At 50.7% G+C, this 55,303-nt stretch overlaps 5 protein-coding genes and 1 long non-coding RNA gene across 6 annotated transcripts; 2 read left to right on the top strand and 4 right to left on the bottom strand.

Annotated features, from left to right (window-relative positions):
- Positions 1 to 2,739: 2,739 nt before the first annotated feature.
- Positions 2,740 to 6,531, bottom strand: LOC140908693 (uncharacterized). The gene is made up of 5 exons (XM_078852190.1): positions 6,503 to 6,531; positions 5,952 to 6,084; positions 3,475 to 4,512; positions 2,967 to 3,062; positions 2,740 to 2,805 (listed from the first exon to the last, which is right to left on the bottom strand). Exons 1-5 carry the CDS (start codon positions 6,529 to 6,531, stop codon positions 2,740 to 2,742), a joined length of 1,362 nt encoding a protein of 453 aa, XP_078708316.1.
- A 2,821-nt stretch (positions 6,532 to 9,352) lies between these two features.
- Positions 9,353 to 11,892, bottom strand: LOC144930202 (uncharacterized). The gene is made up of 3 exons (XR_013635306.1): positions 11,862 to 11,892; positions 11,388 to 11,557; positions 9,353 to 9,430 (listed from the first exon to the last, which is right to left on the bottom strand). It is a non-coding gene; the product is annotated as an uncharacterized LOC144930202 (long non-coding RNA).
- A 5,883-nt stretch (positions 11,893 to 17,775) lies between these two features.
- On the bottom strand, positions 17,776 to 22,982 carry NOL12 (nucleolar protein 12). Its single transcript, XM_073325805.2, has 6 exons — positions 22,801 to 22,982; positions 22,116 to 22,221; positions 21,586 to 21,634; positions 20,850 to 20,992; positions 19,467 to 19,558; positions 17,776 to 18,513 (listed from the first exon to the last, which is right to left on the bottom strand). Exons 1-6 carry the CDS (start codon positions 22,872 to 22,874, stop codon positions 18,342 to 18,344), a joined length of 636 nt encoding a protein of 211 aa, XP_073181906.1. The 5' UTR covers positions 22,875 to 22,982; the 3' UTR covers positions 17,776 to 18,341.
- A 6,713-nt stretch (positions 22,983 to 29,695) lies between these two features.
- On the top strand, positions 29,696 to 39,525 carry LOC140903872 (arf-GAP with dual PH domain-containing protein 1). The gene is made up of 11 exons (XM_073325792.2): positions 29,696 to 30,007; positions 31,200 to 31,330; positions 33,462 to 33,553; positions 33,640 to 33,722; positions 34,584 to 34,696; positions 35,131 to 35,277; positions 35,872 to 35,955; positions 36,615 to 36,677; positions 37,245 to 37,316; positions 37,949 to 38,180; positions 38,303 to 39,525. Exons 1-11 carry the CDS (start codon positions 29,917 to 29,919, stop codon positions 38,329 to 38,331), a joined length of 1,137 nt encoding a protein of 378 aa, XP_073181893.1. The 5' UTR covers positions 29,696 to 29,916; the 3' UTR covers positions 38,332 to 39,525.
- A 2,471-nt stretch (positions 39,526 to 41,996) lies between these two features.
- LOC140908649 (urotensin-2 receptor) lies at positions 41,997 to 43,675 on the top strand. Its single transcript, XM_073336275.2, has 2 exons — positions 41,997 to 42,947; positions 43,625 to 43,675. The coding sequence occupies exons 1-2, from the start codon at positions 41,997 to 41,999 to the stop codon at positions 43,673 to 43,675; spliced, it is 1,002 nt and encodes a 333-aa protein (XP_073192376.2).
- Positions 43,676 to 46,018: 2,343 nt separating this feature from the next.
- Positions 46,019 to 50,336, bottom strand: LGALS1 (galectin 1). The gene is made up of 4 exons (XM_073330347.2): positions 50,245 to 50,336; positions 48,212 to 48,291; positions 46,535 to 46,706; positions 46,019 to 46,225 (listed from the first exon to the last, which is right to left on the bottom strand). The coding sequence occupies exons 1-4, from the start codon at positions 50,251 to 50,253 to the stop codon at positions 46,079 to 46,081; spliced, it is 408 nt and encodes a 135-aa protein (XP_073186448.1). The 5' UTR covers positions 50,254 to 50,336; the 3' UTR covers positions 46,019 to 46,078.
- Positions 50,337 to 55,303: the final 4,967 nt, after the last annotated feature.

The following is a 55,303-nucleotide window of genomic DNA, read 5'->3' as shown; positions in this document are numbered from 1 at the left end:
GATCTTCTGACTGCTGCTTCCTGTCCTTCAGCAGGACGCTCAGACAGGAAAGGGCAGGAGAATGAAAATGCCCTCTTGCCCTCAGCCTCACAGAAAAGTGAGCAGAAGAGTGGCCTTACAACTCTCTACAGAGATCTCATGAGAAAAAAGAAAAGGAGTACTAGTGGCACCTTAGAGACTAACCAATGTATTATCATGAGATCTCTGTGCCCCCAGAAGTAGCTCAGGACTGAATGAACTGTAATTGCCAGAAGACCAGATTTGCCTCTTTCCTTGTTTGCTTCTGAACTACGCACCTTAACCCATTTAATATAATTCCTTTAGAAACATCTTCCCTGTAACTGACTGGCAGTACAAGGGGAATAAGGTCAGAGAATGTGCTCCTCTCTAACCACAGCATGGCTGAAGCTGGCAAGCTGAATACAAACCCTGGCTGAGCCCTCCCCCCTCTGCCCACCTTCAGTGTCCCCCATCTTCTCCCAGGGCAGAGCCCCTCTCCCTCTGCACCATCCCCAGCATCTCCCATTACACTGGCTGATCTTTTCCCCCTGCACCTGGCTCCATGAACCTCAGTGATACCAGGAAATTGGCACATGGTTACTCATATGCACATATGCACATGTGCTCATATGCCCAGCAGAGCCTCTGACTGGGCCAAAGCTCTGGATATTGCCTATAGCCAGACAAGGTGGGTGAGGTACTATCTTTTATTGGACCAACTTCTGTTGGTGAGAGACCAGGGCTGGCTCTAGGTTTTTTGCCGCCCCAAGCTCAGAGCACAACTGCCCAAGCAAAAAAAAAAAAAAGGGATGGCCGGAATGCTGACCCTGGAATTATGCTGCCTCAAGCATGTGCTTGCTTTGCTGGTGCCTAGAGCCAGTCCTGTGAGAGAGACAAGCTTTCAAGCCACATCTGAAGAAAAGCTCTCTCAAAAGCTTGTCTCTCTCACCAGCAGAAGTTGGTCCAATAAAAGCCATTACCTCACCCACCTTATCTCTCTCTTATTCTGGAATTGACACAGTTACAACTACATGATATTGCCTATGACCATTTGCAACCAGACTGTGCGTCTTTAAAGGACCAGGCAATTGGAGAGGTATATGTTGGGGTCAGGGTGAAGTGTAAGAAGGAAGGGTAGTCCTGTGGTTAAAGCAAGCATTGGACTGAGCCTCAGGAGGTCTGAGTCAAATTCTCATCTCTACCACATGCTTCCTACTGGACTTTCTGTAGGTCATTCAATCTCTCTGTACCACAGCTGCCATATCTGTAGAATGGAGCTAATAACCTTTCCCCAGCTCACAGAGGTGTTGTGAGGCTAAATGCATTAATGGGGGTGTAGCACACAGATACTATGGTGACAGGTACTATAGAAAACACTTAGAGATGTGTAACCCTTGTGGCCCTCCACTTCCCTCTTTCTGTGTTCACCAGCCTGGCCAAGAGAGGAGGGCACTAAGAAAGAACAAATGCCAAGGAGAAAAGGGCACCTTCCCTCAGGGCCCAGTTTGCTTTCAGCTGCACAGAAGTGAGGAAAGTAAGCAATAGGAGCTCCAGGAAGGGGAGGAGAGAGTGCTGGGCCTCCCACCAAGTGACAGCCTGATACTCAAGAGTATTTGCATTTTAATAGCCCCTGTGGGGGAGGTGAAGGGCAGGATGGGGGAAGGAAGGAGGAAAGATTTGAACCCTTGCTGCTGTTTAGCTGGAGCCAGTTCTCTCATATGGCCAGGGCTCCAAGACACCTCAGCACTGAGAAGATGCCCCCTACAAAGGAGGGGAAAACAAGCCAGAAGCAACTTCAGTGTTGTTAGCACAAACAATACAAACTTCAGAAGAGGGACACACACAACCTCCCTGTACAGGGTGGCTGGTTCAGAGATGGGGGGTGGGATACAGAGTCTTTCAATTCTAGATCAAGAGTTTCATGGCTCAGGGGATTGTGAATGGCATGCGGGTCACCCATTCAAATCCAACCTTGGGGGACACTGAGTGCAAGGCATTCGCATCTGACAGCTGTCTGATGCTTCACGGGAAATGAGTTGATAAGTCACAGTTCAGAGCGATGCCCACATCCCCCAACAAATGTACCCTCATGATGCTCCTGCATTGGCCCCCTCCTTGGCATTCTCAGCAGAAGTGTGAATGGGGCATGGAGACAACTCCCCTCTCTATGAGGAGATCTTTCCAGGGGAGGGCTAAGGCACACTGCGGGAGGGGGCGCCGGGAAGACAGCACATGACCTGGGTTCAACAGAAGATTGAGGCTCCAGAATTATCAGATAGGCTGGTACCTTTCATCAGCATCAAATTCACTTGGGAGATCATTTCTAAATCACAAGAGCACCGGCACAATCACTCACTTTTGATTCTATTTGTAAAATAAGCCCCTCCTCTTATCCATATGCAATAGTCACTACATCTTATCATAGGATATGACAAAGAGAGAGAGAGGTTGGGCTGAGCTCAACACTGGGAGCCAGAAACTCTCGCATTTTAAACCCAGTTATGCCACCAACTCTCACTGTGGCCTTGGGCACATCGCTTTGCCTCTCTGGGCCTCAGTTTCCCCACCTGTGAAATAGGGGGAGTAATGTTTTCCTGCCTAATGGAGAGGTATTGGAAGAATTAGTGTGTATAATGTGCTAACAAGCATGGGAAATGGATTGGGAGGGGGAGGTGCAATTGCAAATACATTTACCCACCTCTCACAAAAAACAGCAATTCAGTGCCTCACAGCTGCCTTTCAAGCAGAGACTCGCTCAGCCATGGTGTCAGAGAGAGAGAGAGGTGCTGCATGCTGAGACAGCACCTGCATGAGAGGCCAACAGCCTTTGTCACAGAGAATGACCCAGCCAATTCCCTGTCATCCTACTCCCTCTGGGAGCTTCTGACAGGTTCCCTCATGCACACGCACATATACCACGCTCTCCCCCGCCCCAGTGCCCCCTTCCTCCCCAGTTTCTGGAGTACCTTTTTGCGTTGCCCGTTAGTGTTCAAATAAAGATCTTGGCTTCCCATGGAGCTGGCATTGTTGAGGGGTTGGGGTGTGCCTCGATCTAGCTGGGACTACAGGGAGAGAAATCAGGATCTAAGCCCTAGGATTCTGCCCTCTCCCACGCTCTCCATAAGCATGTGCCCATCTCCCAGCATACTCCTGCAGAAATTCATCCCCAGAGTGCTGGGGACAAAGCACTCTTCATTCAGGCCAATAGGGGACACCAGGGGAAAGGGTAAAATGCAGGGGCAGAGCTCTATTTCTGTCCTGGCCAGCAGGAGGCATCACAAGGAATGGGACAGAGCTGAACACCAGAGGAGAAGCCAACCTCTGTGCTATTCATTGGGTGGGGCTGCAAAGAATGGGATTCTCCAGCTCTGTGGAAACTGAGGATTGATTGCCAGGGTTTGGATCTGCTGGGGGAGGGATTCCCATCAGCCACAGGTTCCCTCAGGACTCTCACTCCTCCATAGATCTACTCACTTGATGCAAGAGGGTCTCCTCTTTGCCCCTGTCATTCTCCAATTGCTTCTCTGAGCTTAAGTCTAGGGACCGCTCATGGCTCTTCCAGTCACTCTCTGACCTTTGACTTGGACTCACAGAGCTTTTCCTCATGGTCTCTGGTTGGTGCCCTGAGCTCACTGAGTACAGACATTCTCCTTGGCTTCTCCAGTCCCTTTCTAGCTGTTGCATTGGATTCATGTGGCACAAACACTCCTCTTGGGTCTTCCAGTTGTTTTCTGATCTTTGAGTTTGACTCCTGGGGGGCAGGGTCTCTGCCCGGCTCCTCCAGTCCCTCTCCGGCTGCCTAGTTGGACTCCTGGGACGCAGGGTCTCTGCCCGGCTCCTCCAGTCCCTCTCCAGCTTCCTGGCTGGACTCATGGTCTCTGCCTGGCTCCTCCAGTCCCTCTCCGGCTGCCTAGTTGGACTCCTGGGGCGCAGGGTCTCTGCCTGGCTCCTCCAGTCCCTCTCTGGCTTCCCGGCTGGACTCACGGGGCGCAGTGATTTGCCGTGGCCCTTCTGATCACGCTCTGTGCATTTCCCCAGACTCACAGGGTGGCGTTTCTTCTCTAGGCTCTGTCGTTCACTCATGTGTTTTCCAGCACTCATAGGGTGCAGGGGCTCTTTTGCACCTTTCCCCTTTCTCTCAGTCCTCGTCACTGGACTCAGAGGGTGGGTCTCCCTTGGGCTCTTCCAGTTGCTCTCTGTGTGCTTCCCAAGACTCACGAAGCACAGGTGCCCCCCTCGGCCAGTCCAACTGTTATCTGAACTCTTCCCGGAGTTTGTGGGGTGCAGGGAATCCCTCTGGCTTTTCCAGTTACTATCTGTGTATTTTTCAGGATTTGAGGGCTGAAGAGGCACCCTTTCTCTATCCAGGCACTTATCTGTACTCATGTGGCACATGGATTCCACTCGGCTCCTCCAGTCTCTCTCTGATCGCCAAGCCAGGCTCACTGAGCGCAGGGCTTCTCCTCTGCCTCTGTCACGCTGCTCCAGCTGCTGTGGGAGCCTCTTGTTCCCCTAGGGATGAGATCAGAGGAAGGATAAAGGAATGAGTTCTCTAACGAGCTTGTCCACATCGCTCATGCACATTCGGAGAAAGAGGCAATTAGCACATGGAGACCATTCGGTTCATAGATTCCAAGGCTAGAAGGAACCACTATATAATAACCTAGTCTGACCTCCTGCATAACATGGGCCATAGATCTTCCCCAAAGGATTCGTTTATGAACTAGAGCAGATCTTGTAGAAAAACATCCAATCTTGATTTTAAAATTGCCAGTGATGGAGAATCCACCACAGCCCATGGCAAATTGTCCCAGTGGTTAATTACCTTCACTGTTAAAAATTTACATGCTATTTCCAGTCTGAATTTGTCTACATTCAACTTCCAGCCCTTGGATCTTGTTACTGATGGCCTACAAAGGAAGGGGCACTACTGTATGTCAGCAGGGCCATTGTATTACAGTATTGTATTATACTTTTTGCTACGTAAAAGGATACAGGGACACAAATCAGACATCAGGAATGGTAACATACAAAAGCCAGTAGGAGAAAACTTCAATCTCCCTGGACATTCAATACCAGATTTAAAAAGTAGCCATTCTTCAAGAAAAAAAAAAAAATTCAAAAAACAGACTTCAAAGAGAAACTGCAGAGCTACAATTCATTTGCAAACTTAACACCATCAGTTTGGGCTTGAATAGGGACTGGGAGTGGCTGGCTCACTACAAAAGCAATTTTCCCTCTATTGGTATTGACACCTCCTCCTCAATTACTGGGAGTGGACTACATCCACCCTGACTGAATTGGGCTTCATTATTGGTTCTCCACTTGTAAGGTAACTCTCTTCTCTTCATGTGCCAATATATATTTATGCCTTGTATCTGTAATTGTCACTCCATGCATCTGAAGAAGTCGGTTTTTTACACATGAAAGCTTATGCCCAAATAAATCTGTTAGTCTTTAAGGTGCCACCGGACTCCTCGTTGTTTTTGTATTACAGTAGGGGGCAGTAATGCACAGACATACCTGCAGCACTTAGCTCCGCCCCCAGAGAGAATTTTCAAACATCAACATGTCTTAAGCTCCAATAGGGGGCAGTGGAGTGCACATGCAACTGCACACAAGCAGAGCAGCCTCTCCCACGCGTAAAGAAGTGGCCCCTCTCACCCAACCAGTGAAGGAGCAGTGGTCTAATTTTGCAATAGGGGCAGAAGTGGGGCACACACAGAGAAAGGGGATGGGGAGAGAGAAGGATCTGGGAATCAAGTAGAAAGGGAAGAGTGGAGGTGATAATAAGAGAAGAAGACAGAGTTGTGTGGCACACAGAGAGAACAGAAAAGATGATGGGGACAAGACACAGCTTGAGAAGATGTTTGCTGAAAGGAAGCCAGGGCTGGGCTGTGTCTACTGCTATCTGGCTAAGGAAGGGGCTGGTGATGAGTCCAGCAACTCACCTCTCTGTACAGGCTGGGGCTGGACTGCCTCCTGCCTAATCGGCCTTCTTTGGCCAGCAGTGGGGTCTTGCCATCTAGCCGGTCCAGGAGGCCCTCCTCCAGGGCCTGGAACGCCTCCAGCGTCTCAGACTTCCTAACAACCACACACAAAGACAATCACAGGTGCTCTTCTGTCTGGGCTTCAAGAGTCCTCACCAGCCCTAGCCTTCACAAGCCACAGTAGGACAGAGAGTGTGATACCATATTTCTGAGTTTGGGTTCCCAGCTTCATCAGAGTCTAACATGAACTGCTCTGTCTGTGCCCATATCTGCCTCCCATTCTGAGCTCTCTTCTACATCAACCATCCCTCACATGCTCTGCACTCCTCAATTACCTGCATCTCCTCAGACCCAATACACTCCCTATCTTCCCAATGATCCCTAGGCATGCTCTCCACTCCCCCTCATGGCTCCTTTCCCCCTCATGTTCTGCACCCCAATAATGCTTTCCACACCCCATCTACCCCTCCTATTTCCCACCCCAACCACGAGACTGCCCACTCTGTTTTTACTTCCACTCGTGCTCTTTATCCACCGTCATCTCTCCTCCCCATCTAAACTCTAACACCTTAGACTTGCTCTTCCCTCCATTTCCTCTCCCCACATCCTCACCCTGCCAGCTATGGACACTATAACTTTAACACTCAGATTTGGAAGTTCCCAGGAGGCCCCGCACAGAGGGATGGAGGCCCTGCCTCCAGCCCCATCTACACTAGTCTTTAAACTGAGTTAGAGAGCCATGTTTAAACTCAATGTGAGCACCAATGGGAGAGGCTGACTTGCAGGCACTCAGCAGAGCAGTGGGCGCTCACGTACCTCCAAAAATCAGGCTTTCGGTGATACCAACCCTGGGACAGCTCACCTGTTAAAAAGACACACAACACACACACACACACCCCCGCTCCTTGTTTCACCTGCGCTCGTATCCAAAGATCCGCTCCACCTCTGCCCGGCCTGGGCTCCGAGTGCGGGAGCTGCTGCGTTCCTGGTCAAATGCCTCCCTGTGACTGATCCGCTTGGGCTTGGGCAGATCAGCCAACACCATGTATTCCTGCCGCACCAGGCCATGTCGCTCCTCGCCACCGCCCCTCGTGTACCCAGGTAGGTCAGAGTCCAATGAGCTGACGGAGGAAGTGAGACGCCTGCCAGTCCTTATCGGGTCACTGAGCACGGGCAAAGCACCATGGCTGGCTCGTGGCGGGGAGGAGACCCAGGTGGGGTCAGATTTCCGGCGTTCCAGAGAGAAATAACCGCTCTCCATCTGATGCTTTCCCCAGCCATCTCCAGCGCTCTGCCTCCCAGGACTGGATTCTGGGAGGGAAACAGAAGATTGAGGTTAGGGAATCTCCAAGAGGCAGATACATCCCCTCCCTCACACAGGAGCAGCGTGGCCAAAACCAGCAGTGGGTTAGATCTGATACAAAGTGGATATTGGGATAAGAGCCAGAGACAATCCAGAACAACATGGACAAGACCTAGTACCCTGCAGACACTGCGTTCAGAACTGCAGGTGCCAGGCTAGGAGCACTTGGACACCAAGAACCACAAAGACTTCAAAACCAGAACTGCACAGACATTGGGTTGAGAACTGCAGGCGAGGCTGAGAAGCACAGGGACACTGGAGCAAAACTGCACAGACCCTGGGCTCTATTGTTACTATTTATCATGTTTAATACAGTAGTGCCTAAGGACCAGCTGAGACTGGACCCCATTCTGCCAGGCATTGTACAGAGTAAGAGACAATCCCTGCCCCAAAGAGGTTACAATCTAAATAGAGCCTTGATCCAGAGACTCCAAGACTAACCCCACATGGAGAACGAGCCACCTATATCCTGAACTATGGTCTACGGCAGGAGAAAACCAAACCTGCTTTCCGAGGGGAGATTTCTTTCATGAAGCTCTGGGACTCTGTTCTCCCCCAGGATCCACAGGATATGGTCTGACCCCACCTGGGTCTGTCTGACTGCAGGGCTCCAATCTGCACCTCTTTCCTCTGGCCAGTGTAGTTCATCATGTCTTGTTTGCCCAATCCCAAAATGCTGTCCAGCAGCCTGGTCATTTCACAGTCCTGAGGAATGAAACAGACCACGTCGGTACAAAGGATGCAGAAAGCTACTGTCCCAGACTCTTCTGGCTGGAGGTGCTATGGGGAATGATGCAGCTACACGTGCTGTGTGGAGCTCACAGCCACTTCAATCCCAGGCTCTTCCAGTAGGAGGCACTGCAGGGAGTAGTACAGACATGCTAGCTATTGCGAGTGCATCGTTACTCCACGGCCAACCTCTATCTTCAGCAAGCATGATAGGGAATGGTGTAGGAATACTGGCTTGGGGGAACAATCAGTTATTCCTGTCTCAGCCTTAGCCAATAGGGGGTGCTGTGGGGAATGGTCTGAGCACTGAGAATAAATGTGGACTCCCAGCATTAGCTGATGTGCTCTTTAGGGGAGTTTACTTTGTGGGTATTAAAGGTCCCTTGGGATTGTGCCTATGACATCAACATCTATCCTCCCCACACCCAATTACCCAGCACTCTGCAGTTCCCCAGAATATCTCAATACAGGCCTATTTACCCTTTATCTTTTGGGTTCTGCTCATCTCAGGAGCCCAGGGAAAGTGGTCTGAGGGGTTAAGGCATAGGGGGAATCAAACAGCCCAATCCAAAAGACAAGACGACCCCATCTCACCCCAGAGAGCGTGGCGCTGGTTCCGGGGTCGGTGCAGATATCAGAACTGGGGCTGGTTTCTCCGTGCTTGTCCTGGGCTCGGCTGCACACCAAGCTCTCCTGCCAGCTGTGAGGCAGGGAAACACAAACAGCTGGTGGTGATTGTTCAGCTGAACGTGTTACCGCGGGCAGGCATGGAAAGCTGCGTGAGCGCGGCTCTGCTGGAACGGCCCAGATTAAACAGCCCTAGAGACCCAACTCCTCAATCCCCAGAGCGGGCCAGGCTGGACAGTGTCAGCGAGGGCTCCCCACATGTCGCACTCTGCCAGTGGGCCACAGACCGGCTCTGGAGAGGCTGAGGAAGAGGGGAGTCCAGTCTCCATGGCCCATTCAGCCCTTGGCCTCTACTGAGTCTGCCAGTGAGGAGCCTGGCTAGTGCCACTGGTGATGGTGGGTTTTCAGAGTTTGCCCCATCTGCCCCTTGCACGACAAGCAGGGATCAACGGTAAGACACCTACCTACCTTCTCCTATCATGGGATAACATCTACCCTACCCCTCCCCTCCCCATATTATTTACCTAGCAGGGATCCCTGTCAGCGAAGTGCTTCCCCTCCCACAGTTCAATACTCACCCCTCAGTCCCCTCGTCGAAGCCCGCACACACATACAACTCACACTGGGGAGCTAAGATGCACACGGGGTCCCAAAGTCCACCTGGGTCTGGCCCACTGGTGGCACCACTGTGTGGGGCCTCCACAGTATGTTCCTCTGGCACCTGCAGGGAGGAAGGGGAGGTACTGGTGACTCCACCGTTCCAAGGGCTAGTGGGGAGGTTGCCTTTCTTATCAGTCTCATCCTCCTTCCTTTCATTCCTACCCTGTCTCTCAGGGCATCTCCCTAACACCAGCCTGCTTCCAGGAGTGCTGGATCCCCTCACTGTTCCGTGATCTCTCACATTCAAGCTATTCTTCTCATTCCTCAGCAGTCCAGAGAGAGGCCTAGCAAGGCCCTGTTGGATGCTGGAGCAGTTACCTTCCATCTCCTAGGGATCCAGTCACCCCAAGACAGAGATCGAGTGAGGGAAAAGAGGGATGGGGCACTGAATCCAAGCGAACACTTGAAGGACATGGTGGAGGAGAGGGATATCTGGGGTGTCAGGCCAGGAGGAGGAAGGGGAAACCTTCCCAGGAGAGCCCCAGGACTTAACTTGATCAGATAAGTGCCCTCTGTTACAGCTGTCACCTGCCAGGCTCACCAAACAAGTGGGAAATGCCAGAGTCTGGCTTTGCTCAGGAGGTCAGACACTGCCCATCACACGAGAACTGATGCCCCGACTGGTGGGAGCTGTTCATCACCTGCATTCCCCAGCCTCTGGAGGATTTTTGCCAAGGCTCCATGTGTCATAGTGCAGGGCAAAGGCTTTCCGGGGGGAGGAGGGTGTAGTCCGAAGGGAGGACTGGAGCCAACGCCCCTCCCTCTCCCGCTCTATAAGGGCTCTGGCACTTCCCCAGGGTGCTGGCCTCTCCCTTCTCCCAAGCCCAGTTACCTTCCCAGCATAGGAGCAGCGAGGGGGAAGGTTCCAAGCAGCCTGGCTGTCAGCGCAGCTTTCCCTCCATTGTGTCGCCCTCGCTGGGATTCGCTCAGAGGAGACAGCTCTGAGCAGATCGCAGGCAAGGGAGCGGTAACTCTAGAGGCCCAGAGCCAGAGAGAGTAGGAGCCTCATTACTATTTCATAATCCTGGGCTGATCACTCCCAGAGAACAATGAACAACACGAAGCCCTCTGTGAACATGAAACCAGCTGGCACCCCATGCTGGGATGGGGCATCACGCTCTCCCACTAGCAGCAGGGCAGGGAGCAGACAGGTGACACACCTGGCCCACAGTGCATTTCTAAAGTGAGTTTGGCACTGATGAAATGTGTCTGATCAACAGCCTGGGAGACCAAAGTCTTCTGTCCCTCAGACATGTACAGCAGGGACAGCTGCAGTGTGAGCCTCACTGGCACCAGTCCTCACTAATGCACCTCGCCCTGCCCTGGGGATGAAGGAGAGTTTGGTCTCCATGGTCTGTTCAGACCTTGGCTTCTCTGCTGAGACTATCAGCAAGGGGACCAATCAGGGTCAGTTGTGATGTGGGTGCCAGAGGCCATCAGACCTTCAGTCTCTACTAACTCGGGCTGCTTCAAGCAGTGACAAGGTGAAAGGCTCTGTATCCTTTCCCCATCCTGCACCAATGGCTTTCCTCAAAAGGAAAATTTTAAACATACGGTAGCACCCCCCACTATTACACACGCATAGCTTTAAGCCTACATCTCCATCCTGATCTGTATCGGCTCTGCTATTCCAGTCCCACCTTTCCCCCATACTCACTATTCACCGATGCCTCTCAGTCCTGACCTGCCACCCCCCACTTGCTATTCCAGCCCTGAGACTTCTCACGCAGAACAGCCAATGAATGCACCTCAATCCTAACTTCCAGACCTCCCTCCCTGGTAGTACAGCACTAGTCCCCTCTTTGATAAGGGCTCAGAATTCATCAGAGCACTAGGGAGTAATTAAATGATGGATTCTGTGCACAGAGGAAATTTCAGCCCCCCCAGTGAAATCCAAAAAGCCTCATTGGGCGGCAGTGTTGAGAATTTGCATCCACTGAACTCAGGCAGTCACAGCCCAAAACAATGGAGCCTCTCATGAAATATTCATAGCCCTCCAGGTCACATGAAAAGCTCACCTGGTTGCTGGGCTGGTGGTGAGCACCAACTGCCCGAAAACAATTCTGGCATCGGCTCTTGGCAAACACATTGGCCTCAAAGTTCTCACAAGGGGCATGCTCTACAAAGTCTGACATAGCCCATGCCAGGGGAAAGACGTTTCCTCAGGTGTGCTGCCTTAGGGAGGGAACTGCAAAGAAAAGAAGCAATAAAGGCTCAAGAGACAAGACACTTCAATACTTAAGTATTCAGGTCTGGGGCTCATTTAGAAGGAGGAACTTTATTAACAGCCTGGTGTTCACGGCCCCAGTAGGAAATGTTTTGATCTTGGGTTCCTTAGAAGGAGAAATACCATCAATATGCCAGTGTTGGCAGGCAGGGAATGTTCTTATCTGGAGCTTTTTTAGGAGGGGAAACTACATCACCACCTCAGTGATTCCTGGCAGACTGGCCTGATTTGAGTCTTCTTTAAAAGGGATGGAATATCTCAATACCTTCCAGCAGATGTCCTGATCTGGGGCTCCTGCAGAAGACAAAAGAGGGATCTTAGTGATCATGTGCTCGTAAGGACTATTTGCAAGTGCTTTAGGAGCTTTAGAAACCTGCTTAGCCTTTCCCTGAGCTAATCTATTCAGATCAGTGGGATATTTACTAGCTACAATGCACCAAAAGTGCAATTCCAAAGCTGATCCTCGGAGCCTTACTCCCAAAGGCCGCCTAGCTCAGCATGGGCTGGGATACTAGAGCTGCCATATATCCTCCCCTTCAGGGGTACTCTCTCTTCCTGTGGAGCAGCTTACCCAGTTGCTACTCTGCAAAAACTGCATCCGATGAAGTGAGCTGTAGCTCATGAAAGCTTATGCTCAAATAAATTGGTTAGTCTCTAAGGTGCCACAAGTACTCCTTTTCTTTTTGCGAATACAGACTAACACCGCTGTTACTCTGAAATCTGCAAAAACTGTCTGTCAAAGACAGCCAGCTGAGGAAGATCCCTGGGGCTATCATGCAGCGTCTCTGCTCATCATCAGAACTTAAGAGCAGTGCTGCTGACCAGAGGTTTAATTTTCTCTCCCAAGCACCCAAACTAAAATCAGATACGGTTTTCTTAGGGTAACTGTTGCACTAATTCACTGCAGGTGCCAGGTAAATCACACACAATAGCCACTTCTTGGCCCCACAGGCTGACTCCTCAAACTCGCGCGACATGTTTTTCAGCTTGTTTAATCACCCTGCCTTGTCTTTAGAATTGCCATGCAGAGAGGGTTTGTTTGGAAGGGCAGTAAGAGAAAAGCACTGGCATTCACTCCCAGTTCCAGGCCATGGGTAACACTTATTTTTTTTCCTGGGGTTTTGCTGATTGGGACGAATCATCTCTCTGGGCCCGAGGCTGCCCATCTGTAAATGGGGGGTGACACCCACGCTTTGTGAAGCACTTGCAGATCACTAGCAAAAATAGCTCAAGATAAGGGCTGTGACTATTCATGCAGAAAATAGAAACAATCACTTCATAACGGCGTAACACACTCACCCTATAGGAGTGGGATCTAGTCCAACCCAACCTTCCCCTGCCCACACCCCCTGGGCACTTCACTTACCTTGCACCAGCTCAGGCCCGGGTCCAGCTCATCGGCCGCTGCCTTTTTTTAAAAAACAAAGCATGTAAACTTTCCCTGGGAAGTAGAGGAAGGCCACGCCCAGAAGCCCCTTTTTGGTTGGCTGCCGGGAGGCAGCTCATTTGGATACGGCTCCCTTAGTGGCTCCCTGCAAAACGGTAGGGGAGGGAAGATTTGGGGGTGCAACCCCCCTCCAATTCGCTGCTGTTATAAGTTGGGGTGGGAAGGAGTTGACTTCTGTTCTGTGCCCGGGTTTTGTAACCCACGCTGCAGCGACACTGGGCATCGCGTGATTCTTGGTGGGTTGTTTTGGCTGCCTCCCCTCGCTTTGCAATATTAGTCCGGTTTCCAGCTCGGCTAACGGTCAGGGGAAGGATGGCCTGGATGGGAAGGTGACAAAGCAATGCAGAAGTCCATTTTCAATTCATCAAGTCTCCTCTCTCCAGATTCAGGGGGCCCTTGTCTCCTGTATTTCATTGGTTCAGCTGGCCCCCACCTCCCCTCTTTTTTCCCCCCTCAGCCTGGTTTTAATCTAAACCAAGAGTAGGACATAAAACAACGTGATGTGCTTGAGGTAAGTCACTCCAGAGCAGTGGCAATGCAAGTTTCTGCATATCCTCTCAACAGAATTCTCCCTCCACAACAGCATGCAAGTGTGAAAATCTTGCCGGCACATCTGCAAACCTGTGCATAAGTGTGGATGTAAATAAACCCAAGCGTAGCCGAAGAGGTGCAAAAGTCCATTGCATGTGTGTCCACATGTATAAGCCTGTGTGCACAAGAGTGCATAACCTGGGTGCATGCTTGCACCCATCGTGTATAGCTAACATGCATGCATATGCATATATAACCATGTATGCAAATGCACACATGAACATCAGTTTGCATGCATGTGAATAAGGGGGAGAATTATCACATTTCCTCTTTAGATGAGGAGCTAGACTGGCATGTTAATTTCTACAGGTGGTGTTAGATTTTGAAGGCATTTTCTCCTTAAGAGCTGAAATGTATTTATAAATGACTGAAAGAAAACCAATACTCCTACACTTGAGGGAGGCTCTGACTAACCTCTGGAAAAATTTAGTTACAGACAAATGATGCCTGCATGATACATATGGCCAGTACTTGGCACTTGGCCGTCCTTAACCACTCACACCCAAGACCTGACCTATTTACTCTTGGGCAGTCTGATTCCAAATCCTGCTCCAAGGTCCCTGGATTTTGTATGACTGATGCAACAGACTGGGGACCATGCAGTGACAATTTACATTACAAAATAGGGGTGGTGGTTAATGAATTAAATATGAAAATGAGTAACATTTCGTATAGTACACCTGTACTAGTGATTTTAATAGTCAGCTCTATAAATACATTGAATCCCCACATTTACATTGTTTCCACATTCCATGGATTTTTCTGTGGACAACACAAAACTGTAGCAAAGAAATTGTCAGTAGCGAGAGCTGGAGTTTTGGGCAACTTTTGGGAAGGCATTTTAGAGATATTAAATAAACACAGGAGTGGGGTGTTACTACTAAAATGATTGGCCATGAAATAGTCAACTTTGACACTTAAATGGCCATTGTTGGGTTCAGTGTAAACATCCTATTGAGACAAGTGGGGTAGTTCACAGCTCTCAGACCTATTGTTTCAGGCTGGCTGCAGACTCAGGAAGAAAACACTGAGCCAAGTTTGCACTTCATTCATGCTTTTAAGATTTTCTTCACAACTTTAGGGCCTACAAATTCAGTTGTGATAAAATGAAAGCTCATTTTATGAAACCTGAGTGGCTACCACTCCCACCTATATAGATCCCAAGGCCAAAAGGGGCCATTGAGATAATCTAATCTGACCTTTTGTATAATGCAGGCCAGAGAACTGCCCCAAAATAATTCCTACAGCAGATCTTGTAGAACAACATCCAATCTTGATTTTAAAATTGTCATTGATGGAGAATCCACACCCCCCCCTTGGTAATAATTTACCCCTAATTCCAGTGGGAATTTGTGTAGTTTCAACTTCCAACCACTGGCTTGTGCTATACCTTCTTCCACTAGATTAAACAGCCCATTATTAAATATTTGTTCCCCCTGTAGGTACTTACAGACTGTAATCAAATCACCCCTTAACTTTCTCTTTGTTAAGCAAAGTAGATTGAGCTGCTTGAGTATAATTATAAAGTATGTTTTCTAATCCTTTAATCATTCTCATGGCTCCTCTTTGAACCCTCTCCAATTTAGAAGTGTCTTTCTGGAATAGCAGACACCAGAACTCATTAACAATATTTCAAGCAGCAGTCCTGCCAGTGCCAAACAGAGGTAAAATAACCTCTCTAATCCTACCCAAGATTCCCCTGTTCATGCATCCAATGATCACATTAGCACTTTTAGCAACAGTGCCACAGTGGGAGCTCCTGTTCAGCTGATTATCCACCAGGAACCCCAAATCTTTTTGAGTCACTGCTTCCCAAAATAAAGTCCCTTCTTCAGTAGGTGTGGCCTACACTTTGTCCCTAGGATGTATACATTTAGCCACATTAAAACACATATTGTTTGCTTGGGCCCAGTTTACGACATGATCCAGATGGCTGTATCTCGGTGACCTGTCCTCATTATTTACCACTCCTCCAATTTTTGCATCATCTGCAAACTTTATCAGTGACAATTTTATGTTTCCTTCCAGGTCACTGATAAAAATATTAAAAGGTATAGGGCCAAAAACTGATTCTTAAAGACCACTAGAAACACACCTGCTTGATGAGGATTCCTCATTTACAATTCCATTTTGAGACCTATCAGTTAGGCAGCCTTTAATCCATTTAATGTGTGCCCTGTTTATCTTGTTCTAGTTTTTACAGAAGTGCCATTAGTTATTCTCCAACGTTATTACCTGCACTGCAATAGGTTTTATCACCTAGTGTTTTACAACTACACTTCTGTCTTTAGACTGCCTCTGGGACTGGCAGCTCCTCGTTATTTATTTGTACTAGAGTGGCATCTAGAAGCCCTTATTGAGATCAGGGCTCCAGTGTGCAGACACCGTACAAACCCAGTGCAAACAATCCCCACTCTAAAGCGTGTTTACAATCTAAACAGACAAGCCAGACAATGGGTGAGAGGAAAGGAAGGATTGTCACCCTCTTTTTACCCCTGGGGAAGTGAGACAGAGGTTAAGTGTCTCGTCAGTCACCCAGGGAGTCTGTGACTGAGCTAGAATTAAGCTCACTCTGCATGATTCCTAGACCAGACCTTTAACCATAAAGCCACACTTCTGCTCTCCCACTCCTGTGTGTTCCATATAGCACACGAATGGAACACACCTGCCCCTTTATTTAACTTACCTTATCTCCATCAGACTACAATTCTGTTGTGAAGAGGAGAAAACTGTAACAACTCAAGTGCTTCTTCCCCACACAGGCTTTTTATGCAGATCAGAACTCTTCCAGCACAGGATCACCTAGTGAGGTTTCATAGATCCTGCCACAGAGAGGTTAATTGTCTAGCATGGCAGCTAGAAAACAAATGGTGACACTACCCCCACATTTAGCCCTTTTCTCCTTCTCTCTGGCAGAATTTTTTCAGGGGTGGAATGGGGAAGAAATGATTTGGTACATTAAAGTCACCACACAGAACTTATCTTAAGGGTGATAGTCATTTCAATGCCCCTAGAGGGCTTGCAGAGCTAGAATCATGGTGCTACTTTCTTGGAGGGATGGATAAGAACTTTGGGTGAAGAGCAGACCAGGGGCAGAGAGAACATTTTGACCTGGCAAAATGATCTTTCTGGGCAGCTCCCTCCCCTTTTAATCTTCTTTTAGTGGGTGCTCTCCAAATTCCATAATCAGGGGTCACCAACTCCTATAGACATAGGCTGGGCCTATGCTACAAAGTTTGCCAGCTTAGCTATGTTGCTTAGGGGTGTGAAAAAATGGCACATCCCTGACCAACAGAGCTATGCCAGCACCCCCCGTAGACATATCTTAGAATCCTTCAGTCGTACAGTTTAGGTCATCTAGAGAGGTGGTTTAACTACATGGTAAGTTAGATGTTTGCAGCTATATGCGGAGTCTCCACTAGGGGACTTTGTTGATACAGATATACAGGGAAGCCCTTGCAGCATAAACTAGCCCAGTGGTTCTCAAACTTTTGTACTGGTGACCCCTTTCACATAGGAAGCCTCTGAGTGCGACCCCCCCTTACAAATTAAAAATATATTTATATTTAATATATTTAATATATATATATTTAGTATATTTAACACCATTATAAATGCTGGAGGCAAAGTGGGATTTGGAGTAGAGACTGACAGCTCATGACCCCCTCATGTAGGAACCTTGTGACTCCCTGAAGGGTCCCAACCCCCAGTTTGAGAACCCCTGGACTAGCCAAAAATCTTCTAGTCAAGCCACGGGAGAACAAACAGTTCCCTTCTGGCACAAACATTCAAGAGGTCAGAGGTCGACCACTGCAAAGGCCTGGGGAGATCTCTGCCATCACCATGGGCACAACAGCACAGCTGGGCCAGTGCACTGGATTTCCTACTCTTCTAAACTGTCACACTGTCAGATGTAATATAGCAACCTTCAGTGACCAGTGGAGCAATTCACTCCTGCCATGCCTATCTCAGTACTCCCACTAAAACATCTCCAAATGCGTTCCCCTCCCTGAGGAACTAGGTGCTGGAGAATTCAAGGCCTTCCTCATCCCTCAACAGGACCCATCCCTTTCCTCCCAGCTGGAACTGGGCTTAGTCTACTATCTATTCCACCTGCAATAAAGTGCACACACACATTCGCGCTCTTACAAAGTGATATTTATAAAGATTTACACCAGGGAAGTTACCAATCTCCCCAGTTACCTGTATACAGGCATGTGGCTTTGTATAAAGAACACGAGACACTCAAAGTGGTGCCAGCTTTCTTGAGCAAGGAGGGATGCACAGTCAATGCAGCAGAGCATGGGTGGAAGTGGAGCCCTCCCTCCTCTTATAAACCCTCTGGATGTCATTCACTCCAAACCCAACTCTTCCATTTCTGTCAGGGAAGACACTAGCTTTCCTCTGCTCCCACGGGAAGAGGAAATTCCAGGGAATGGGGGACCTATGCAGAAAAGGCAGGTCCAGGCTTGATTCTCAGCCCCCCAACAGAGACTGTAACAGACATGCAATTACAGTGAAAAATGATTGGCCCAGCATTTACTGGCCCCAACCAGGAGAAGAAATAGATGGGCTTGGCTGTACAGCTTGTCGAACAAGAATCCAAACAAGGTCCCATCCACAACAAACTGGGCATTCACATCAGGCAGAGATTGTTGCCAAATGCAGAGCCTGGCCCTGCAGATAATTTCCACTTCAGTTTGTCTATTAGTCTTGGTTGCACCCTCTTTTGCCAGTCAGTTTCCGGCGCTGGGACTTGCTGGTTCGTCCAGCACTAGGTTTCTGGGTTTTCTTGTGTTGGTCCTGACCACGTCTGAGCTGCTTTCCCTTGGGCTTCTTCCGGCTGCGTGCGTGCAGCGAGGCAGTGAGTGAAGAGATCCTGTAGAGGAAAGAGAGAGAGAAAGTCTGCGGCTTGGTCTACACTACAGACTTATGTTGATACAACTAACTCCCTGTGCAGACAGCACTATGTTGATGGGAGAGCTTCTCCCGTTGTTAACGCTACCACCTGTGAGGGAGGTGGATTAAGCTCTCCCATTGGCATAGGTAGCATCTTCTCTAAGCACTACAGTGTAGACAAGCCCTGAGACCTAGCTGGGATGGACGGGTGCCTAAACAGAGGGGGATTACAGCCTCTGCCACAAAGGCAGTTTGCCTGCTTGTGGTGATGCATGGCACCGTGCTATTAATATTTGTATTGCACTAGCACCTAGGAGCCCCAATCATGGATCAGGACCCCATTATGCTCGGCCTGTACAAACAGAACAAGAAGATGACCCTTGTGCCAAAGAACTTGCAGTCTAAGTATGCTGAGTAAAGTTTTAATCTCTTTGAAAATGGAGCATAGCCCAGACACTTTAGCATTAAATACCGCCCCGTAAGGCCATCAAAGCAGCTTTGAATCCTGGACACTAGAAAATGTTGAGAATGCCACAGTTTTAAGCTTTAAAGTCACCTGATTGGCAAACCATCTCCTTTTGCAAATCTGTTGAGGAGGGGGTGGGACTCCACCCAGACTGCACCAATACCCTTCTGCTGCTACCAACAGGGATTAACATTACTGAACACTCCTTACCCATCGGTGCAAAACACCCCTCAAACCCAGCTTTGGAGCACCATGGCCCATCTATGCTTGTGTTCTGCAGGTGCCCTCTGCTGGTAGCTGATGAGCATGGCATCAGCTTAACAAAACACCACAGCAAGCCCAGGATGGACATCAAAACCCTATGTTGTCTCCCCACATGAATACTCCAGATATCTAAGTTAGAGGGTGGTAGAATGCTCTACAATCGTTGGGGGTGGGAGGAGAAAGTCGAGTAGTTTTATACCCACCTCTGAGACAGGAAGGGATCTCCAGACTTCTTGGGCAACGTACTTGTGAATCCACTCGACGTCTCCTTTTCTTCTAATCCACTACCTCCTCCCTAACAAAACATGACATGTCAGTCTGAGCAGCATTAGGTGGTTCCACAGCTTTCTCATTCTGACAACAATTTTGTGAAAGAAAGATCCTCCCATAGACCACCTGTTTCTCCAACTCTTCAAATCCTCCACTGCCTGGTTCCCAATGTCTCAGTAAACCATAAGGAAGGGCTCCACAGACCAATAGGGGACCACTATTCTGTTCCATTCCAAGACCCAACCTGTAATTAAGGTCTAAAGGGACACAGAATTGAGTTTCATGATGAATCAGAGGGTTTCATTTTTGAAAGACATCAGGGTGGATTTCTAGATGGGCAGATGTCCCTGGGGATCTGTAGGATTCCCTCTACCACACAGGGAACCTTTTGTGTCTATGTTACTAGTTCAAATCCATAGGCTCACAGTGATCACAAGAAGAACGAGGAGTACTTGTGGCACCTTAGAGACTAACAAATTTATTTGAGCATAAGCTTTCGTGGGCTAAAACCCACTTCATTGGATGCATGCAGTGGAAAATACAGTAGGATGATATATATACACAGAGAATGTCAAAAAATGGGTGTTGCCATACCAACTGTAACGAGACTAATCAATTAAGGTGGGCTATTATCAGCAGAAGAAAAAAAAAACTTGTGTAGTGATAATCAGGATGGCCCATTTCCAACAGTTGACAAGAAGGTATGAGTAACAATAGGGAAAAAACAAGGCGTTTCCAACCAATTACTGCCTGAAGGCCCTTGGGAAATGAGTTTGAGGTCTCAGTTCAGTTCTGGGGTTTCCATACACCAAAAAGCCACCACACCTGGAACTAACTGGATTCCTCATTTGCAGTCTCAGCAGAGAGACCAAGGACTAAGTGGGTCACGGAGACAAATTCCCTCTCACCATAGAGATGATCTCTTCAAGAAAGGACTCAAGCCAAGTGGTCAGGCCATGTAGGAAAGTCTGTACACTTGCCAATCATGTCATATCTGCTCTGGGGATACAGCAGCCACCAGGGCTATCAATTCACCACCTTTCACCAACACTAAGTTTCTATGGAATATGAGAACTTAATTTTGGGTGTGAAGCTGCCTCTCAGGAAAGTTTACCGCCCACTCAAGAACCAACAATGCCAACTGACGAAGAGTGTAAAAGTTGCTAGTCTCCTTTCCCATCCTTCCTCTTACTGGGGGCCCCAGTAGATTCAAAGGACTGTCATATTTAGGGAATGTTGGTCCCATCCAACCAGCTTTGGAGATTTTTGAGGCTGAGACAATGGGGACTGGACAGAGACACAGCAGAGAGTCATACCCCAGAAGAGCTGAGTCCTAGCTGGCGTGCTCCTGAGAGGTCCAGGTCACTGACGGTAGTCACTGTTACAGTGTGGTTTGGGTGATCAATGCTCACAGATTCTGTTCGGGATGTCACCAAATGTTCCAACTCATCAGCCTCATCTGCAGAGTCAACAAAACACACCATGCAGGAAAGGTGTGAACAACACAAACACAAAGCAAATGGGCTTCCCAGGCCAAACTCACCCTGACCAGTTCCTGCTCTATATGGGACTGAGAAGCCGGCACTCTGAAGCCACAGAGGCAGAGAGTGGAGTCAATAAGAACAAACATTCTCTCCCTCTATACAGGGGATCTCACATTTTGGCAAAGCCTTACAGATCACCTCCCAATTGCTGCTTTCTATACCTCCCATCCCCACCATATACAGTCTCTGCCTGGAAAGATGGTGGCTGAGGGATTCCTCTCTATAGCCCATCAACACTGCTTCTCAGTCAGACACAGGGGGCAATAAAATCATCGCTGGGCTAAGTGGGCTGCCTCTGCTTTACTCCCAACTCATACCACACCAATGAAGGAGAGATTGGACACGTGTCTCCTAACAGCAGGGGATAAAACTTTAAGGCATCAGGTTGGCCCTCAGTTAAAAACCCCTCCTTGTAGCTTCAGCACCCAGACATTTTGGGGTTTTTTCCACATCAACTGAGTTGTTGGTCATTATAGGGTACAGATCCACCACAGCAGACAACACTCACCTAGGGCCTCTTCTCTCTCTGTCAGCATTTTCAGGTACTCCTTGTGCCGCTAAAAAGGAAACCAGTCAAGTCCAGTCTTACCAGCTGTCACCCATGGCACAATCTCCAAACCCTTGCCCAAAGCATGCCCCCCCCGCCCCTTCCTCCACAACTGGGATGCAAAATAAATTTCGAGTGTCAAGTTGTCCTGCATATACAGCACTGGCTAGAGCCAGTGTGAGAAGAGGTGGTGTAATCTTCCTCCATACGCAGCTGTGCCAGTGCACATCAATTCTACCCTACTAATGCATCCCATTATTATAGTCCTGGAGCTACCATGCAGCTCTGCTGCTCCATCCAAATGCTGCAGAACCTCCAGCTATTCCATTCCTTCTTCCCCTCTCAGCACCCTGTCTTACCAATCCACCTTACCCATGCCCTGAAACACTCCAGCTATTCCACAACTACTGTATGGCCCCTTGCCACAACATACTACCATGAACTAAACACCTCTAACCAGCGAACCACATAGATCACCTAGGGGAAAGTACCTCCTCTTTCATCTTCCTTTGCTCCTCTTTCAATTTTCGCTTGATCTCCTCCACAGCCACTTTCCGCCTCTCCACTTTCCGCTTGTGGAACCCAGTCAGGAACTCCCTGCAGAGCACACGGGGCAGGTTACAGCCATCCTGCACAGAAGAGAAGCCCTGACCCTTGCAGAAGCCCCTCCCGCCCCCAGAGAGAGGGGTGGGGAATGAGAGGAAGAAAACCAGCTATCTGGCGTGGCCTGCAGCTCTTCACAGAGTAGAGGAGGAGGAGGACCAGCATAGAGCGTTCCCAAAGCTGAGGCCCACAGCCCACCTTTTTCCTACCAGTTCAAGAGGCCCTCCTCACTCAGCATTCAAAGAAAGGGACAGGGAGAGAAGAAACATCCCTAGTGTGGGTGTGGGTGTGTGTCTGCTTCCCACGTGGTGGGAGGCACCTCTGCAAGGGGTGCAGTCCAGCTACTCCCCCCCACCCCACCCCACCCCACCCACACTTGGGGAGTGGGGAGGCACCTCTGGAGGAAGTGGGGGTCCAGCTGCCTTGTCCCCTGACACGCACACGTGAGGAGGCGACTCTGATGCTGCCCCTCTCACACACGTGGGCACGGCCGGCGGCGTCTCTGCCGTCGGACCCTCCTGACACCGGGCAGCTGCGGCCCATGGAGCCCGGCTCGGAGCCCCGCTCACTCACCGCCGACTGTCCTCATCGAAGATCACCGCCCGCCGGAGCCTCGCGCCGCTACCCCCCTTCTTCTTGCGGCCCATGCCGGCCCCGGCCCGGCAGCGCTGCTCCTTCCGGGGAACAGCCGCCCGCCGGGCTCCTCCCAGCGCAGCCGGGACAAGCTGCGCCCGGCCCCTTCCGCTCGGCGGCTCGCCCGCTGCGTCCCCGCAGCGCCCCCAGCAGATCGGCTCGGTTGCTCCGCTGGCCGGGGAGGGGAGCGTTACAGCCTGAGCTGGCAGGCCGGGGGTGAAGGGATGATCCTTCCCTACGCGCCATCCGGGAAGGATTCGGGCTGGGGCGTGGGAGAGGCCTTGGCCAGGTGGCTCTCAGCTTCAACAAGCGTGACCGACAGTGTGCGCAACGCAAGCCCTAGCTCACTCACCCTTTACACCCTGGCTCAGGTTTGGGCAGGGCTGAGCTCCTCCGGGAGTTTCATACCCGCCTACGCTGTGTCCCTGCTCTCGTGGGGCGCATCTCCCCTTTCTCCCACCCCGCAATGCCTGAGGCCATTCCCAGAACAGTCTCTGTACATTAGTAATAACAATAGCTGGAAGTTCCCAATCCTGGGAGCCTAGGTTGGGGCGGAGCTGGAGAGACAGACTTGTGATTTTTGAATGCTTAGGTTAGCTATTCTGTGGGGGTCCTTCTCTGAGGCACTGACACCTTATCTACTAACAACCAAGGGAATACAGTCAGAATGAATTCACAGCCTCGCTGCCTCTCCTCTAGTTTCCTGATCTGAACTTTATTCTTCTTCAGTTTGCAGCTTTTCTGTACCCACCTCCTGTCAATTACCTGTTCTCTTCTTAGTAGGTCAAATTCTGCCCTCAGTTACAACCATATAACCCCACTGAATAAAATGGCACTGGGTGTACACGAGGGATGAAAGTGGCCCTTTATCTCTGTTCTTTTAACTCACCGAAGGTGTTGCCACTGGGGACTGAGGGCATGTTCTTTACTAGCCTGGAGATGTTCCCCTCAATGTAGTTGTTGGACTAATGCACTGCAGGGCACTAAGAGTGTGAATGCATTTGTCTAGCAACTGCACATAAGGGAGTATATCTGGACTAGCTCCAATATCTTCCCCTCTCTATCGTATTTATTTAGGCCTAGTCTAAAAGACACGGTTACTAAGCTACCTTGCATTGACCTGCCTGTGGAATGTCTCCACTTATTTGGCGCCCACTTACATTAGTGCCTCTCTACGCCAATTTAGTAACACCACCTTCCCAAGCAGTGTAGAGTCAGTTGATGTAAGTAGGTCAACACAGTGTCAATGTAGACACTGTGTTGCTTACATTGACTGGCTTTTGGGAGCCATTCTACAATGCCCCACACTGACAATACAATCGATACAAGCACTCCTGGTGAGGACACACACCACCGACACAAGGAGCTAAGTGTGCACACACAAGTGATTTAATAACTGGGGGGGCTGTATACTGACGTAAGTTAGGTTGAGATAATTTTGTAGTGTAGACATGGCCTTATCTAGCTTATACAGTGCTCATCACCATACTATCAGAGCTCCTGGAAGTAGCGCATCCACTCTTCCCTCTCATAGCTCGGGAGTGGTGTGCCCACTCTTTACAGAAGGGCACAACTTACAAAATGGTTACTTACCATAACGGTTATTGTTTGAGATGATTTGCCTGCAGGGGTCCCACTTGTAGGTGAAATGCAGGCTCCTTGCATGCACAAGCATATGACTTTCTGGAGGGCCCATACTGTCATTTTCTTCTACTGTTTCAAAAATCTATCACAAAACTGAAATACTAGAGAAGAATGTGGATCACTACAGTTACTGTGGTAAATAACTTTTTCTTCAGGCATTGCCTATGTGGATTCTCTTGCAGGCAACTGGTAGAGGGCATTAGGAAATGGTAGGTGTTATTAAGTTAATACCTGTACAGTGCTTTAAACATTTCCATTGCTTATTTTTGTTATTTTATTTCCACTGTACTGCTGAGTTGAGCTGGTGGGAAAAGTTCCAAATTTGCCAATTCAAAATATTTTGCAGAGATGGTGCAATTTCACTGAAGTTCCCATGGAACCCTGCCTGTCAGTTGTTTTCCTCCCACCTTGCCTGTCTGGCTCCTCAGTAGCCCACCTGATGAGCTGCTGGGAACCCCAGACTTCCAGGGTCCTCGGCTCTGGGCAGCACTTAAAGGACATTGCTCCAGAGATGGGGCTCCATTCCTTTTCATGGAGAATTTTGAAATTTGGAATTAAACCACATTTTGAAATATTAACATCCTCCATGAAACAGAATTACCTTTCTCCACCCAGCTCTAATGCTGAGTGAACCTCTCTACAGTACCCAAGTGGAGAAGGGATAACATTTCTTCCTTTGGCACTATCTTATGCTAGGGATCCCTGAAAGGGATGTGGAAGAGGGATACAGGCAGCATGGAGTGAAATTGGGTAAAGTTTCCCTTTGAAATGATTTTTAAGAACAATTGATCTGAGGTAATACTACTCCATGCAACAAGGAAATAAGAAAGACAGTTGCCAAAGGAGCAGGAGGAGGGGAACAGGTCCACAGAGAAGGCTGGTCCAAGATTCTTGACTGGACTGTCAGATATAAGACCTTGCAGCAGATGACATGGTCATCCAGTTAGCAGTTGCAGATGCTGATCTCTGTGAAAATGTGTCTATCTCATAAGTAACTCTCTGGACTTGTGCAAAGGCCTTTTGTTAGTGTGTTACCTGTGTAACCATGGAGACTGAAATCTAAACTAAGGAGTTCACTTCTTTGCAGATGGAGGATGACCGTTCTAGAGACCTCAGCATTGCTCTTGAATCTTTAATAGAGAATGCAGGGAATCATTAGTTTTGTTGCTAAACAGAGTAGGCCTGTTGGAATTATTAATAATATTTGAAATTATTAATGTTGATATGGGAAATCACCAAACACTAATTTAACCATTAATTCAAATTTAACCATTAAAGCCAAATGGTACTTATACAATTGCTCTAAACATGCCTAAAAAGCCTAACTAATACACAATTTACTACATCCAAACAGTAACAAAACATTTAGACGCATTTGATCAAGATACTTACAACTGGGCTAAACCCAGGGGTACTGAGACTCATATCAGTCAGCTCCAACGTGGTCAGGCAGGTATTAGCAATGAACCCCTTAAGAGTTTACTTTTTATACCTTTTAACAAACAAGTGATGTCCCTGCCAATTACTGACTTCAGCTAAAAAACAATTGGAGACAGTTCACCCTTTTTTCCACTCTTAATCCAGATAAGATTTACAATCTCCTTTCTTCCCAAAGCCTTTCCTCCCCTCCTTCTTGGTGTGGAACAGCCTTCCCATTGCACCTGGGTTCACATAGGCTTTAACCCTGGTGTGTGGGATGGGGAAGAGCCATGTCGGCTCACTGTAAGACAGATTCTCTATGTGATTTAAAGCCATCTGCAGTCACCCCTATTGATCAGAGACCTTCTTTTTAGAAAATTTCCCTTATCTTATTAGTTATTCTTTGAACCAGACATCCTCCCTACTTTATTCTTTTTGGCCTTATAACTCATTATTTCCAAAGCCTTCCTTCTACTTGCTCGTCATGGCCTTTCTTTACAACACATGTATTTTCTTAACCAAACTTAAGCTAACTTTAGTTCTTTAATTTTATACTTATCCTACAGGGGTCCTCAAAAGGGAGGTACTCAATGGTTCTTTGGACCTCTCAGGCAAACCTAAAGACTGGACCAAGGAATATCAACGCATCATCACAGGTATGGCCACTGCTCTAGCTGCTATCACCTGCATCAAAAGTTGCTTAGAAGGCATGTTTTGTCACTTGATGACCCTCTGCTATCCCTGACTTAGTTTCCTTCTTAACAGCCTCAGGAAGCTGATCCTGGTGAGCAGTGGCACTGGAACAGTTTTAATAGTGGGGGTCCTGAAAGCCAGCCCCCTTACCCCTGTCTGCGCCCCTGCCCCCTGAGCTGGGTCTGGGAGCAGGGCCGGGTCTCCAGGAGGGTGGGACCTCCTGGAGGATAACAGCTTGGGGCAGGCACACGGCTGGCAGCCAGGACCCTGGGCGCGGGGCCGGGACCCTGGGCGCAGGGCTGGCAGTGGAGCCCCAGGCACGGGGCTGGGAGCCTGCCTGTGGGGCTGGGAGCAGAGCTCTGTGTAAAACCTGGGGGTGCTGGAGCACCCCCTGCACTCCTAGTTCCCATGCAGGTGAGGAAGCAGTATTTAGCTAACATTGCCTGGTAGCTGGATATCCTCATCTGGAGGGAGGCTGAGGAGTATGCCTTTTCCCACAGAAGATTTAACCTCTTTGGATTTCTCTCCCTAGGTGTTGAGCAAGGAGAATCAGATTATTGTTTTTTTCTTGCGGGTTGGGTGGTTGCAAAAGCATTCAAACCTCAGGGAACTTGGTATCTTCAGTCAGCTCTTTTGCAGGAAGGGAAGTTGGTGTGAGCCACAGATCCTTTCGGGGCTCCAGAATGCCTTCATTTACAGGAATAGCTACCCTACTAGGGCCTGTAATATGTGGCACAAAACTGAGACTTTCTCTGCTCAGCTGCCAGCTCCAGGTCTAGCATTTCAGCAGTTCTCCCCATAACTATTTTTATAGTCAGGAGAAGTTGCTGGAGGAACCACAGTGTCATCTGGGGATGAATAGAAGGGATAAGGAGGTCCTGTGGCAGGATACACACGAGTCTTTTCATCCTCCCATTCTTCAGAGCAGAATTGCTGAGGGAGATGCTTTGGAGCTCTCACAGGAAAAGAAAGTGTAACCATCCTGGCCTCTTTTCTGCCTTCTTGGGTGTTCAACCCCTTTCAGGTACAGGCAATGGAACCCACATGAGCCATAAGGCTATGGAGGTGATATGCCAGGAGGAACCCTGGAAGCAGGAGGCATCCAAGAGGTAAAAGGAGCCTCACCAAAATGAAGATGCTGGAACTGAGAGATCCAAGGATGGACCTTGGTCCTGTTCCTGACAACAACGAGGTTAACTCTGGGGTGCTCTGGCTCAAAAACCTGCTGCACATGGATAGCATGTCAGGGACAACAGAAAGGGGCAAGTGGAGGCTTCTTTATTTTGTGCTGAGGAAGTAGTAGTAAGGGCCAAGCTGAAGGGAGGTGTGGACCTCCTCAGTGCTGATAGGTCCCAGGAAGACACAGAATCAACAGTCGATGCAGAGGGTCCTGATGCTGAAGTAGCCAAGGTAGAAGAGGCTGCAGCACTGCCCTTGAGGATGTTGCCTTTATGATTCTCTGTAAAAGATGTAATTGAGGCAGGTAAGTAGGGCTTGACAGTCTGAGTACTAAAGGATTTACAAATTGGGCCCCAGCCAGGACATGCTCTTTTCCTTAATGGAAGAGGGATCTCATGTGGTCCTCTGTGATGGACGTTAAACTACCGAACAAAAGACAGGGTTGAAGTCAGTTGTCTTGGCTTAGACCATTGAAAGGGTGTGCACGTCAGCACTGGGAACGCTTGATGGAGGCTAAGGAGGATGCTAAGTGCCCAGTGGATCAGGAATCTAACACAGACTCTATCTCTAACTCTATTTAAAACGAGCAGCTGCTTACAGAAAAAGAGCAAATTCTCCCGCGGGGAGAAGCGAGGATCAAAAGGGCCCTCCGGAACGTGCTGCGCGTATGTGCCCCAGCAGGGGCACCGGAACAATTTGTAGAGTGGGGGGGTGCTGAGAGCCATTGAACCAAACTGTAAACCCTGGATAGGATGGAAAGCACTTCAAGCCTGGGGGTGCGGCAGACGCAGCACCTCCCACCCCTAGTTCTAGCACCTAAGCCCAAGGCACCTCTACAGTGGGGACCTGCAGGGCAATCACCCCAAGAGCTCCATTTCCCTCAGCACTTGCTTTCCCGACCCAAAGCCCCATTGGCTGAAATCTTCTGTCACTCTCGCCTCTACTCCAGTCAGCTTCCTCAGGCTGGGGGTGGGGCTAAAGGCCAACTGCCAAACCTCAACTGCCACAGAACCTTGTGGAACCTTTTGACTTCAAGATTCCAGGTTCCTGATTGGAGCCTCTCCCTCCCAATCAGGTTCAGGCAGGGGTGGGACTTTCTCACAATCTCCCTGCCTCCAGCTCAGTCTGAAGGTCACTTTCTACTGTGGTGTTTAAAAGCGGCTGCTGGTGTGCAGGGCCCCAGATGTGTATAACATGATATCTTATGACCCCCTCTGGCAGTCAAGTCCCGCATCCCTCTCTTCTGTCCCCACAGAGATCGGGTCACATGAACTAGCTGTCTCCCCCTCACTCACAGCTGCAGATCAAGTCACACTTTCTTACTGCTTCTCTTCCATATGACAAATCTCCAGACTTCCTTTAAAGGAGCGGCAGTTTAGTCCATGTTGGTGGGAGCAGGACACAGGCTGTTCTGTTAGTTACAGGGTGGGTGCTGTGGTTGTTTTCAGCCATGTCAGTGTGCCTCAAGACACAAGCTGCAGGACCCCCTGAAATATCCAATCACTATGTAGACAGTGTGGTCTAGTGGTAACAGCAAGGGAGTGGGCATTAGGACTCCCACCATTGCCACTGACTTGTTGTGTGACCTCAGGCAAGCCACTTAATTTCCTCATCTGTACTTTACAGGGAGCTTGCGAGGCTTCAGGAATGCTTATAAAGTTTGCTTTGAGATCTTCTGATGAACCCTGGCACATTATTAATTATGAGGTAGCCTGGTGGCCATTAGTCCTACTCCTGACACTGGGTGTCGCCTCTGAGCCATGGCTGTGTTGCCTTTAGCAACTTGCCTGCTGCTTAGGTTCTTTTCCTGGGGCTTGTCCTTTTACCAGCAGAAATGCGGAAAAACCAGTTCTGTGGTTAATTGCTGCACTTCCCTTCACGCCCACACTATCGGCCTTCTCCTCTTCCTCAGCTTACACACACCTCTGTCTCTTTCACTCTGCTGTGCTCTGTCAATCCAATAGGGTTTGCTCTCCAATTTTATTAACCCTACTGATCCCTTGCCCCAAGCCCCTTCTCCCTTGGGCGAGCCAGTGGGCTTGATCACAGGTAGAGATCACAGGTAGCTGCCTTCCTGGCCCTGCCGTGCCGTGCCCTGCCCAAGGGCAGCTATTGGAGACAATGGCTGAAAAGGGTGACAAGAATATGAAAGCCCTAAAGGAGGTGTGGAGGAGAGCTGAGAATGCCTTGTGCGCAGACTGTGGGAAGCCAGGTGAGTCGCTGGGGTCTCAGTAACGTGGGTGGGGGAAGAGGCTGCAGCGGAGAGAAGGGGACAGTTAGCAGAGATGGGGCCAAAGTGGGGCTTGATGTTGGAGAGAGTTCCACAGGAGGGGCAGCCAGAGTAGCCAGCTTTGGGGAGGAAGCTGAGGAGTAGGAGTCAGAAACTGTCTAGCCTGGGGGCGGGGGGAGCAGCGTGTCAGGTTGTGGTGGTTTGATATGGGCTGTCTGGAGGCGTTTCTCCTCCATGGATGGGGAAGGTATGGTGGGAGAGTCATTGGCCTAGCTGGACACTAGGTGTAGGGATTTGTTTTCTTGTGTGTGGAGACGGTACCTGGGTTGAAGAGATCCTACTGTGCGCAGTGGAGGAAGAAAAGGGTCATCCCACTGCTTGAACTGCAGAAAGATGTGCAACCACATCACCTTGGGCTGCTGTCATGTCAGAGCTGAGTAATTACTTGGGGTCAGGCCCAGTCAGAATTTGACAGAGAAGTTTCTGAAGAAATTGCAGATGCTGCAAAAAGTGGTGAGTGATTCAGAAAGCCATCCTCTCCTCGGGGCCAGCACTGAACCAGTGTCCTGCCATGGAGATATTTTTCTACTGGAAGTGCCATCTTTTGAAAGGAATAGAAATCCAAGGTCCTAATCCTGGAGGAACGTTAAAAGTCCCCATGGCACTTTCAGCAAAATGGGGGTCTAAGCCCCAAATTCAATTTTGGTAATTAATCACATTTTACTTTCCTAAATTCCTACTTGTTTCAACTGGATTCAGTGTTGTTCTTCATTTCCTGTGTTGAACAGTGATGTGTATTGCTGTGCATTGTTAAATAGCTGCCATATTCCACCTCAGAGGTGGCTGCATTTCTGTATTGGGTGAATGATTCTCAGAGAGAGCGAGAGAAAAAGAGAGAGTCTGTAAAGTTTTTTGGGATCCTTCAAAATAAAAGGCACAATATAGATATAAGATCAATATCCTACAGCTTGGAGCAGCAGGAAGGATGGAATGATAGTGATGTATTTTATTAGGGGGTATCTATTCCCCAGCAGGTGACTAACTCAGCTCACATGACATTGAGGTTATACAGCCCTCTGCATCTATTTCCCTAGGAGCCTTGACAGCACATTTCTCAGTCATGGCATATCTCCCTTGAATACCTGCTACTGATCCCCTTTTTATTTACCCTCAGATCCTGACTGGGCATCTTATACTTTGGGTGTCTTTATCTGCGTGAGCTGCTCAGGGATCCACCGCAATATCCCTAACATTAGCAAAGTTAAATCCTTGAGGATGGACCACTGGGACGAGGCCCAGGTGCAGGTGAGAGTCTTCCTATCTGCATCCCTGCTGCAGTGCAACTCAAGTCGGGGTTCTTTGTTCATAACACTCAATTTCTTGGGTCCTGTGAAAGTGAAACTATGTGATCAGGCCTTTTGAATCATGCTGTTGGACATTCATTTTGATTTCATAACTAGCCTCTTTGCTAGTAGTAGGGTTTTAATACCCAAGTGGAGATGATTTGCCCCAACCCATCCCTCCAGCAACTTGATGGACGATGCACTTACCCTTTGGTGGGCAGAGTGAAAGCAATGGCACTGCACAGTGATGAGCTGCCAAAATCTTAACAACGGGTTCCCTCCTCACGCCATGAGGGGGTCGTTGCCCACCCCCGCCCCCTGGGACTCCTGCCCCATCCAACCCTCGCACATTCCTTGATGCCCACCCCCAGGACCCCTGCCCCATCCAACCCCCTCCCCTGTCCCCTAACTGCCCCCAGAACCGGGCAGGAAGGTCTCGTGGCCCACCATAGTGGGTGCCCACCCTTAAAAGCCAGAGGCACCTGCCAGGGGGCGAGATGGGGAGTCCCGGAGGTACTTACTGAAGCATCCGGCAGGTCCCTCTGGCTCCTAGGGGTGGGGGAGCATAGCTGGGAGGGAGCAGGGGGAGCAGCCGTTCCCCCACTGATCCCATCAAAAGTGGCACCTTAGGTGCCGACTCCCTGGGTGGTCCGGGGCTGGAGCACCCATGGGGAAAATTTGGTGGGTGCTGAGCACCCACCAGCAGCTCCCCACCCCGCACCCGACCCCAGCTCACCTCTGCTCCGCCTCCTCCGCCGAACGCGCTGCCCCGCTCTGCTTCTCCGCCCCCTCCCCCTGCCCCGGCTTCCCGCGAATCAGCTGTTTGGCAGGAAGCCGGGGCAGGCTGAGAAGCAGACGGCAGCTTCCCACTCAGGCCGAGGGTGGCAAAGGTGAGCTGGCACCGGGAGTGATTTCCCTGTGCGGCCCCCCCCACCCGGGTTACCTGCTGCGGCGCGGGTGGCCCTCCTCGTGCCCCCCCGCCGCAGCTCATCTCCGCCTCCCTGGCCTGAGCGGGAAGCCGCCGTCTGCTTCTCAGCCTGCCCCGGCTTCTCCTGCGAACAGCTGATTTGCGGGAAGCCTGCAGGAGAGGAGAAGCAGGGCAGGGCGGCACATTCAGGGGAGGAGGCGGAGGTGGAGCGGAGGTGAGATGGGGATGGGGATGGGGCAGAGAGCTGCCGGTGGGTGCCTTGCACCCACCAAATTTTCCCCTTGGATGCTCCAGGGCTGGAGCACCCATGGAGTCGGCACCTAAGACGCCACTTTTGGCTGGTTAAATTTAGAAGCCCTTTTAGAACTGGTTGTCCCTCGTGGAACAACCGGTTCTAAAAGGGCTTCTAAATTTAACAACCGGTTCTAGCGAACCGTTGCGAACTGGCTCCAGCTCACCACTGGCTCTGCATAATTCCTACGTCATGTTTTTTTATGACTAGAGTGGAAGTCTGCTTGAAACATACCTTGCCAAGACCCAGGGTCCCCTTGGCTGCATACAGCTGATTCCCCACCAGTAAACACCATGGAGACCAGGCCCTAGGTCTTATGCAGGACTCAATAGTCTAAGCATGGCACCCCTTCTACCTCCACCTTGGAAGGCTCTGGGAAAAGCTTCCAAATAGTGCTGGATTAATTGGGATCTATGGGAGCTTGACTTCTCCGCCCACTGTTCCCCTGGGCATTCACCAGGTCTTCCAGACAGCCATACAAAATCATCCGTATAGCACCACTCTTTGGAAAGGAGCTGGGAACTCTGGGATGTGTTCCCAAAAGGCTTTGCTGCTGCCACAATACATGGGATGGAACCTCAAGAGCACTAAACAAATGTACACACGCCAAGTGCGTGTGCACTGCTCCCACGTTAACCACTTTGGGGATAATTACATTGGGTTCAGTACAATCGATGTAAGTCTCTAACTCAGACAAGGCCTTTGAGACTTGATAGACACCAACCCTTGTGTAGTCACTCATCCAGGGACATTTCAGTGGATGGGGAGGGGGATCTGCTTAGATAGCTACACCCTGCATGTGGGGGGTGGGAAAGGCCCACAGTGCAATTTGCATCAAAGGGAAGGCGCTGACTCTCTTGTCTTATTTTGCAGTTCCTGGAGCAGCATGGGAATGTGGTGGCTAAAGCCACGTACGAGGCTCACATCCCCATTTACTATTACCAGCCGACTCACGCCGACTGCCAGTAAGAGTGGTTATTTAAGAGAGAGTGGTCACTTCTGGGATCCTTCAGTCTGTCACTAAGCCCCACCACATTTTGTCACCCCACAGAGTCCTGAGGGAGCAGTGGATACGGGCCAAGTATGAGCGCAAGGAATTCACCGAGCAAGGGAGACATCTGCCGTATTCCAACGGTAAGAGCACGGCATGGATTTATCCCTCACATTTATACTGCCCAAGCCCTGGCTGTGTGTTGACAGGGCACTGTCATGAGAAAGCTCGCAGTACTGACATCTCCGCTGGCCCGGTCAGTGCTACTGTGAAGGAGCTCACATTCTGGGTTGTACTTACAGGGCATTATTTTGAGGAAGCTCATGGTGCTGACATCTTGGCTGGGCACTGCCACAAGGAAGCTCACAGCACTAGTGTCCCAGATGGCACTGATGGGGCACCAACGTGATGGAGTTCACAGTGCTGGTCTGGCCAGGGCCCCAGTGTCTTCCTCCACCCCACTCCCAACGACCACAGTGGTCATATTTGAAGTTCTCCTGTCCGTGCAGCAAAGCAAAGTCCTGCCCCCAAGGGCATGCAGAACGAAGCAGGCAGAGCTCTGGGTCAGTGCCAAGTGCCTACGTGCGTTGGGCTGGGAGGCTGAGGCATACATGCGGAGAGCGAGCTCTCTCACACACCCCATCACTCGCAGCTAGGCAGGCTCCCAGTAGGCGAGGAGGAGTGAGGGGAATGCTGGTGAACATGTGCTCCATTGCGAGGTGTCTGCCAGGGAGCTGGGAGACAAACCGAGGAGCACTACCCATGGAGAGGTTAAAGTCCTTGTCCCCCATCCTTCCCCTCACACTTTCTCTCCCTCTCCCCTCTGTAGCCAGGCACAAGAGAGCCCGGCACGGGGCCCCATCCCTCAGACAGAGCTTTCCACTGGAGATACTCTGCATGGCACTCCACCACACACGCAGTCTGCAAATACTGGCTGATTGCAGCTCTCTAGTGCCCACTGTGGCCAATAGGGTACCTTCTCAGGCTGGCCTCTCTGTTCCTAGGACTGAAGGAAGGGATCCTATGGAAACGGGGCCGGGATAACGGGCAGTTCTTACTCCGCAAGTTTCTCTTGTCTGAGAGAGATGGGTGTCTCAAGTACTTCTCCAAACCGGACGTGAGTATGGTCTGCTTGGGGGGCAGCTCCTGCCTCTCAGTGCACCCCAACCTGGGGAGAGTGCCCCCTGCTGGTGCCAGGGAGTCATTTATATTCTCCCTACACAGTCCGGAGGACTCCCCTTGCACCTTCAGAGTCCCCCACGCTGGGACACAGTGCCCCTTACTGGTAAAAGGGAGATAATTTCCATTCTCTACATTCCCAGACGGATTCTCCCTTGGTGCTGCCAGCACAGCCCAACCTGGGGAGAGAGCCCCTACCTCGTGCCATGGAGACACACTCCCTCTGCTGGTGCTAGGAAAGCCTTTCCACTCTCTCTGCCCTGAGGACTCCTCTCTGCTTGCCTTGTCAGTGCCCCTCAGTCTCTAGCCAATGGTTTCTATCCCATCTGCATCTTTAGGGCCAGATCTCACCAATTCCATTTCCTTTCTCAGGCAAAAGAGCCCAAAATAAATATTAAAATTGACACCATCAATGCCACATTCCAGCCAGTGAAGATCGGGAACCCCAATGGCCTGCAGATCAGCTACCTCAAGGACAACAAGACCCGCAATATCTTCCTTTACCACAAGGATGGAAAGGTACAGGGGGCTGTCCTAGCCCCAGACAGCAATCCCAGCCTTTAGCAGTAGCAAGTGCTGGAGTGAATGGTGTAGGAAAATGCTGGCAGAATCACTGTATTAAATGTTGTGGGAATGCTGCATGTGTGTGTGTGTCACTGGAGGGAAAGGGGCTGGAGGACTGGCTTGGGGATGAATTGTTCTTGGGCAGGGGTTCTCAAACTGGAGGTCGGGACTCCTCAGGAGGTCACGAGGTTATTACATGGGGGGTCGCAAGCTTCAGCCTTCACCCCAAACCCCGCTTTGCCTCCAGCATTTATAATGGTGTTAAATATATAAAAAAGTGTTTTTAATTTATAAGGGGAGTCACACTCAGAGGCTTGCTGTGTGAAAGCAGTCACCAGTACAAAAGTTTGAGAACCACTGCTCAAGGGTATAATTTAGGAGCCACTGTAGAGACTGGTATATAGGCTTTTGGGAGGAAACCGAGGAATGCTGTAAGAGTGTGGGCCACAGGAGGAGCTCATACATATTCCCAGGAAGCTGTCTGGAGGGGTGGGTTGGGTGGTTCGGCACTGGTCACTCTGAAGTTCTCTGTCCTGCTTCCCTCCGCAGGAGATAGTGGACTGGTTCAATGCCATACGCGCAGTGCAGGTTCATTACCTGAAGGTGGCATTTCCCGTGGCCAGTGACAATGAGGTAAGAAATCACCTGAGAGTAATAACCAGCCCTCCTGCTGGTATCTAAAGCCATCCAGATAGAGGAACTTCTCTGTTCTCTGAGTCCTCTGGGGAAGGAGTCACTACTGTGGCTTGGCTAATGTTCCCTCAAATTTTTTACATCCATGTGCGGAATTAATTTTGCTATTTGCACCAATATGGAAGTGATGTGTGGTGGCAGTGGGGCCAAGGAGTTCAGAGTGTGGGAGGGGGCTCAGAGCTGGGGCAGGGGGTTGGGGTGTGTGAGGGTGGTGAGGGCTCTGGCTGGGGATGCGGGCTCTATATGGGGCCAGGGATGAGGGGTTTGGGGTGCAGGAGGGGACTCAGGGCTAGGGTAGAGGATTGGAGTGCAGGGGGGAGGTAAGGGCTCTGGGTGGGGGTGCAGGCTCTGGCATCCTAACAGTGGTGCGGTTAGAGGGGCCTGAAATGGGCAGAGAAGAGCTGCTCTCTGACATATCCCACGGAGATAGCCCTCTCCCCTGACAAAGCAGGGAAGGTGACATTAGCAGATGGAATTTAGAGAAGGATAGAGAAGAGAGGAGTTGGAGCGCTGAGGGCAGGCTGAGAGGGAGGGAGTGAACAAGAAGAACCAGCTAAAGTGAAAGATGTGCTGGGATATACCATTCTCCTTTTATGCAGATCAAAAGCCGACTAATGCAGAAATTCCTGAAGGAGGGATACATGGAGAAGACTGGCCCCAGGGTAAGATGGGATGGCACAAGAAATCTAACAGAGGGGGAGTTGCCACAGAGAAACTAGGGTTCCTGACCTGCCTGGGTTCATTTCAGCATCCTCATGTTTGTCTTCATATCCCCAGACTTCTCCAAGATCCACGGCAATGCTGCTCTGTGCCTCAGCTAGGGCACAGCTGGGGTCTCATCGGGGAGCAGTGAGGGTGGCAATGAGGAGATGCAAAATTAGATGAACATGGAGGCTGAATTCCTCACTCATCCCACAAGAGTGGGTTTATTAAGTGTGTGTACATGTGTGCATGTGGACCTTGGAGACTGAACTTCCCTGTCACCTGAGCACAGGGGCACTTTGAGTGAGAAGTCTGTATGTTGGTGGAGACACTCAGGATTGAAAGAACCTGGGTACTGAGTCCCCTTCTCACCTCAGCAGAAGTGGGCTCCCTCCAGGGCAGGGATTTTGAGCCCAGTTTGTGTGTCTAGATGCAGCCCAGATTTAAATGAAATGCAGTAGCAATTCCCCTCTCTCCCCCGCAGAGGGCACTCTCCTCCTACAAATGTCCCCTCTTCATCTCCACAGCAGAGAGAGGCCTTTAAGAAGCGCTGGTTCACACTGGATCACCGCAGACTCATGTACTTCAAGGATCCATTGGTAAGTCAGAACTTGGATTGCATCCAGCTCTATCGTGCTGTGCTCTGGGGCAAGGAACAGCCAAAGGGTTCCTTTCCCTAGTGAGGTGGAGGTGAGACACAACTCCCCAAATGTCCATCAACAGATGCTTGGCCTCCCCATTCCACACACATCTCTCCCCACCCACCCAGTCCAAGCCCCCGTGCTTGCATCAGTCCTGCAATCAATGGGAACAGGGTTATAATAGCGACATGGTGGAAGTGACGCTATCTCAAGATAGCAGAAAGGGGGACAGGAGACCCTTCTTATCCAACCATCCTCTGCGTAATCCCCCCTTCATGCCCTTCCAGAGCCTCCAGTTCCTCCCTCCACATTCTTTGGTCTCTTATTCCAGAGATCATTGCTCAGTGCCCCCATCCCAGATCCCATCCCTTCTTAGTTGCTTCCTCTGAATATAACTCCCCTGGTGTTCTGAACCTCCAGTTCCCTTTATCCCGTTTGTTGTCACCCCCCCTCCCCTTGGACCTTCTGCACTCATCTGCTCTGCCCCGTCTCGCAAACTCCCCTAGCTCAGGCGCTGCTGGGACCATGACTGTTTGGATGCCTGCAAATCCCTCCCCATGACAGATCTGTCTTTCCCTCTTGCTGTTCAGGATGCATTTGCTAAAGGCGAAGTGTTCGTGGGCAATAGGGAGCATGGATACAGTGTCAAGCAAGGGCTGCCAGCAGGGGCTCAGGGCAGCTTCTCCTGGCAGTACGGCCTCACCATCGTCACCCCCGACCGGGAATATCTCTTCACCTGCGAGACCGAGAGTGACCAGCAGGACTGGATCGCGGCCTTTAGTCAGGTCATTGAACAGCCCATGACCCCCCAGGAGTATGCAAGTAAGTGTCAGGATGGTGTTCACTTCTCTCCTCCTGCGCCCGCCCACCAGCCTCATATCAGACAGAACTGAGGCTAGCCTAGCTCCCTGCTCTGATATACCCTCTGTTTGCCTTCCCTACAGTTGAAGCCTACTTCAAGCTCAGCTCCTAAGAACCCCCCGGAGAACCTGACTACAGCTCTATCTGCCTTAGCCCTGAGAGAGGGTGCTATGGGAGAGAAGAGGAGCTGTGCACCAGAGAATCTAGACTCTCCCAGTACATCATGGTTTGGAGCACTTTTTCTTAAACAGATCAACCAACCTCCCTTTGTTGCTGGGGGGCAAATTAGGCTGTACCCCTTTAAATGGAAGACACATTCCAAGACTGAACACTCAAAGCAACTAGTCACTGAGACCACTCCTAAGCAGTGTTGTGATCGAACTAGAGACTGGAAGGGTCTGTCATCCAATCAGGCTTTGAAGGTTTGCGTACCACAGGTGGTGAAGGAGGCGGGGGGGTGTTGTCTTTTAAACTTCCGTTATTGTACCTTACTGGAAAAGGGGAAGCCACCATAAAAGTGGAAACAGCCAAGCACGCAGTCAACATGGGTGGTTTGCAGGGTGGAGTGCAGCTCTGGCAGTCAACAGCTATAGCCTTGTCAAGTTACATATTCACAGGCAACCTTCCTCCAGAATTCTGCTGCAAAGATTAAAGTACTGTGCATGTATAAATTAGGGGATCATTGATACGAGTATGGGGAAGACACTGTATGACTATCGACAGTATGGCAAAAGCTGAGACTGTTTTCATTCTGAGCTGTACGTTTTAACAGTTGTGTGCATTCCATGATAATAATACCTAGCTCTTATCTAGCACTTTTTAGCAATAGACCTCAAAGCACTTTACAAAGGAACAAGTATCATTATCTCCAGTTTACGGATGGAGAAACTGAGGCACTGGGAGGTGAAGTAACTTGCTCAAGGACCCCGAGCAGACCATGAGAGAGCTGAAAACAACCCAGGTCTCCTGATTTCTAGTCCAATGCTCTATCCACTAGGCCACACTGCCTCCATAGAAGTGTAATCCACTGGATTGGCATGTGGGTTCATGTTCTCCTATTAGTGCCTGGCCCCAACAAGTATAACAGCCTACTACTTACACATAGCTAAAGGAGTTCTTCACTAGCTCAAGCAGTAAAGGCCCATGTTTTGGATTTGGAAGTTGCAGGTTCAACCCCTACGGATATCTGATGTCTCCCTGGTTTAGTACACAAGCAGCATGTGTATGTACATAGTGTCTATTAACAGGGGCTAACTGGACTTAATGGTGCATTCAGTAATGTAATACACAGAAAGAAATTAATAAAAAAATCTCATTGTAGTTTATCTTTGGTTAAGTGAACTCCTGTTCTGTTAAAAGGTAACCCAAAGGACTCCTTCTTGGAGGAAAGAAGATAACATGATAGCAGCATAAAGGGGGCAGAGTCTGTATTTTTCTGCAGTGAGCAGAGAGGGCGATGACTATTTCCATCAGAGTCAAGTGACACCCTACAAAGAATTAATGTAGCCAGGCTTCACTTTCCTTCTCTGCCCCTGTTGGGGGAATCCCTTTCTTCCTTTTGGCCTGGAAACACCATGATCTGAGGGACTTTCCATCTTCTGACGGAGATCACCTCACCTTCAGGGACGAAGACAGGGGTTGACAGCCTCGCTCCCCTGGCATGATGGCACTTTCTTCCATGAGGGTAAAGCTCATCTCTGCAGGAGCCAGAGCTCTCTCAGGGGCTTGTCTGAGATTGTGGCATGAACTCCCTCAGGAACTAAGGACCAACACAAACCCCACCCCTTCCTGTGTAAGTGCAAGGTGCGTTTCTTTGCCCTGCCTTCGCCAGTAAAAACAGCAGTGTGTACATTAAAAAGAACAACCCCCCTGAAACAAAACCTTACAAAAACAAAACACTCCACTGCACACTTAATTCTCCTCCTGGGGAGAGGATGAGAGCAAGAGAATGCACCACGTGACACATATTGGTCATAACACTTAGTGAATCCTGGGACGGCACTCAGATACTACAGGGTTGAGGGCATTAGAGACCCTGTACAGACTGCTTCCCCGACCTGTTGTTGTACACTCTAATCCCTGCGATACTGCCAATAACTAGATACAGTCAGGGGGATTTGGCTCCAGCGCAGATAAGCAACAATACTGAGGATGGAATCCAGTGGATCAGGAGGCTCCCAAGAAGCCTCCCCAATATACACACAATGGTACATTTGATAACTTTGGGTTACATGTAGGCTTATACTATGCAAACCCACGCTTTGCTTATGTAACCCCAGCCTCAAACCATGGCTGTCCCCAACTGGATAGCGAACATGGCACATGTCTGGGCAAAGGGGATGGATGTGGGAAAGTTAGTAAGATGTAGTAGAGTGTGTGGACATGCACAATCCAGTTCATCCCATATCTAAAGGAGCAGCTCCAGCAGCTCAGCTAGCAAAGGGACGTTACCCTCTAGAAAGGCAGATCCCTCATATTCCACTAGGGGGCAGTGATGCAAACAGAGACACCCCATTGTAGGTACACTGGGTTGAGGGGTAGTGGACAGGGTATCACATTTTGGGGGTCTATGAGTGGTGCTCACACCCCATAAAGTGCTGTTGAAAATGGGACAAGTGGTGGACGCCAGCCCCATCAGCAGCAGAGGGAAATCTTGCCCCAGTGTACGGCTATTGATGGGGCATATGTGGGGCTTTACAGTGCAAAGCACCTACTGCATTGATTCAACCCCAAATGCCACTCCACAGTGTGCCCAGTCCACCCAGGTCCCCCTTGGAGAAGGAAGCAGTACATATGCCTCTTTTCCCAACCCCTTCCAGGTTAGGGGCAGAAAAGCAGTGTGTTGCCTGCCCTGACAACTTGTTCCCTATGAACACATTTCCAACACTGACCCTGGCATTTCTAGTCTGACTCTGGGATGCAGTGACTTTCCCTGATGCTCTCAGCCAGCCAAGGGAGTGGGAGTGTCATCCTAAGGTCTAAAGCCTCATTCAAAGGAGTAAAAGAAGAAGTAGCAGCTGCAGAGGGGAAAATTAGAGGCAGGACCAGAAGAGTGAAAAGAAAGAAAGAAAAGCGACAGGAGGAAGAAAGAAAAGGAGAAAGATCTGATAGTGGGTGGAGGAGGGGGAGAAATCTAATGCAATTCCTCACCTAGTGGCTAAGAGCCCAGTACAAACTCTGAGAGCGCTGACACTTGGGTGTTAAGCTGTGAGTTATACAAGTTCCTCTGCCCAGAGGGGATGATGGGATAGTTTTGGGGTGGGGGCGGGGCGGGGGGAAATCACAATTTTTCCTGTGGTTTTCTCCAAGCTGAGAGGAAGGAGAGATCCAGAAGAAAGACAAATTACTTGCCCACTGAGGAGGAATTTCTGTTCGTCTCCAAGTGCCAGTGAACACTAGGGAGGGGAGATGAAGGTGAAGGTGAAGAGAGCAATGGCACCTCACTGGACATGGAAGGGTATTTAGCTACCCTGGATCTGAAGGCATACACCTCTTCTCAGCTCCATGGTGGTGTGACAACTGGTAAGGTATCCTGCTGAGCCGGGCTTGTAAAGGATTGGGACAAACTAATGAGCTGTATTGTTTGGTGTGAGAAATAGACTCTCCCTGAATGTTTTAGTGTCAGGTCAGCCAAGATCTCTTCTCACTCCTTCCTTCCCCAGCTGTCCCTACATTGCGTCTACCGGAGTCCCACACACCAAGGGGAAATGTATCTCTGGCAGCGCATGTTGTAGTTTCTCTCATTACCAGATCGTGTGTTGTGACCCTGGGCCAGTGATGGCAGAGGCGGGAGAGGAAGCACAGTGTGGTAATTTCTCAGATGATGGTCCTAATTTAGAAGAGGATAGCCCAGTTACTGGGCTCTTGGGCACCATCCTGACAGTCATGTGCCTTTTTGGGATGACAGGGAATGTCTACACACTAGTGGTGACATCCAGAGGCGTGTCTGGCCACTCAGCTGGCTCCCTGTGTGTCTATGTGGTCAACCTAGCCCTGGCTGACCTACTCTACCTCTCCACCATCCCCTTCGTCGTATGCACGTACTTTGCCCAGGATTGGTTCTTTGGGGATATGGGCTGCAGACTTTTGCTCAGCCTGGACCTCCTCACCATGCATGCCAGCATCTTCCTGCTGATGGCCATGAGCCTGGAGAGGTACTGGGCAGTGACTAGGCCACTAAGGGCCAGGCAGACCGGGAACAGCTGCCGCAAACTCACCAGCCTGGCTCTCTGGCTCCTCTCGCTGCTGCTGACTGTGCCCATGATGGTCATGATCCAACTGCGGGACAGCAGCAGCCACAACAAGCGGATCTGCTTCCCCACCTGGACGCCCGAGGCCTTCCGCGTTTACCTCACGGTGCTCTTCATCACCAGCATTCTGGCTCCTGGCCTGATCCTAGGCTTCCTGTACTGCTGCCTTGCCCAAGCCTACTGGACCTCAGTGGCGGCCATGCAGCCGCGGGTGACAGGCCGGGCCTTGAAGCAGAAGCTGTTCTCCAGGATTTTCAGCATCATTGCAGCCTACTGGGCCTGCTTTGTACCCTTCTGGGCCTGGCAGCTCGCTAAGCTGTACTGGAGTGAGGGCCTGGGGATCAGCCCTACCGCCCAGGCATACCTTAACTTTGGAGTGACCTGCCTGACCTACGGCAACAGCTGCATCAACCCATTCCTCTACACCCTGCTCACCCGGAACTACCGAGAGCACCTGGCCCATAGCGGGGAGAGGCAGGCTGGGGAGCAGGCCTTCTTCTTGACAGGGAACCAGGGTAGGGCCCAAGCAGAAGGCATGCCCATGGCCTCCAGGGGACTGCCAGGTGCGGGACTTGGGAAAGGAAGGTGGGGGGAACCTCTGGCAACTAAACTCCAAGAACAGCTGCAGCCAGGACTTAATGCAGCTTTCTGCTGATGCTTATAGTCTCCCAAGGAATATTAAATCCATCTCCAGCTCTGCCTTCTGCACTTACCTGCAAGGTCTCCTGTTCTCTTACCGAGCAGCACTGATTGGCTTTGACCTGGCACCTCCTCCTTCCCAAATATCTCAGAGCCCCTGCTCATTCGCTGTCCATTATAGCCCTCCCACCCACTTAACCTACTACCAGCCCTTAGTGCTCTCCAAGAAAGAGACACTCCTTTGAATGTTAATGGTTCCTCTTGTGGATTCTTACTTGGCCCTCTGCTTGTGGGAGAAAGGGAATTCAACCCTAGGCTTCCTCCCCCCTAGACACACAGTTGAGGCCTCTCACCGAAAAGCGAGCAGGTGGAGAGAGCAGGAGGACCAGCAGCTGATTCCAAACAGGGGGGCAGACACACATGTGCTATGAGTGTCTCTAGTGGGGAAGCCTGCTCCCTCCACTCTGGCAACAGGCTGAGCCATCCTGAGCTCTGGCTAGCAATGAGTCACTGCAGGCTCTGGGGAAGATTAGCCTGCAGAGTCATTTCCAGCAGTACCCAATTTAGCATCAAGGCTGGACTAAGGGGCCGGGCTCCTGGAATCTCAGCTTTCAGGCAAATAAATGGCGCTCCAGGTGTGACCAACGCACTGATGTTTGCATGAGATGGCCTGAAACAAGGGCTAGGAGAAGCATGAACAGCTGTCATTCATTTTAATGGGGAAGGGACTGAACCCCCCCCCCCCCCCGACTTCTTGCGGGGGGGGGGGGGAATGAGCTGTGCACAACCCTCAGCAGAGACATCTGAGGGTAGAGCCTCCCTAACACCCCTTCACAGGCAGGGTGAGAGAAAGTCCTGCTCAGACAGGCGGAGAGACTGTCCTACCTCCTCCTAGAGATATGTGTCTGCCTAAAGATAGAGAGTGATGGTCTAGGGAGCTGGATGAAGCCTCCATGGCCCAAAGAGCAGGCCCCTATCCAGCCCAGTAGACAGTTTTCTTGTGGGTGGTCCCTGCAGCTAAAACCCCCAATAGGGGCATGGCTATGGCACAGGCTGGGAATTGCCTTAGTTTGGCCCTGTTTAGCAATTAGCATGAATATGGGGACAGAGTCCCTGGCTTTCCCATGTTCCCCACCCATGGCAAGCCCTCGCTTTTAAGGCAACACAGATCCAGCAGGAGGGGGGTAGAACCTCGGTGGAGGGCAGGGCCAGGCTCAGGCCAGCTGACTGGCTTACCCACAGCAGGAAGAGGAATGTATCATGTGTTTGTAACATACCTCATCATCACATGCCCAAGATGGAAGGAGTAGGGAGTGGGGAGAGTCTCACCATGCCAGGACTAGCCTGAAAGAGGCACACAGGGTCACTGGCACATTAACAGGGATGACAAAAGCACAGCTTACGTGCCTTGCCCTAAGCAACAGCTCCTGGGAGTAGGAGTGTGGCTCACACTCAGTGCTGACAGTGCAGTCTAATTTTGCTGTGGGAAGGGGAAGGTGTGGGCAGGGGTAGACGTATGCTGCAGCCCAGCCAGCACGCTGCATTACCTTTTCTGCACAAAGGAAAGCAGTAAGCACCACAGAAAGTGGCTCTTATGGGTGCCACAAAACAATCCGAGCCCACTGTCGTGGCCCCTATTTCCCCCTACCTCCTAGTCTCTGACGGATCCGTGCAGGAGCAAGCATGCCTAGCCTCTGCTTCCACCTCCATCGTTCTTATTCTGCAAGCACCCAAGTGCTACAGCAGCGCACGTGGTGAAGAATCTCTAGCCCCCAGGAGAGAGCTCTCTGGTCAGCCCAATAAAACCACCTCTGAGCGGTGGCAGCTATGTCGGTGGGAGATGCTCTCCTGCCAACATAATGCTGTCCACCCTGACGCTTAGATCAGTGTAATTAGCATTGCTCAGGTGGCTTATTCAAACCCCTGAGCGATGTAGCTCTAGTGGCATAAGTGGTAGTGGGTACAAGCCCTCAGTGCCACATAGATGTCATGCTTGGACTTCAAAGTAAACTAGTAGAGGGGGACCCTAGTGTAGTCTGTAGCATGGGCAGGGTACACACTAAGCAGGGACAATAGGTCTATTATCTTGGAGTGTGGCTGGCAAAGAAGTACTGCACTGCTCTTAGTGTAACCCACACCTCTCCTGGGTGTGATGTTCTGTCCCATCTAGTGGCAGCGAGACCACTTAGAGAGGTTAAGGAGTCTGCTCTATAGCCTTAGCTAATGGCCACTTGGCTTTTAGTTCATGCAGTAGAGGCTCCTGCACTAAGCTCCAGAGGTCCCTGGTTCGATCCTGCCCACTGATGACGGCAGTCTGTCAGTGTTACACTAGTGCTCCTTCAGGATGGCTAGCAGCCCTGGGAGACAGTACAGTGTGTGTTGTGGGAGTGAGAGGGGCCTTTACAAACAAATGTAGGTAGAAGGGAGACAAACCTAGTACACCCCACTCCTATGCCTCCATACAACTCTACACATTCAGTGTATACATGGGAGCAGCCACCGTTATTTTAGTCGAGGTCTTAGACCTCTTGAGCTGTTTAGTGAGGTGTAGAGTCAGGACTAGACACATTTACCAGACTCCTCTCAGTCTGAAAGAGTGTGAAGCTAGATCCTGATATTAAAAAAATTAATGCAATAAGCTAAGTAGAGCAGCTCTTGCCTTTGTTAGTGCCAAGCACAACCACACGGCTATAGAAAGTACTTTGTTATTGATATTTTGGTCACATTATCCTAGTCCTTCAGGAAGTCCACCCTCCAGTGTCCCTAGAGAGGCTATTGGGCAACAAGCCAAATGCAGGCCCAATTCCACTCAGCTACACAAGGTGCCATCAGGTCTGACAGAAGGAAGTGACAAACCCAGGGAATGGCTGTGGGAAATGCAGCAGACACAAGAAAGAGCTAGTCACTAGGTTTAGTAGACCAAATTCAGTGGTATTTATTGTGTTTCCTTTTAAATATCCCTTTGGGGAGTTATTCCAACTGGATGGATTTGATTGTGAAGTCACCTTCTGCATTCAGGAAATCGATGACCTGGAGACCCAACCGGTTAGGGAACTTGAACTGCTGGTTGTTTGGCAAAGTAATGGTTAGATTACTTGGGTCATGAGTGAAGAAGATCTGCAAGGGAGGAACAGAGGACATGTCTGCCAGGGTCTGCTAGATGTCCATCTTCTCCTCCTGCCCAGGTAGCAGGATCTTTTAGCTAGAGCATGGGGCTGGAGCAGCTGATTACTGGTTGTCAGGACTGTGTCTAACCAGCTTGGATATGTGGGAGGTGGGTGTAGTCTCCTGCCCAGACAGGGTCCTGCCCAACTCCTTGGACTGAGCCCCCTCTGTGTAATACCTTAGCTGTGTCCCCAAAAGGGAGGGCTGAGTGTGTCCCATGCACAGGGGCATCACCCAGATCCACATCATTCCAGGCCTCACCTCCACATTGGTGCCCTCCTGGAAGGGGAAGGCTGATTCCCTGTGCTCAGCACCCCACTCCCCTTTGTCCTTGGAGTTGCACACAATGGTGTTCACATCCCCATGAGCATCAAAACGTGGGTTGAAGTGCAGCACTACGTTGGCTTGGTCTTTCCCTAGGTTCAGCACAAAGCTGCAAGATAGAACAAACAAGTGAGATACTGGCAGCCTCATGCATGGCACCCTAGACTGTGGCAGCATCACACACTCTTACCTCTAGGGCCTGTGGCCTTGGTGGTCACCTCAATCTGACCAGCACCAGGTCAGAATTTGTATAGAGCCCTTCAAGAAAGCCCTAGGATTCTGCAGGAGGAATTGAGGAATGAGTAGGGGGGTGCTCTTTCCTCAGAGGCACTGCCCCAGAAGAGTGCAGTCTTTTGGCTAGAGACAGAGGCCCTGGGTACTTGGATCCATGGCAATTTTCAGAAGAGTGGGGCATTTGCCCTGACCAGCTTGGAGAATTGCATTCTGCACCTTGAAGTCCCCCTGGGGTTTCAGTTGGGTGCTACATTCTTCCCTTCTTGTCCTAAGGAAGTAATTGTTGCTGTACCCCATTAAACAGCTGCCACCTTCCACCACAGAGGCAGCTGAAGGAAGCAGTTACCAACTTTTATTAATAAGCACCTCTCATCCCACAGGATCTTCCAGGGGAAGAGCCATTCTTCCCCATGGGGCCCCTCCCTCCCTTGGGGCCACCAGTCATGCAGACAAGATCGTACTGTTTAGGGAGAGGCAGCCCAGAAAGATGTGCACAGATGCTATCACACTTCAAAGGGAGCAGAAAGAGTTGGGACATGTTGCTCCTTGGAATGCCGGTCTGTTCCCAGGGTGGGAGCCAATCTCCCTTCCCACAAGGCAGGAAAACCCTGCCAACCACACACAGAGGAGACAGACTTGCTGGGTTTTGGTGGCCAGACCTGCTGGAGAGACTAGAGGCCCTCCGAGAGTAAGTCTACACAGCAAAAAAACCCAGAACAAACCAGAGCAGTTAATCTCAGAGCCTGGGTCTAGAGACTTGGTTGTGCTATGGCACTGAAAGATAGCCATGGAGATATTCTAGCTCAGATAGGAGAGTGGGTTTCAGAGCCTGAGTCACTGTCTATATAGCCATTTTTAGACCTGTAGTGCAAACCTGAGTGTGGAGACCGGGGCTCTGGCCACAGGATTTATGAGGTTTTTTTTAAATTGCTGGGTAGAGACCCCATGGGTATGTCTAAGCACCAATTCTATCAAGGCTGCCTCTGCCTGGCAGAGCTCCTGCAGATCCAGTTGCCCTCCTCTAACCAAAAGCCCCACTTGCCTGCTCACCACACCCTGAGAGAGGCCGTTTCCTTTCTTCACACAGAGCAGCTCCATTTCCCTTCTCTGCACTACAGGGGATGTGGTTGCTACCAGGGGAGGGGACTGGTGGACTTGCATCTGGTTTTACTTATCTTCTTGGCAGAGGGAAGGAAAAGATTGCCTCTATGTATATTGGGAAGTGACTCACTGGAAAGTGCAGCTTCAGGCATTAACCCTTTCAAAGCCACTCCCCTTTTCCACAGCAAGGGGGAATCCTTCCCTCCACCCCATAGTCAAGAAGATCCTGCCATGTTCCCTAGACCCCTCTGTACATTTCCCCCGCACAGCATGACTTACCTCTTGGCACCTGCCGAGATTTCACCCTTCACACCAATGCGCTTTCCAGCCTTGATGCCCATATTGGTACAAACTATTCCCTGAAAAATCCAGAGAGGGACATGTTAGCCCCAGGGGTTCTGGCTCGGTTAGCTGCTCCCCTTCTGTACCCCACCCAGCCTGCAGTACAAAACAGGGCATGGGTATGGAAGAGAGACTGAGCCTTTTGGGGACAAGAGAAGATGTTGGCACATTACTTCAGGCAGTGAGACAGCACCACCACCCCACATGCCCAAGAATGCGTGCCAAAGACTATACCCCCTAGAGAGGTGACCTATAATGGTTGGGGCATTCACTGCTTCCCCAGCATAGTTTCTGTAGGGGAACAGCTGTGAACTTATTCACCAAGGGGGGTGAAAATAAAAATCTTACCCCACCTGGCTTACCTCCACAAACATGAGTCCTAAATGGCTCCTGAAATGTAAGCCAGGCTACACACCCCTTATGCAAAATGGCTCTAGCCACACCCAACTCCCCTCACTTAGCAGCTCCCAAGTCTTCACACACTAGTCCAGCTGCATTGGAGTGGAAGCCCCTTTGGTTAGGGAGCACAGACTCCCACACACTGGTTACAGCCCTGTTGTGGGTTGGTTGCAGCTGAAGCTTTTGCCCCAGGCTAGCTACTGTGAAGCATGCTTTTGTATGGTGGGGTGGTCCAAATGGGGTTGTCTGCATCCGCCGGGTGACTCAAGTGGTACTAACTGGCTCCTTGTTGCAGCCTCAGAGCTAGGATTGGAGCGGGCACGTGTCCTTGAACTCACTCCTGCAGAACTGCTCCCCCAGGCAAGGGCTGACCACGAGGTAACTGCCAACTGTGCGGGCCCTGCTTTGTGGCCAGAACCCCTCTGCCCCACCCAGTTTCTCAGCCCTTGCAGATCAGTAACTTTACCAGCCTAGAGGTTCTCTGAACTGCTCTTCCTCCTCTGCACCACTAGGGAAGCAGGAGAAAGAGGGCTACCTGCCCAAGACCAGAGCCTCAGCAGGAGAGTCATGCCCACACCCATTCTAGAACTGCCTGGAGCCACAGGGTTCTGATGAGGACTGCAAGGTGCTTTCACGGTGGCTCAGACATGTCACCCCCTCCCAGGCCCAGCCTCCTAGCTGTGGACTCATTGTGCAGTTTCCAACATACAGGGTTGTAGCCACACACCCCTCTCTGCCCCCAGCAGCTAATGAGCAAACAATACCAACTAGCTGGAACAGAGTCCCTGGGCACAATCTATGCATCTGGGCTGCACTAGCTGAAGTCATTCCTCCTCCCACCACTCTAGGGAAGAGAAAGGAGAGAGAGAGTATTTCCTAGTCATCCCCCCTGGGGGGGGGGGGGGAGGAAGAGAGAGACCAGTAGGAACAACAACCCCTCCGGTATTAGCACCTTCAAGCAATGCCCTTGCAGCCACTCCCAGTTACAACTCCACCCCGCTGGTCCCTTCACCCTCAGACACCTTTGAAAGCAGGTTAAAAATCAAGAACTTTCTGAAAGTTTCAGGCCACAAGTACAAGTAGTGGGGGGTAGGTATTCTAGGCATAGGATGTTCAGAAAGAGCCAGCTGCTGTTACAGTAGTATCCCATCTGCAGGTAGGAAAGGGGGAAGTTGCTAGGAGGCATCATGTCAGCCTTGAGGCAACTCTGAACTATTTCCCACCCAAAAACCCCCACCCCAAAACCCAGCTTCCCCCATGAAAGGGGCAGGGAAGAGCCTTCCTGGGGAAGCAGAAACAGACCCCACTGCTCTCATCAGAGATCAGTTCTTGTAAAACATCATCACTACCCCACCCTCCTCTTAGATTACAGGACATTAAAAGGGGACTGCACAGCCCACTTCAAATCACACCACCCTTTCAGGCAGCACAGACAACCCCTCAGCAAAGCCCCCACAACTCCCTCCAGCTTGCCAGCAGTAGTCACCCTTTGCAACACACCACTGATTTCATCCCTCTATTCCTGCAGCCAACACCCCAGGCACAAGCCTGCCTCCCTCCCCTTCACTCACACAAGACATGGTGGTGGTCTTCTCACTCTCCCTCCAGCTACCAAGATCTATCAAACAGATGTAGGCAAGTACTGTGCTGCTCCCATGCCCTTAAATAGTTGGGCAGCTGATGAGTCATACACTGAGTCACCCCTCCCTTCAGCCAATCAGAAATAGCTGGGGGGGGGCTTGGAATTTTGATGATAGGTCACACCCTCCCAAAAGCTATCAAGGCAGAGCTTTCTCCCCAGCCTCTGGATGCTAAACCCCACCTTCCCCAAGCAGCCAGCCAGTCACTGGAGTCAGATCCAGCTCCAGTGGCCACAGAGCCAGTGGAAAATAGCTTTAGGATGAGAGTGTTTTAAACAAAAATCCAAGATGTTTAAACAAAAATATCCCAAACCGTTAAACCGTATGAGAATTGGCAGGGTGGGGCGGGGCAGAGCTAGATCCTTCATTCCAGACAGCCTTGGGTGGCTAGAAGCACCAGAACCAAAGTGGTGCACGGGGACCTGGAAGCGGTCCATGCAAAATGAAATGGGAGCTTCTCTGCCTATCCAGAGAGCATTGGGGCAGGATCCTTGGGATCTGAGCTCCATTCTCAGCTCCTGACATTGTGGTCACCAGTGCACACCCAACTACATTCCAGATCCATAGAGACTTCTGTCAAGTCAGGGGGGACGAGAGGTGTAACAGCTGGGAGGCAAGTGACTCCAACTCAGCTGTCCTGCATGGTGCATGCCCACAGCCATTCTGGGGGGACAGGGGTGAAGCTTTCTAGGGCACCCAGTGCTTGTGCAGATCTGTCCCGAATTTCAAATCCACCCCTGAGTAAACAGTGTCGGTAGCATTGTGCCCAGCCACAATGGACCGTTCCCATAGGTTCTGCACATTATTTACCACATCAGGTTCGGTCCATGTGAGGGTGATTCGTTGTGGAGTGAAAGGGTTGCTCTGGAAAAAGTTACTTCATTGCAAAACGGCTCAACTATAATTAAATCTAAAGAACAGAGTGAATCTAGGCAGCTGGCCAAGCCTCTGCTCTTGTGGCTTACGGCTTCGCTTGTATTTTTTTGTTTCTAAATCACAAGGCAGGCTGAGAGGCTCCTTCAAGAGTCCCAGAACTTAAATGCACGCGTGCTCACTCTCTGAGAGGCTCTCAATGCCCCTGTTTACTGTGTACAGGAGTCTGGAAACCCCCATAATGGCTGCCATCTCCCCCACAAGGATAAAATTAACTCTAGAGTCTATTCAATTCCTTGATAATAGGGGTCAGGACAGAGGATCATCAGCAGAGCTGGGAGGGAGGACTCAGGACTGGGATAGCAGGAGGGGCTGCAGGTCAGGAATCAGGCATCTGGGCAGAGCTGTGGTGTGGTGCAGGGCAGGATTGGTACAGCAGGAGGTATTGTAGTGCAGGAAAGAGGCACCATGGCAAAGATGTTGGAGTGCTGCAGGTCAGGGCTGTGGTGCATTGGCAGAGATCTGCATATGTGTAGGTGCTGGGGAGGGCAGGGGGACCTCGGACATGCTGCAGGGCAATAGACACCCCCAACCCTGAAAGAATCAGCTACTCCTCGGCCAAAACGGTGGGAATGCTGTCGCCTTTTATATTCAGTCGCAGGCTCCTCTTTGCTGACCCCCCCTCACGAGTCAAATAGCAGAGCTTTCAGCAGATGCCAATGATAAAAGTCAGCTCCTGGCTGCACCTCCCTGGGGTGACTCATCCGAATATGACTGCGCATAGAAATTGAATTAGCAGCTGCAGGAGAGCCTGGTTGATTCTATGCCATGGACACAATCAGCCAGACTCAATAATAGAAACAGTGTTACCAGAGGATGAAAGAGAGAGGCATGATTTCCCCAGTGTGGCTGGGGAAAGAATGGGCCCAATTCAGTGAGACTGTATGAGCATGCCAAGCTACACACGCGCTGCCATAGTGTAAGAAAAAGACAGGCCTCCTCAGTGATTGCCCTTGACTCCAGGGTGTCACCCCAGGACTGGCCTGGGACCAGTGTGTTTGGGAGAGAGGCTCAAGAAAGAGCAGAGGGTGTGCCATTCCCCTTCCCAGCCAGCACTGGGCAGAGCTCCCTTCCCACCTCCAAGGCAGAGCAGATGACAACATGCTTTTGAAAATGCACCTCTTCTGGGAGATGGCACTTCCCCTGGGCAGGGGACTGATTTGTGTCTCATTTTCTCCACAGCTCTAAAACCTCCCTTTACAGATGTAAATGTCAGGGCCCAGCTGCTCAACAGCTGGATTTTGCCCTGCTCTTTCCTGGAAGGGGCTCGGCAAGGCTGATGGACAGGAGGCTATGGCTATACAAGAAATAGCTGCACACAGGTTCCTGGACATTAGATACATTGCATTTGCCTCCTGCCCCTCCCCACAGTCATCTAATCAGACCCCATCTAGTTACCCAATGTCTCAGCCATGCCCATTTGCTTGTTCTTGAAAGGGTTCCTTGGTTATACCCTCTCACCCACCCCCACGGGGGGACTCTCCTTCTGGCAAGGAGGGCTGCATGCCACCCTTCCTTTCATCAGCCACAGGGAGGCAGTTCCTGGCACATGTTGCTAAGCCTTGTCACTCCTGAGCTGTCTGCACAGCACCCCCAGCCCAGAACAGCGTGGGGCCCTTCCCTCCCTTCAGATGTAGTTTGCAGATTGAAAGGTGCTGAAAAACCATCTGCCCAGCTGTTGTCACAACCACCACCGTTGTGGTGTGAAGCGTCCCGCCTCTTCTTCAGCAAGGGCTTGTCCTCAGTGCCAGTGGCCAGGCTGCCCCGGTTACCAACGTGTGGGAGACCCACTCGACACCTGGGAGAGACCAGCGGGTGAGGCTGCCTACCCCTCAGGAGGCCGTATTCTCTAATTGCTTGGCGAACCCACGCCAGCCCCGCATTCTCAGGGGTCTAAATTGAGCTCAGCACTTGTAAAAGGTGCTGCCCAAGTGCTGGGCGGCTGTATCACCCACAACAAATAGGGCCAGTGCAAGCTTCCCCTGCACACCACCCTGCCCATATGCCTCAGCCCCGCTGCGAAGGAATGTCCTTTGGGATGAGCAGGGAGTTCCTCCTCTGTGCTCCATTCTGCCCTGGGCTTTGGAGGTAGGAATGTTAACAAGGGGGCCGATCACTGGACACAAGTCTCCCTAGGACGTGAACATTGCAGCTCATTGCCGTCCCGATGGCTGAAGTTCTCCATTCCTGCCAGTGGGCGCCAAAGAAGGCCAGCTCAGGGTTGCACTTTAATATGTACAGACAGATGGAGAATGGCAGAGGCACTTCACGGGATTAAAGGGGTGAACACAACCGCAGAATCCCCCCTAGACAGGGCTGTTCTAAGCCGATAACAGCTGAATGCAGCTCTGCATCTGCCTCAGTTAAGTCAAGGCTGTGTGTGCGTGTGCGTCACTGGAAAGAGATGGGTAAATGCACCAACATAGAACAGCAAAGCTGGGCCTTATCTCATGTCATCTAATTTCCGTGCAGTCTCTAGCAGCTGCAGGATGCTTTTAAGATCAACAGTAGCTGATAAGTCATGTGACCACTGGGTGGCAAAGCAGCTACATTTGCAGGGTGAAGAATCCTCCTTCAGCAACAGAAAGTCCCCAGCACCTATGGGCAGGGTGACCCCAGGCAGCAGGAGGAGATGGCAAGGGGACCAGCTGGATGCAGTGACTGCCCCGTCTCCACCAGCTGTATTCTCAGATGCCCAACTTGCTTTTGGCAGGTCTGCCCTATCCCCACACTAGGCTCCATAGTGAGCTCGGTCCTGGCAAGAGGCACCAGTTCAGTGGTCTGGGGGACCTGAGAGTCCTCTCTATGCACAGCACGGGAACAGGACAAACAGCAAAACTGCCGGCTTCCCACATATATCACCCACTGTAGGGGACACATACAGGCTAGAATGGGGAATTCACTTGAGCTCCGGCCACCTTTAATGTTTCTGCTTGGACTGTCGCTAAGGGAGGCAAGTGGGCTAAGATTTCCAAAAGTGACTAGCGATTTTGCGTGCCTTGGTTAAGAGGAACCCAACTTGAGACAACTTTAGGGGGCCTGATTTTCAGAAAGTGCTGAGCACTCAGCCTCTGCAAATCAGACCCTGCTAAGATGCCACATGTCCCTAATTAGGTACCCAGAATCACAAATAACTTTGGCAGATCTTGGCCTTAGCTGGCGAATGGGGTTTACGTGGCATAGCCACCTACTGGAGGTGGACTGAGACCACCAACAGCCTTGACAACAGAGGTTGTGCATCAAGTCCCACAACTATTCCAGAGCAAACAACAAAAGAAAGAGAGGGAAAGCTGCACTTCCTAATTCATTCTCCACATAGGACACTGCCCCATGGGATGAGGGCAGCCACAGGACCCCTTCTTTACCCCCATTGCCACATGCTCCTACAACCACAAAGACAAGCTTGACCCAGCTCCCTCAGGAGGGCTTGTCGCTGGGAAGCGAGGCAAGGTTTTTCCCTGCCATACCCCCCACCCCAGCTCCTTTGAGGTTCCCATTGATCAAGAACAGAGAGATGGGTCCAGTCCAGCAGAGCCTCTCTTGAGGCACCTTCCCCAGCGAGAGGATGCTTTGCAATTTGAAAACAGCTGAAACATCTTTTAGGCAGCAGCAGTTGCCCTAACCACGCCATTTGGCTTTCCTTTATCCTGTGGCCAGGGTGTCCCAGGTACTCCACAATGAGAGGAGACAGCACAACCCTCAGCAGGAGGTGGCCTCACCCTCTTCCCAGATTGCACTCTCTTAGCCACCCTTGCACACCGCTTGGCAATGCACACCAACCTCCTATATGGAGGTCAGCGCTTACGAAACTTGTCAGGCTGTCAGCACGACAACCTGGGCGGCTCTGTTAATACACAGAACAGGTAGTGGCAATGCAAGCTTCCCACATGCACCCTCCTCCGCCGGCCACCATGCCTCACCCCTGTTCTGGAGGAACTATACATCGGGCCAAGCAGGGAGTTCACACTTCATGGCCCATGCTGCTGTTGGCTTTGTGACTGATGCTGCCAATGAGGGGGCCAGTTAGGCCCAGACCCTCAAAGGTATTTAGGTGCCT

Source organism: Lepidochelys kempii, chromosome 1 (assembly GCF_965140285.1).
Source record: "Lepidochelys kempii isolate rLepKem1 chromosome 1, rLepKem1.hap1, whole genome shotgun sequence".
Classification (NCBI taxonomy): domain Eukaryota; kingdom Metazoa; phylum Chordata; order Testudines; family Cheloniidae; genus Lepidochelys; species Lepidochelys kempii.
This window is presented reverse-complemented; position numbering and strand designations above follow the sequence as displayed.

Excerpts from the sequence above, each read along its gene's own strand:
- LOC140908693 (XM_078852190.1), bottom strand. The coding sequence starts at position 6,531 with ATGACGGTGGATAAAGAGCACGAGTGGAA. Across the intron at positions 3,063-3,474 it reads AGGAGACCCTCTTGCATCAA|TCCCAGCTAGATCGAGGCAC; the intron begins GTGAGTAGATCT and ends CTCTCCCTGTAG. Across the intron at positions 2,806-2,966 it reads CTAACGGGCAACGCAAAAAG|GTGCTGTCTCAGCATGCAGC; the intron begins GTACTCCAGAAA and ends CCTCTCATGCAG.
- NOL12 (XM_073325805.2), bottom strand. The coding sequence starts at position 22,874 with ATGGGCCGCAAGAAGAAGGGGGGTAGCGGCGCGAGGCTCCGGCGGGCG. Across the intron at positions 21,635-22,115 it reads AAAGGAAGATGAAAGAGGAG|CGGCACAAGGAGTACCTGAA; the intron begins GTACTTTCCCCT and ends TTTCCTTTTTAG. Across the intron at positions 18,514-19,466 it reads GATCCCTTCCTGTCTCAGAG|GATCTCTTCACTCACTGCCT; the intron begins GTGGGTATAAAA and ends TTTCCTCTACAG.
- LOC140903872 (XM_073325792.2), top strand. The coding sequence starts at position 29,917 with ATGGCTGAAAAGGGTGACAAGAATATGAAAGCCCTAAAGGAGGTGTGG. Across the intron at positions 33,723-34,583 it reads ACATCTGCCGTATTCCAACG|GACTGAAGGAAGGGATCCTA; the intron begins GTAAGAGCACGG and ends CTCTGTTCCTAG. Across the intron at positions 35,278-35,871 it reads TTTACCACAAGGATGGAAAG|GAGATAGTGGACTGGTTCAA; the intron begins GTACAGGGGGCT and ends TTCCCTCCGCAG.
- LOC140908649 (XM_073336275.2), top strand. The coding sequence starts at position 41,997 with ATGGCAGAGGCGGGAGAGGAAGCACAGTGTGGTAATTTCTCAGATGAT. Across the intron at positions 42,948-43,624 it reads CCCATAGCGGGGAGAGGCAG|GCTCTGGGGAAGATTAGCCT; the intron begins GCTGGGGAGCAG and ends GAGTCACTGCAG.
- LGALS1 (XM_073330347.2), bottom strand. Across the intron at positions 46,707-48,211 it reads ATCTCGGCAGGTGCCAAGAG|CTTTGTGCTGAACCTAGGGA; the intron begins GTAAGTCATGCT and ends TCTATCTTGCAG. Across the intron at positions 46,226-46,534 it reads AGGAGGGCACCAATGTGGAG|ATCTTCTTCACTCATGACCC; the intron begins GTGAGGCCTGGA and ends CCTCCCTTGCAG.